Source organism: Gopherus evgoodei, chromosome 22 (assembly GCF_007399415.2).
Source record: "Gopherus evgoodei ecotype Sinaloan lineage chromosome 22, rGopEvg1_v1.p, whole genome shotgun sequence".
Lineage (NCBI taxonomy): Eukaryota > Metazoa > Chordata > Testudines > Testudinidae > Gopherus > Gopherus evgoodei.
In genome coordinates, this window is record NC_044343.1 from 4,637,359 (window position 1) to 4,707,175 (window position 69,817).

A 69,817-nucleotide genomic window follows, 5' to 3' on the forward strand; every position below is an offset into this window, starting at 1 on the left:
CCCAGGGTTAGCCAGCAGCAGAGGCCAGGTCTGCTGTGACCCAGTCCAGTGCTCGCTCCACTAGGCCATACTGTCTCCCCTGTAGATAGCTAACAGTGCAGGGGAGGGGGCCTGGCCAGCTAGCCCGCGTGGAGCAGGGCAGAGGATGGAGCCCCCTCCCCCAGCACAGCTGGCAGCCGCAAGTGGGAGTGCGGTCAGCCTATGCCAAGCAGCAGCTCGGGGCCGTGCGTCTCGGCTCCACTCCTTGGCCAAGCAGGTTGGAGCTGCGCTCAGCCTGGCTCCAGTTAGGCAGCTCCTCTGGCCCACACGCTGCCAGAGGGTCACAGCAGTTCAACAGCAGCAGCCGCCGGCAGCTCAGTCTGTGCCTCCCCCCCTGCAGCTCCGGGTTCAATTCCCCTCCGCTTCCCAGACGGGGGCATTAGCTGCGGCCCAGACACGGGCCTGGCCTCCAGATGGGAGAGCGGATGTGCTGGCAGGGGCCGGGGGTGGGGGCCAGGAGCTGCCCTGGAGACATGGGCTGAGGGGGGAGTCACCAGTGCCGTGGGGGGCAGGGTGTCTCAGTGTTTTCACATTTACACGGGCAGAGCGGAGGGGGAGGCAGAGCCCAGGGCTGGGATAGCAGGGGGGCTGTGGGTCGGGACTGAGAGGCATTGGCAGAGTTGTGTGTAGGGGGAGCCCAGGGCTGGGATAGCAGGGGGGCTGTGGGTCGGGACTGAGAGGCATTGGCAGAGTTGTGTGTAGGGGGAGCCCAGGGCTGGGATAGCAGGGGGGCTGTGGGTCGGGACTGAAGGGCACTGGCAGAGTTGTGTGTAGGGGGAGCCCAGGGCTGGGATAGCAGGGGGGCTGTGGGTCGGGACTGAGAAGCATTGGCAGAGTTTGTGTAGGGGGAGCCCAGGGCTGGGATAGCAGGGGGGCTGTGGGTCGGGACTGAGAAGCATTGGCAGAGTTTGTGTAGGGGGAGCCCAGGGCTGGGATAGCAGGGGGTCTATAGGTCTGAGGGGAGGGTGCATCATCAGCGCTAGGACACGGAGTGGCAGGCCTTCCGTAACACATGGTTCGTGGGCCCAGGAGCTGGATCGCCAGACGTTTCCAGATGCCCAGGTCTGGCCCTGGCCCTGGTGGGGCCTTGTGTGAAGTGAGACATCTGCTCCTTCCCTGGCTGGGTCTGGGCACTGGGGCTCTGCATAGCACACACACACACACACCCCGCAGCCCCTGGCCTGCCATGGGTCTCCTTGGCCCTGTGGAAAGGCCGTGAGAGGACAAAGGCAGTCGTAGGGGGATAGGCTGCCAGAGCTGGGAGCCCCAGGGTGTGTGGTGGGGTGGGAGGGGGAAGCGGGGGCTGGGGTTTCCTAGACCTGCAGCAGCTGGGGGGTCAGGGGTGTGGATGCACAGGGCCCAGGCCAGCCCCGGGGGGCGACTCTGCCCAGACTGGGTGAAATCTCACCTCCCCAGCACTGAGGAGCAGGGCCCTGTAATCCCCTGGCAGGAGCTGGTTTGCCAGCCCCCAACGCCCTCCGGTCCTAAACAAATAACAGCCCCTGTTCCTTGTGGGGCCTCCAGCCCGCCCAGCTCTCCCGCATTGCCACCAGCCACCTCAATTCTCCCTTCGGGGACCCTGCTTGAAATCCAAGGAGGCGGTGGGAACCACAGCTCTCCATCTGCCTGGACGCTCTGGTGATGGGCGTGTTAGCGGCAGCTAGACCTCTGTTAGCGAGTGCGAGAGTCCCCTGGAGACAGGCTCCTTTGCTGCTCTTTCCCCAGGCTGGAGCCAAGCACCTTTGGGTGTATGGGGGGGGAGGTACGTAGGCCCCCATCTGCTCCTCCTCTGGCCGGGTCTGGGCACTGGGGCTCTGCATAGCACCCCCCAGCCCCCGGCCTGCTATGGGTCTCCATGTTGCGTGAGGCTTTGCTTCCTGTTTGCTTCACTTAGCTGGCACCTCACCATCCTCCCTCACGAGGCGACTCTGCCCTGAGCCCGTGGCCAAGTCCTTGCCCAAACCCCGTCCCGTGTTTGGCCAGAGAAGGATGCTCTGTTTGGCGGCTGTGCCAAACCCCCATGGGCCTCGCTGGTTCCTGGAAAGGAGGGACCCGGGGAATCCGGGCCAAGGCTCTGGTTCTTCCGGTGCCAGAGCCCAGCCCAGCCTCCCCCAGCCAAACTAGCTAATGAACGGGTGTGTACTGGTGGGGGCTCAAAGACCAGCCCCACCCTGCCCAACTCTGCCTCCTGCTGGTTCGGCTGGCTCAGCCTCCAAGCCTCCGTTTGGCTCTCCTGTTGCCACCTTGGGTCCCCTCGCGCTGGCTGCCCCCTGGCCTGGCTGGCACGGGACATCGGGGGGGAGGGGCTATCGGGGGTGGTGGTTGTATTCAGCCCCCTTGCTGCAGCATCAGCCCCCGTCCCCTGCTGCTCGATCCTGGAATGGTGGGGGTGGGATGAGGGGGGTCACAGGAGAGGGAGATGAGAGCTGTCTCCAGCAGCTGGCCCGGGGCCACGCCGCAGACTTTCCACACAGCTGTGCAGAGTTAGCAGCAATTGCTCAGGAGGGGCCCAGGGGCTGGGAGAGGGCGGGGGCTGTGGGGCAAGATCAAGGGGCACTGCGGGTGGAAGGGCTGGAACATGGGGCTGCGGGGTGGGATCGAGGGGCACCGGCTGGGCTGCAGGTGGGAGGGCTGGAATCACTGTGGGGCTGAGGGGTGGAATCGAGGGGGACCGGCTGGGCTGCGGGTGGGAAGGTTGGAACATGGGGCTGCAGGGTGGAATCGAGGGGCACTGGCTGGGCTGCAGGTGGGAGGGCTGGAATCACTGTGGGGCTGCAGGGTGGAATCAAGGGGGACCGGCTGGGCTGCGGGTGGGAGGGCTGGAATTGCCATGGGGCTGCGGGGCAGGATGGAGGGGCACCAGCAGCACGTGATTGGCACTTTGCTGGCCACACTAAAATGCGCCGACCACTTCATAAGAAGGAAAAGTCCCGGCAGGGAAGTGATGTGGCCGGGGCAGTGGAGACAGAAGGAGCAGGAGCTGGCTGGGGCAGGGCAGGGGGGACACGGGGCTGGAGCAGAGATGCCATGAGGCCAGGGCTGCTCGGGGTTTATGGTTTCCCTCTTGGAAACCACAAACATTCCCCAGCAAGTGGCATCCAGGAGGCGGGTTTGGAACACGTGGCTGGGCATGGAGGTGCATGGAGCAGAGTCCAAAGGGGGGGGGGCTCTGACAGTTGGGGGGGGAGAAGACTCCGCTCCCCCACACTGTGTGTGGGGAGACCTATAAAACTCGTGCCCCATCTAGAGTGTGTACTAGGGTCAGGACTCCTGGGTTCAGTCCCTGGTTCTGAGAGGGGGATGGGGTCTAGAGAATTAGAGCATGGGGGCTGGAACCCCGGACACCTGGCTTCCAGAGTGCAGAACATTTGCTTCTGTCCCAGCCTATCTCCCCCCGACTTCCTTGGACCCAGCAGGCCCACTCCCCAGTGCTGCCCATCGCTAGGAGGCTGGGAATCATTTTTGGGAGCCAGAAGCCCGCCTGCACACTGCCAGTGCTCCTGCCCTGCACCCTACAGTGCCCCCTGCTGGGAGAGGCTTTTGATCCCTGTGTGTAGAGGAGGATGCAGCTCCAGGGGGCAGTAATCCATGGTCCCAGAGCTGCTGGGATGCTCTCCCCCCTTATTCCCCTCCCCGCACCTGCCCGACTTGATCCTTTAATGAGCATCCCCGTGACGAGCCCCGAGGCCGCAGTTTGGGTTCTGGTGCTGGAGTGGCCGGGAGCTGCGGCGCGGTGGGGACTGTAGCCCATTTGATGTTTTGCCAATCTCCAGCCTGTTGCTCCTGGCCCCCTGCCACATGGAGCAGCTTTAAGTCAGATGACTTGGTGCCCATTGTTCACACCCATCCTTGGGTCCATCCTGGGCCAGCAGTTCCCAGCCCCCTTCCCCACCTTCTATCCCAGTTCATCCGTCATGGGCCCGGACCCCTGTCCCTCTCCCCAGCCCCTTTCCTAGCTCTCTCCCAAGCCCCTGCTCCTTTCCCCCCCCCCCCCAACCGTTGTCTGAGCACGGCTGGGACCGTCCCAGCAAGCCTGGGCACCATTCCATGCCCCCTGCCCCGGTTGGGAAGCCATGGGGAGGTCAGGCGCACGGCTGGGCTCCAGGGGTGGTGAGGGAATAGGGCCATTGCAGCATTAGAGGGAGAGTTCTCAGAAGCCCCCTCCCGGGCCCTGGGGCACGTGGCCGGGCGTCCCCAGCACACGTGGCTGGGCAAGGCAGGAGGGTGGCATGCTGCTGAGCCACGGAGACGGGGGCACTCCGGTGCCACAACACATGGAGTTCAGGGCACCGGCTCGCCATGCCTCGACGGGCACCATGGCACAGATGCCTCCCAGTGCAGGAAGCTGCAGCAGACACGGGGCCTGAGCCCCAGCAATCCCAGAGCCGGCCCCAGCTGGGGCACTGACCCCGCTCCCAGGGAGGGCAGGGTGATGGGCTGGGGGCCATTGGGCTCCAGGCACAAAGAGCATCCTGTTCCCAGCACTGGCGGTGAGCTCATCGCTCCCCGGGGCAGCCCAGGCAGTCCAGGGCCAGCCTCCCAGGCCGAGGTTTCGTGGCAGTTCCTGGGGAGCAGGGCTGGCCTGGCTGCCCCTGGCTCCGCATTCCCCCATGATATCACTGCCCAAGCATTCCAGGCTGGCTTCTCCTCCCCGCTGACCGGCAGCTGGCTGGAGGCCACCGCAGGGAGCCAGGCTGCAGGGCGAGGAGTGGGGGAGGAGAGGGGGAGCAAATGGGAGAAGCAGCTGGACCTGGGGGCAGGGGGCATTCAGGACCCGGGGGATTGTGCCAGTACCTAGCGCCCCTAGGGGCTTTGTGCTCTCCTGTCACCCTGCTCCTCAATTCACCTGCCACCCCCCTTGGCCCTGATGGACAAAGCCCTGAAGCTGGGGACACTGGGGGGGTAGGAGACTCAGCTGGGGTGGAGCTGGAAGGGGCTGGGCACATCTTGATTTATAGAGGAGCCCATGAAACCCAGGCTGGCTCCAATCCCGCCCATCAGGCATCTATACGTGCCACATGCACCCGCTGTGTGCCTCCCCGTGTGTGTCCGTTCCCTGCACACACCTGCATGTGCCTGTGCATCATGCCTCACCCACGCATTTATCTCCACACACACACGCACACCCCCCCACTGTGCAGGCACCCTACATGTTCTGTCCCACGCGTGCCTGAGCCCGTCACCCCAGTCCCACACGCATGTACACCGTCACCATGGGGGTAGGTGGCCCACACTCTCTGGGACACAGACTCAGTACATCCAGGCCATGCACCTGCCCCTTGCACACATGTGCACCACGGGAACGTGAAACAATGCCCCCCCACCACACACATGTGACATGCATGCAGACTCCCCCTCCTCTGCACCCAAACACGCGTGCAAATGGGATGGCTTGAGAGGATGGCAGAGCTGAGATGCCCTTTGACATGGGCCGAGGCAGCTGACCCAAACTGACCCCATCTGCCTTTGAACTCATGCCCGGTGCTGGGAGCAGATTGGCCTGCGCCAACCTGCGTGGGTCAGGGAGGGGCATCGTGAATAGGTCGGGCTGGAGCCTGTCCCAGCTACAAAGGGAATGCAGAGGCAGAGGGAGAGAGAGCAGAGAGGGGAGGAAGGAAAGGGGAGGATTGAAAGCAGGGGGAAAGGAGGATGAGGAGTTCGGTGGGGAGGGTAAGGGTGCAGATCAAGTGGGGGAGTTTGCTGGGGAGGGCTGGGGAAGGGAGGGATGCAGGCTGGGGGTGCTGCGGGGGTGGTGAGGGGAGAGGCAGGCATCCGCGGGGGAGGGAGAGGGTCTGAGCAGGCGTGTTTGTTATTTTATCAATCAGTCCCTGGAATGTTTTTAATTCCATGATCCTGTCCCTGCCCCGTGCCAGCCCTATCGCTCCCGGCCATCTCCTCACGCCCGGCGAGGGCTGCCGGCTCCCAGCCAGAGTGCTCTGCAGCTCCCTTGGCACAAGCAGCCTGGTCCTGGCACAACTCTGTCACCTTTGCTGCTGCTCCTGGGGCAGTCTGGGGGGCCGCGGGTGCTGGGGGGATGGGGAGGCCAAGCTGGGCCCAGATGGAGGGGACGCGGGGGCATCACAGGCAGCTGCCCTGACGAAGGCCCAGGGAGGCCAGATGGGGCTAAGGACCGGAGCTCCAGGCAGGGCTGGTTCGCAGAGGCCACGGAAGCAGGGCTTATGGCAAGAGAGGGTGTGGGGGGCGCTGGATCTAGGGGTAACCAGAGACCTCAGTCCCCCAGGGGCAGACAACCTGGCCCCTTTCCCCAGCTCCTCCCTCTGGGTCTGGCCTCTGGGATGGGGAGCACGAGAGAGGGGTGACCCCGCCGCCCAGGCCGTGCATCCCCATCACCGCCCCACCCAGCTGGGGAGATGGGCTCTTCCCCTCCCAGCGGATGGGAACGGCCCCCATCTCCTGGGGCCGACCCCCACTCCCTGCTGAGGGATCTTCGCACTGCCCTGATGAGCAAGGCAGGGCTGGGCACCCCCCAACCCCACACACATCAGCCAACCTCCTTCCCTTCCCCCTCTTCTGTCTTGCTCTCCCTGCCCCCCCCCCCCGCTGGATCCGCCTCCCGCCTCTTCCCTGCTGTCTACCACTCCCCCCCCACTACCCCCTCACTCTTCATCTGTCTCTGCCACCCCCCTCCAGTCTGGGCCAGCCCCCCCCCCAGCACACCCAGCTCCTCAATGACTTGAAGGGAGAGAAGAAAGAAACCAGCTCCTCCCCCCCCATCTCCTTTGTGCAGCAGGAGCATCTCTGACTCCGCCTCCTGCGCCCCCATTTCTCCCCCCGCACCTGCCTGGGGCTCTGGGGAACGGGGGCTGCAGAATATAGGACAGAGCCATGATCCCAGCGGAGTCAACCCCTGGGCCCCGCCTGGCCTCATTCAGCTTGTGCGGAGGGGGGTGGAGTGGATGGGAAGGGGCAGGAACTGAGCTCCCACTTCCCCCTCCCAGATCTAAAGGCGTCTCAGAACTAGGATGCCCACCCTTGACCCTCAGCTGGGCTTCCCCCCCACACACACAGGGGGCAGTGAGCGGGGTTCCCAATCCCTCTGCCCTGCCCCCCGGAGGAATTGCTGCCTCCCAGCTGGGCTTTGCCCCATCTCCTCCAAAGCTGCTTCCCAGGGGCCCGGGCACCAGCCCCCTCCCAGCTTGGTGGGGAGGGAGCAAGCTGGGGCCGCTGCTTTAACCCAGGCAATCACTGACCTTCCCCCCGCCCCCCAGAGAACCAGGTCTTCCTATGCCAGGTCTGGGTCTGGGTCCTGCCACCCGCTCCCCCATCCGGCTCTGCTCCTGGACTGTTTTCCACCCCTGAGAATGGGGATGTTGGGGGCTGGGGGAGGATCCTGCTCAGCGCTGGATCCTTCTTCATGGCGCTTGGCCTGGGGATCCATGCAGCGAAAGCCACGACTCCCATCAGTGCTTAGCCCTGGGCGCATGCAGCTCTCTGCTTTGGGACACGCCAGCAGGGGGTGCTGTTTCAGGAGGCATGTGCTCAGTCCACAAAGTCCTGCCAAACTACACGGGCCTTGATCCCCTCTTAAGTATGAACCGGGCACCCGATTCTCCACCACCTGCCCCCCGAGGCCTGTATCTCCCTCACCCTGCACCTTCTGCAGCCGTTTACACTGTGTAAAGCCAAGGACGGGGCAGCATTTCACCCATGCTTTGGGTGCAAGGGGGTGGACAAGCACGGGGCTGCCCAGTGCATCCCATTGCGTATCTGGGTTATCAAGATAGCTCATTGTACCAGGGTCTCTTCCCCACTATATCCTCACTGTAACCCCCTGCACTCCCCCAGCGGGCGCTTCATCTCCCAGCTGCTGTCCGAGCACAGCACAAACATCGGAAGCTCTCTGAGAGACACTGTAGTTTATTCCCCCCCGTGGGGAAACTGAGGCACAAATCAGGGCAGTGACTTGCCTCATGCCATACAGGGGAAGAGCTGGGATTAAAATCTAGGAGTCCTGGCTTTTAGCTCCCTGCTCTTGCCACTTGGCAACACCTCCCTTCTAGAGCCCAGAGTAGAACCCAGGAATCCTGACCTTCCGCCCCCTCCTGCTCTAAACATTGGGCCAGGTTCCCTTTAAAGAAGTCGTGGTTCATGCAGTCTCTGATTAGCTGGGCTCTCTAGGGTATTCCCTGAGCCAGTCATGCCACAAAGGAGTCGATACCCGCAGGGAGCAGCTGCCCTCTGGATCAACCCATCCACCTTGTCCCAGCCACTCACTGGTGGCATGGAAAAAAAAAGTCACCGCCGGAGGACGCTGTCTCCCACTCGGCCCGATAAGCATCTCAGCTCTTATCTAAGAGACGGGGGATGCCCACCCTGGCAAGCACCAGCTGGATCAGTCAGGCGTGCTGCTCCCAGCGCCGTCTCTATGGCTCGGGCTTGTGGAACTTGCCCGGGGAGTTTAAATGCTCCCCACCCCCCAACAAAAACAGCTGATGCAAAGCAGCAGCAGAAGCTGAGGGGCCTGGCTCCTGTCCCTGACTAGGTGAGGAAGGTCAGGATCTCACAGCAGCGTCACTGGTTGACCTGGAGCCAGGTGCGTGGCAGAGCGTATTCACAGCTGGCCACTGATGGGTGCCCAGCATGACCCACCGGGAGCTCCAGTGTCATCAATGCTCAGCGCCTACAGGGCCCATGGACCTCACCTGGAGTCAGGACACTCGGCCCCCAAGTCCAAGGGGCCATGTCAGCACTGTGCTGCAGCCGACGCAGAAGGCAGGTAGCTTGGGATAGTGATGGGGTCCCATGTGCCCCGCAAGCTGCCTGCCACTCGTCGCCTCACGCCAATGCCGAATAGTGGTTCTAGATCCACTGTATAATCACAAAGCGGCACTCCAAAGTGTCCTGACTCCCAGCCCCCTGCTTTAACCACTAGGCCTTATACATGCACCCAGCTATCAGACATGGGAACAGAACCCAGGGATTGTGGCACCCAGCTCCCTAACCACTAGACTCCCCTCCCCTCCAAGAGCTGTGAATAGAACCCAGGAGGCCTGACTCTCGGCCCCCACCCCAGTCACCACTCCCAGCAGGCAGGGCGTGTAGGGTGGAGTTGTTCAGACAAGCTCCAACCTCTGATAGCACATACCAGCTCCCCCGCCCAGGGACACCAAGGCAGGGAGGGCCATGGGTGGCTCTGCTCATGCCATGCAGAGGCCCCTCTTAACCTACACTTGTCTCTGCTCCCTCCATTGCTTTCCCATTCCCCCTTTGCCCTGCCAACCAAGTCCTTCAGTTCCCCTCCTGGTTCTGCAAGGAAAATGCAGCCTGGGGAAGCCCATTCACACACCCAGCTGCCGGTGCCCAGCTCCCATCAGGCGGAGCTGGAGGCACGCAGCTTGGGGACAGATTTGCCATTGTGTTCATAACCTAGTAGAACCCACAAGACTACGGGAGAGTGACTAGTAGCCACCTTTAGCTCCAGGGAGCCACAAGCTGGTAAACGGAGTTTCTGCTATTACTAGTTTTGTTTATAGGCTGAGTCACAAGGCTTTGAGGTACCACCAGGCTCTCATATCCCTAGGACAAGCAGAGATCCTAGGCAGCCACAGGTCAAGGCTCCTAGGGGGGCATGGGGAGGCATTAACCCCAGCCCAGCTCCGAGCTTGGCCAGGGGAGCGGGGGGCTGTCGATCCAGGACTCAGTTCACCTCAACAAGGACAGTGAGTTTCTGAGCTCCCAAGCAGACGCCGTGTTCTCTGCTCCTGCCAGGAGCGTGCTGGCAGCTCATCCGCCCACCCGGCGTCTGGCAGAGCCGCGCCAGCCCGGTCTCTCACCATCGCCCGGCTCAGACGCCAGGTGCCCAGGCACAGCACCCAGGCAGCTGCCGAGCTGTGTACGGGCACCAGCCTGCTGGGGGTGGGGGCGGAGCCCGTGTGTGGGAGGTGGATTCTTTCTGACGGGGGGGGTTGGATTTTTCCTTAACAAATCATTAACCCTGAAAGAGAAAAACCCTGAAAGCAAAAGGAAATGGGAGCTGGGGGCAGCACAGGGGAGGCTGGCGGCTTGGGGAGGGTACGGGGGGGACTGGGAGCATTGCGGGGGGCTGGGAGCATCCTGGTGGAGCTCGAGTATTGTGGTGGGGGAGGGGACTGACCAAGTTACAGGCACTATTACCCCTCCCAGTCCAAGGGGCCCCCTCTCTGGCTGACCCCATCAGCCCTTGCCCCCAGGGGCTCCCTCACTGCCCAGCCCTGGTGCAGAAGTCTCTGCTTCCCGGGCCTGGGGGTTCTGAGACATGGATCCCCTGATGCCTCTCACCGGGGAGCCCCTTCCATACCTGCATGGCCTGGTGGAGATGCGGGGGGAAGGGGGTCATTCCAATGGGGAAAGGCTTGTTCTAAGAGTGTTTTCTAAAGCCGGTCAGATTCTGGGTTCATCTGATCCTCTCTAGCAGGTCGTCCCACCCCCCAGCCCCCTCCCCTGAGAATCCTTCACACACACACACCCCCACAGGCTAGAAACAGTGAGGGGAGCAGATTTCAGACCAGGAGCCCAGGGCCCAGCTCCCACACCTAGTCACAGCCCTGGCCTCCAGCTCCAGCTCTGGGCCTGGCACTGGGGCTCTCAGGGCTGCAGGGGAGCTCCGAGGTCAGGCAGAGGGGTCAGGGCGAAGCAGGCAGGGCTGCAAGTCTTGGAATCCCCCCCCCCAGCAGCCAGTGTGGGGCAGAGGTCGTGAGCTGCACTGACCCGAGGGGGCAGGGGGAGGTGATTGCCACACAGCCCACAGGGGAGTGGAGCCCTGTGCAAATTGGAAAGGTGGAAGATGGGAAGGGTGGGAGGCGGGAGCCTGGAGGGAGCAATCGGCCTCTTGACCCTGCAAGAATCCAGGGTGGACAGAGGTGGGATAGTCCAGACTGGATCAATGAGCTAGGAGGGCCTCGCTCACGCTGCCTTGCCCTGTCCTGTCCCAAACAGCCCCTCCCCCCTCACTGCCTCCTCTGGATCCATGGGCCACCCCCAGCTGAGCTGCGCCAGCATGGAACTATCCCTCCCCCAGCCCCCACCTGCCCTGGATCTGTGCTCCCCCCACCTCCAAGGACCCATGCCCCCTTCCCCTGGCCCCATCTGCCCTGGATCTGTGCTCCCCCCACCTCCAAGGACCCAAACCCCCTCCCCTGGCTCTATCTGTCCTGGATTCATGCCCCCACCCCCCCAGCTTCCACAGGACCTGGATGCGTGCTCCCCAGCCCCCTCACCTTTCCATAACTTCTATAGTCAGGTACCAGGCAGCAGCTCTGCCATGCCAGGGCCATGCGAACCCAGGTCTGCAGCCTGGCAGCTCCCAGCACCTGTTTCCCCAACAGCCTGCCCGTGAAGCTGCCTCGGGGGGGGCTGTGTGCTCTGCTGAGCTCAAAGGGCTGTGATGGAGCTTCTTGACCCCTAAAAGCCCCATAGATGTCATGTGACCGGGGGGGAGCAACCCTGGGTATGCCCCCCTGCTTCCCCCAAATGCAGCCACAACATGCCCTGGGACTCCAGGTCTCCTTTGCAGCCTGCTGTGACCTCTCTCCCTGCCTCCCACAATCCTCCAGCTCCCCTCGCTGATCCACCCCATCCCTGCTGCCAGCTCCCACCTCTGCCATAGCCAAGCACCCCAACCCCGGCTGGAAAACCCGCCAGGTACCAGCATCCAGCCCACCCCCTTGCCAGACCTTCCTGTCTCCTGCTCCCCTCCCCGGACAGCAAAGACGGTCCCCAGCTGAGAGCTGGAGCCAGGTCGGGAACTGGGTCTGGGCAGTAACAAGGAGGGAGTGGCCTGGGTTTTTGCACAAACCTCCTTGGTGGGATTTGCACAATTTAGGGCTGGTTTGGGTCTGGGCTCTGCATGATTGGAACCACCCCGAGCTCAGGGCATAAATGGACCTGACTTGGCCCATTTCTGCCAAGAGGCAGCTGCTGTGTGAGTGCTGAGACGCTGTGTCCCCGCTTTCCCCAAGGCCGGCCGGTATTTTACACAGGCCGACAGAGTCTAATCTACGGCCGGCCAGGCTGCTGTAGTTACCCAGGGGTCTGCCTCTGAGACGCAAGAGAAAAATCAAACACAAGCCCCCACACACACTCCCCCAGCTTAGACTGGGTGTGCGGAGCCACCACTCTGGAGACCAGCTGCCCAGAAAGGCTCAGCTCAAGCAGGGGCTGGGAGGAGCGGGAAGCCCCAGAGATTTATAAGGGTCTGCACCCAGGCGAACACGAGATGGGGGAGTGTGTGTGTGTCTGTGTCTGTGTGTCTGTGTGGTGTGCTTTGGCTGCATGTGTGCGTTCTGGGTGTGTGCAAGGTATGTTGTGAGCTATATGTGACAGTTCGGGGAGTAATCTGTGTGTGTGAGTGCTATGTGTGTGTGCACACTTCTTGGGTGTCAGCTGTGTATGTGAGAGATCTCTGTGAGTGTGAGAAATGTGTGTGATCTGTATGATCTGGGAGTGTGTGTGTCTTTGTGTGATCTGGACCTGTGTGTGCGTGTGAGAGAGAAATGTGTTCAAGCTGTGTGCTTGTGTGGGTGATTCGTGAGTGTGAGAAATGTGTATGATCTGGGAATGTGTGTATGTTTGTGTGATCTAGGAGTGTGCGTGTGTGTTTGTATGATCTAGGAGTATGTGTAATCCTTCTCTCTGTGATCCGTGGGTGTGCGCGTGTGTGAGCTGTGTGCATGGGTGTGTGATTGCGGGGTGTGTGAGTTTTTGTGTGATCTGCCTGTAACCTGGAGGGGTTCATTCTTCTATTCTCATAGTCACTAGAGGCCCCCACGGAGATTGAGCCCCCATCTTGCTGAGTTCTGCACATATGGTCACAGTCAGTCGCTGCCCCAGGGAGTTTACTATCTAAATGGACAAGACAGACAAAGGGGAAACTGAGGCACAAAGCAGGGATGTGACTGGTTGAAGGTCACTCAGCCAGGCAGTGGCAGAGCCGAGAGTAGCACACAGGTCTCTGGATGCACTCTGCCTGCGTTGTGCAGTAGCAGCTAGGTGCAGCCGGTGGTCCTATTCAGACAAGTGATTTGGTCCTGCTGGGGTCAGAGCAGAGGTTGGGTATCTGGAAACCTGGGTTCTGCTCCTGTCTCTGACACTGATGGGCTCTAGGACCTGGGGCAAGTCCCTCCCTCTAGTCTAGACCTCAGGCAAGCCATGCCCTGGCTGCTCTCGGGTCATCTGCACTGGTGCATCAGTACCCTTAGTTCACACAGGGGGGCATGCCTCAGTTTCCCCTTCTGCCCACTGTGGGTGAAGATACTGGCCCCCGAGGGGGCAGATGAAGGTGCTGAGCATGTCATTAGCTGTCATGAGGCCGTTCAGCCTCCCACTGCACCCCGCCCATGCACCCCAAGGTTTTATTGCATCTGGCTGCCTGGCAGGCCCCCTTGGGCCTGGGTTTCCAGCTCAGCCTAATGCCCTAATGCCCATGTCTCTCTCTATCTAGGTTTCCATGCTGCTGCCCACCCCCCACCCCATCCAGGACACTCCCCAGCTGGGAGCAGGTGTTGATTATTTAAGGCAAATATTTGCCCTGGCCCTGTCTGCCCAGGCCCCTCTCCAGGGTTGGGTGGGGGCCTGAAGTGTTTGCACTGCTCAGTGGGCTGCTCCCTCAGCCGCGACCCCCCCCCCCCCGCAGAGGTTCAGGTAAATTAACCTCTGTGCAGAAGGGAGGGGGGCTGGGGGATCCGGGAAGGAAGCCGGGCAGGGTGAGGCTGCTGCAGGCTGAGCTCCCCTCTGCCCAGCAGGGGGCAGCCACGTGCACCAGCTTCACACCCCTGCCACACCGGAGCAGGGGGCAATGCCTGCCCCTAGCAGGGGCAGGGAGATCACCCACTCCCCCCCACACCCCGCTGCCGTACAATGGGTCTTGGGGTTGGTCCACATGCTCCCCATGCTCAGACAGGAGGCCTCAGACACAGAGCTGGGGGGTAACTTCTGAGTAGCTGGCACCTCCGTGGCCCCTGTGGCTGCAGTGTCTGAGCACCTCACAGGCTTCAGGGCGTTTATCCTCACAACAAACTTGTGAGGCAGAGCAGGGCTGTGATCCCCACTGGGGAAACTGAGGCACAGAGTGGCTAAGGGACTTGCCCAAGGTTAGACAGGGAGTCTGGGGCAGAGCAGGGAATCAAACCTGGCATTTTTCAAGTCCTAGGCTAGTGCCCGACCCAACGGCAGGGCCCTGTGAAGGAAGCAAGGCTTGGGGAGGGTGCAGCCAGCACCCGCCTCCCCCCACCCCCAGGTTGGATGCTTGTGGGTGGCCTATAGGATTCCTGGCTGCCCCCATTAGAGTCCTACCCCGCTGCCCCTGCATGCCCCCAGTCCCACATTCCAGTTGAGGTGTGTGCAGGGCGATGTCGGTCGGAGCACTCCCACCACGCTCCCTGTGGGCTCCACACCCCTGATCCCGGCTCTCCCTCCTCAATGCCCCCCCCGCCCCCGCCAGCTGCAGGACTCCCAGAAGCTACCTGGAACTGGACAGAGCAAGAGGTTTCTCCCCCCCCCCGCGCCCCCGCCCAGCGCCTCCCCTGGCCCAGGTGCCATTGTCCATCTCATTCCCACACAGATGGCCCAGGAGAACAACATGTCATGGCCTGTTCCCCTGGCATCCCAACAGCTGCTGTCACACCCGCCCCCCTCCCCCCACCACATGCCTTCCCTAAAGCAACCACTGGGCCCCCAGGGTCGGCTCCTCCTTCCCCAAAGCACCCCCCATACACACAACACCCCCAGGTGCCCTCTGGGGAGCAGATTCCCCCAGACACCTGCTCCCCAAAGCACCCCCCATACACACAACACCCCCAGGTGCCCTCTGGGGGGCTGATTCCCCCAGACATCCGCTCCCCAAAGCACCTCCCATACACACCCGCAAAGCATTCTCTGATCCCCAGAGAAAATCCGAATCCAGACCCCACCACCTAAGCTTAGTCCAATGCCCACCCGCCAACAGCCATTGTGCCCCTCCTCCTCCCACCCCCACATGGACAGCATGGATAGGCCATCCCTGTGCCAGGCCAGCCCATGAACCTCGAGGCTTCCTCCAAGGATGTGGCTCGCGCCTGCCCTCCCAGCGCCCAGACTGACAGCAAGCAGGATCCAGCGCCCCCACCCCCATCAGGCCAGGCAAAAAGGTCATTAGCCCAACATAATGACCATAATCATACGCTGCCCTCCAAGCTGATGAGTCCGAAGATGGTGGCACAGCCCTGCCTAGCTTAGCAGCCCCGCTATGAGATGGAGGCAGTGTCATTATCTCCACTGCAGAGGGGGAAACTGAGGCATGTGACAGGGACGTGTCTGATTCAAGATCACAAAGTGACTCAGTGGCAGAGCCGGGAAAGGAACCCAGGAGTTCTGGCTCCCAGCTCTTCCCCTCCCAACTCACAAGATCTCACTCCCCACCCAGAGTGAGAACTAGAACCCAGAAGCCCTGACACCCAGCCCCCACCCTACTCTAACCATTAGACCATCCTTCCCCATCAAAGATGGGAAAAAACAGATTGTGAAGGTGGCTTTTGCCAGAACTAAACCAGGGCTGGTTTGGGTCCAGATTCCCATTTATGTGGACACACAAAAATTAAGGCTTGGGGGGGATTCAGATGCTGCCCCCCCCACCCCACAACATGTGCCTATCATAACAGGAGCCAGGCCAAGGGAGAGCCTCTATTACCACATGATTACTCAATGCTGGAGCAGGGCAGACAATGCTGACCCTGCTGGAGAACTTCTGGGTTTGATTCCCAACGGTGGGAGGCGATGTCTAGTGGGTAGAGCAGGAAGGACTGGGAGTCAGGACGCCTGGCTTCTATTCCTGGCATTTGGAAGGGAGTGGAGTCTAGTGGTTAGAGGGAGGGGGAACTGGGAGTCGGGATTCCTGGGGTCTTATCCTAGTTCTGTTGCTGACCCTCCTTTACCTGCAGCTAAGGGAGTCCCCCTCTTCCCCACCCCCGTCACCTCCCCTCCCAGGCCTGGTTGCAGCCATGTCACCCCGATGCGGCAGTGCAGCCTCCCATGGCCTGGCTGGGCAGCTTCCCTGCCACAGACACCTCCTCCCCAGAGCACAGGGCAGGCGCTCCCGGCGAGCACGCAGCCCTGTGTCATTGCCATGAGTGAGCAGCTAGTAATTCTGGGGAGCCGCACGCCCTGGGCCTGTGAGACAGTGCTGGGCCACCCCCACGATGCTTCATGGCCTGGGGTTTATGCATCTGGGTCACACCTTGTGTTAGGGGGCTGCTTCTCCAAAGCCCGCAATGTTTCTAGGAACCCTGCCCCCCTCCCGGGGCCTGTTCCTGGGCTCACTCCCACCTGGGGGAAATCGAGTCACAGCGGCATGGCCCTGGCTGTGAGAGAATCAGGCCCGCTGGGCGTCTTTAAGGGCTGGGAGTGGTCAGGGAGGTGTCTGCAGAGACTGGGTTTGGGGGGGGGGCTGCACTGGGGACAGAGCTTCCCCCCTAAATATCCATCATTAACCAACTTTGCTTCCATCCCCCACCCCTTCTCCAGGCCAACTCTTGCTGGGCTTTCAGTCCTACAGACCAGCTGAGTGGGGGGTGTTTGTGTGAATGCTGGGGCCCTGCATCAGTGGTGGGGGCGTGCTTGTTTCTGGAGGGCTCGCTGCCGTATTGGGGCTGGGGGACCCCCTCCAGCCACATGGTCTGGCTCCCAAGGATCCTGCCTGACTGAGAGCTGAGTGCTCCTTGATCAAGGAGAAAGGGCTCTGTGGGGCCCCTTCCCCCCCACCAGCTGCATGGGAGAAGCAGGGAGGGGAGGCTCATCCCAGAAGGAGCTGCCTGGCAGCCCGTCTGTGTACACCATCCTGCAGGGATTGCCTTAAAAGGCCTCTGCTATTTGCTCCCGAAGCAGGCAATGCTCTCCTCTTCCAGTTGCCAAATTTGGCGTGACTCAGTCGGCGAGCCGCCGGGGACGGGGGTGTCCGGGCGGGGGACACAGGGAGGAGGCCCCAAGGCTCACTCTACTCGAAATGACGTCAAAGGCCGAGAGCTGGCAGAGCAGGGAGGGACCGTGTTTCTGCGTGTGTCACTGCGGTAACCTGAAGCCACTTCCTCTCCGGAGGGCTCCAAACTCCGGCACTCACTCCCCTTCTGCAGAAATAAAGCCGAGCTCGAGGAGCAGCCAGGGCCCAGAGGGGAGCTGCCAGATCTGTTTGACGGGGGATCGCTGGTGCCCCCCCTCCCACTGGTCCCATCAGGGGAAGGACCCCAGTTTAACCCCAAGGCCTAGTCTGTGCACAGCTTTAACTAGACCAGTTCCCCCTAGTGTGGACGCAATTATACTGGTATAACAACACTGCTAGTGGTCCCATTCCCATATGGGACGAGGAATAAGCTATGCTGGTGTAAAGTGCCTTAATACCAATGTATCTGCGGCCACGCTACAGGTTGGATCGGCGTAACTATGGACACAGGAATTGGGGACAATGGCTGTATCGGCCAGGCCTGAGTGACGGGAAGCAACCCTGCAATGTGATCCATGTAGCAGGCAGAACCCTGCTGTCCCCAGGCAGGGAGCCCATGGGTGTCACATTGCAGGCTCAGGGCCAAGGAGCAGTGTGGGGCTGTTGTGTGTGGGGTGAGGAGCGGGGGGAATGTTATGGGGCTGTGACCCAATAAAGCATAAAGGAAATCTGCAGACACTGCCCTCAGCCACGTGGTAACCCTGGGTAACAGGGTCATCCCCAGGTCTGCTATCGACATGCTGTATGACACTGGGGGAGTCATTGCCCCTCACTGCCTCAGTTTCCTCTCCCACCCTTTGTCTCTTTAGCCTGTGAGTTCTTTGGGGCAGGAGCTGTTGCTCACCCTGTGTCTGCGCAGAGTCTGGGGCAGCAGGGCCCTGATCGTGGCTGGAGCTGCTAGGTGCACCCGTACACCAGATAATCAATAGTAACAGAGCTCAGGGCTTTTATGCGTGGAGGTATTCACCCAATAGCTTGCAGTTGGTATTTCACATGCTCCCTCATCCGCCCAGCAGGGTCCCCCCAACCCAGCTCCACTTTCCCAAGCGTCTCGGTGCCAAGGGAAGCCTGTGCCAACCACCCACTCCTCACGCTCCTCTGGAGAGAAGGCTCCGATCTCCAGGAACATGCTCCCCCCTCCCTGTGGGTAAACCCCTTCCATAAAGCCTGGGATGGTGGGTCCAAGATGGGAGAAAACAATGAATGCCTGTGAGTCAGGAGGGTGTGAGATTGCACAGTGGTCCAGGGTTGGGGGGGAGGCATCTACCACCCCCTTGCAGCAAAGCCACTGGGACCCACACACACACACACAGGGCAGTGGGAGCAGCGTTCCTCTTCTTTCTCTGCCAGGCCGCCCGGCCCCACAGCATCGGGTGCCAAAGCACAGGTGCAGGTGGGAGGGAAGCGAAGTATTTTCAGTTGTGGCAGGAAGAAGGGGCCCTGGCTGCATGGGCGGTGGAGGAAGGGAAGCTGCTGCCTCCCACGCCGTCACACAAAGGCGCCCCTCCACCCGCCCCCACGCTGGCCAGCTGAGCACCGGGGCTGTTCAGAGCTGCCTAAGGACGTTGTGATGTGAGCTCAGGCAGGCCACCAAGGTTCAATGGCTGCATCGCCTTGACAATCCCCCAGCCCCTCTTGGCCGGAGTGGGTGAGAGTCCGCCTTGATCCTGGAAGCCGGCCTGCTGTGCCCCAAACTCCCCCCATGGTCACCACCCAGTGCCACGCTCGTGGGCATCTGAGCTGCCAGGAGGAGCACAGAGGGCAGAAGGGAGAGAGGCAAGGGCCAGCTGGGAGCAAAGCCAGACCCATGGGGTAAGGAAAGTAGCAAGAGCTGAGTGTGGCAAAAGCTGCAGAGCGTGCAAACAGCTGCAACGGGCAAGTAGCTGCAGGGGGGGGAATTGTGCAAGGAAAGAGGTAAGAAAGCATTAGCAATCCCGTGTGAAGGAGCAGGAATCCCAGTCTTGTGGGTCCCCAGCACCCCCCTCAGCCTCAGCTTGAATAAAGGGGCAAGGGTCAGCTGCTCTGTTGCACCCCTGTTGGGCTTTGTGGGCTGGGCTCAGTCAGTGGGCCATGAGTGTATCGGAGAGCGCTGGCTCCCGCAGGCGCTCTAGGGCCGCAATTAGCAGTCTCCATGCCGTGCTGTGCATGGCTGGGCCTCGATTCGCCCCACCCGCGACCCCCTGGTGGCAGACCCGATGCTGCAATCCCACAGCCTGTCACCGTGCCCTCTTCCTCACCACACCAGGGAGGGTGAGTCAGCCCTTAGCACAAGTTATTTTGGTAATCCCCATGCGCCCGTGTTCAACAGACAAAGAAAAGGTTATTACCCCTATTTTACAGATGGGGAAAATGAGGCACGGGGGTAACTGAAGTGACTTGCCCAAGGTCACACAGGGAGGCAGAGGAAAAGCTGGGAGGTGTTCCCAGCTCTCCTGAGTCCCAGCCCAGGGCTGTACCCATAAAGCCCGCATTGCCCTCTGTGTGCCACCTGTTCTCATCGGTTCCCTATCACTGGCATTCCAGCAGCGCCCACACCGCACCAGGCACGGTGCCTGCATGCACAACATGGCGCCGTCCCTGCTCTCAGGTGTTGGAGCAAAGGGCAAACCTGAGCAACGAATTCAGATCCTGCAATCCATCGAATCAGAGCCCCCTTTGGCTCATGTCTGAGCCGCAGCAGGGAGCCAAGGGCTCTACCTCCCTCATCCTTCGCCAGCATCATCCACCCTCCCTCTGGCCTAGGCATCCTGAGGCCCTTCGCAGAGAAGCAGGGTGGCAGTAAGACAAGAAGGAGACATGGTAGACATGAGGAAGGGAAGGGAGAATTAATGATGGTGACGCATAAGGTTGGACAGTCCTACCACTCACCCGAAAACGCTCGCGTGTACACCCGGGAGCACCCAGCTCTGAAATGCAGCCACCTCTGGGGGATGCCACGGCAGCTGGTCAGCAGCTGCACAGTGTTGCCAGGCAGGAAGCAATGGCGTCCCTGTGGTCCAGCTATGGCAGGAGGGCCGATAGGTGGTCCTTCAGCAAAGTGCCCAGTCCGTCCCTGGCCCCCTGCTCTCCTTCCCCATTTGGACCCAGCAGTGCCCCCTGTCCCGCCTGCCCCATTATTCCTCACCTAAAGGGCCTTTTCACAGCAATGCAGTGTGATTTCATAGGGAACGCCTCCAGGGCTCCCCTTCCCACTCAAGGCAGACGCCTCTGTTCCCCCCGCACCTCCCGCAATCCAGGCTCCTACCTGTTCCCTCCCAGCTTCCCCTTTCCCTGCCCCTTCCCAGCCCCCAAGCTGGGCTCCCACCCACCTCCCAACCCACCTCCCCCTCCTCCCTGGAGCTGGGCTGCCTTGCACAGGTCAGCAACACTAATTGCAAAGGCAGGAGCTCCTCCGGTCATGTGTGGCTCCCTGCTCTGGCATGGGGGGAGTTTTCATCCCTGGCGTTATTCTAGGTGGGTGGGTGGATGATGCCAGTGGGGGGGGGGGGTGGATAACCAGCAGGCGGGGGAGCTTGAGGAGAGGGAGGTGGGTTCTGTGTCCTGCTTTGATGCTGCCAAAACTCAGAGTTTGAAACCAGAGACGCCCCTCCACAGTATCACTCCGGCTTGGAGGGGGAGAGTGGTGTCTGGCTCAGCCTTGGGCAGCATTTCTCCTGGCCATGGGGTCCTGTTGCCGTCCCCACATCCGCCTAGGGAGACTTTGCACTGGGGCTCCAGCTGCAGGATCCTTTGCTGGCGGGTGTGTGTGTGGCATTGGGCTGGCAGCCTCTGGGGGTGGCACCTTCCCAGACAGAACCCCTCCTTCCCCCACACCCCCAGCAGGAGTGAGTTGGCTGGCTGGAAGGACTCCACATTCTGGGCCACTTGGAAGTGGGCTGTGCCAGACAGCCAGCTGGCTGGGGGAACAAGGGGTGGGGGAGGGAGATGGGGGCTGGTTATGGATGGGAAGCAAATTAGGTTATGGGGGGGGGCCCAAGATCTTGGGCATGTGTGCACCCTAACAGGGAGGGCAGCATGTTTGGGAACCTGCCTCTTCAGAGAGCATTTGTGCATGTATGTGTGAGCATGTGGGGGGGGCTGCGTGTGCGGGTGAGTGAGTGGCTGTGCATGCATGTGTATGTGTGTGTGTGTCGTGCATTTGTGTGTATGTGCGGGGGGGCTGTGTATGTGTGTGGGCTGTGTGTGCATGTGTAGGTGGCTGTACATGTGTGCATGTGTCTGTGGCTATGCATGTATGTGAGGGCTATGCATGCATGTGAGTGCATGTGGCTGTGCATGCATGCAGCTGTGTGCACGTGTGGATGTGCATGCATGTGCGTGTGGATGTGCATGCATGGTGATGCCCCAGAACTGGTTCTGCCCAGAGCCCTGATAGAGCCTTTCCGGCCACAGCTGGAGGGTGGAGGGGAGGGTGGTTAACAAGCGAATGCCTCCTCCTGACAGGCTCTTACCCCAGGGCTGCGTCACAGCAAGCAGCTGGTTGCACCTGCCCGGCTGGGCTTTAACCACATCCCATTGGGTGGGTGCTGAGGGGGAGCCATTCCAGCTGGCTTGGCTGCGAGCTAGGGGCGGGTGCCACTGAAAGGGGCTCAAACCCCCGCCTCCCAGTCTGAGCTGGGGCAGATGCTGGGCACAGCGAGTGGCGTGCCTGGAAACAGGACTGCTGGGCCCCTCACCAGAGCGGCCCTAGAAGGACCCCGGCAGCCAAGCCTCCTGCTCGGGGCAGGGGGAGGGTTCAGCCCCCTTCACCATGCCTTGGCCAGGGCACTGGACTGCGGCTCAGGAGACCTGGGCACTAGGCCCAGCTGTGTCACTGATTTACAGGGCTACCCTGGGCCAGGCGCAGCGGGCTCTCCGTGTGCACGAAGCCTATGGAGGCGAGCGGCAGTGACTAGGTGGCTGTCAGCTCTCACCCTCCCCCAGCTTCCTGCCCTCTACCAGGAACACAGACCCTGGGCCAAGCGTGCAAGACTTGTGCAAAGGATGCATGACGCCCAACTGCTCCTCGATTGCAGTTTCCTCCTTCCGGCCTGTTGGCTTTCCACTAACCTTGCCAGTTCGGGGCTGTGACTCAGGGGAGCCAAGGTCAGCCCTGGGGGTGTGGGTCGGGGGAGGGAACAACTAGAAAATAAACCCCGGAGTTATAAAGCCACAGCCCAGGCTTTGTTTGGGCTGCACAAGGGCTGACCTTCGCCAGCGAGTGTGCTCGAAGACTGAACCTGCACAGCTAAGTATTCCAGCAACACCAATGCACCAAGCCTACCAGCCCCCCCGCTTCACCCTCATGTCACAGCTGGGGAAACTGAGGCACAGAGTGGGGAAAGTGACCATACCCAGGTCACACAGCAAACCAACAGGAATCAAACCCAGGAGTAGGGCCACCTTGTCCCTTGCGCTGTTAAGAGACCAGCTGAGACCGGTGCTCAGAATCACAAGCCTTCCGCTCCTCGCACCCAAATGCCGCTTTTGGCAGAAGGTCGAAGCTCCTGTTCCCTGAGCACTGACAGCTGGGAGCTCAGAGCCACCCTCTCCCCCAGCCCAGGGTGGGCAGGCCCAAGCCAAAGCCAGCTGGACAATGGGGTGTTTGTGTGTGAGCCTCCATCAGGCCCAACTGGTGGAACCAGAACATCTCCACCTCACACCCAACCCCTGCTAGAAATGTGTGTGTGACAGAGGCGGGCAGGCCAGCGCCCAGCCCTGGGGGGGAAGGTCATCGGGAGAGCAGGCCAGGAACTGGTTTCCCCAGTTTGTTAGTCACCCAGAGGAAGGATGGCTCCTCTGGAGCAGGGAACTGGGCTAGGAGGCAGGAGACCTTGGGGGCTGGTCCCAGGTCCCCTGGTGGGATTTACAAGCCCTCGGTGCCTCCAGCTGTGTAACCAGGCTAATGAGCCTTCCCCCCCCACCCCCGGATGCTTAGGCAAGTTGCTTCCCCTTTGGCTACTCAGCCTGTGAGCTATTCAGGGCAGGGCCGGAGTGCTTCTCACACCTGGCACTACAGGGCCTTGATCTCCGCTGGGGCCGCGAAGAGTCACGACAAGGATCAGAGCAGACAGAGATGGCAAACTGGCAGCTGATCCTAGGGCAGCCAATGGAGCCTGGCTCCAGTGCTAAGCGTGAGCCTGCCCGAGGAAGCCTGTCTCTCAGCTCACCCCGAGGGGAAAGGGAACTGCTTCAAGTTTCTCTTCCTCATGCATGACCCAGGCCAGCAGCTCAGGCACCGCCTGGGTGGGGAGGTTGCAAGCGCAGTGATTTTAAGAAACGGCGTGGGGGGCGGGGAGAGTTGTCGTTACAGTTTCTCAGCAAGCTGGTTCCAGGGTTTCCAGATCTCACACACTGAAACTTGCGCTTAGTCGCTCCGCCAGCCCACGGGCCGCTTCCCCAGCAGCAGAACAGGCTGGGCCGTGGCTTCGAAGGGCAGCCCAGGCACCTGCTCTCCCAGACACCCCCCAGGTCTGCTGCAAAGGACCTTGCTGGGGGCACAGCCTGGCGGCCTTGGGCTGGCCAGTTTGTACAGGTCTCGCTGGGGGAAATCATTGCCCTGTTTCAGACACTCTGATCCTCTGGGTCGCCAGGCGATGACACACCGAGTGTATTTGCATGCAGCCACCCAGCATGCTTTAACCAGCAGCCAGGCTGGAGGTGCTGGGAGGGGACGGGGGAAAACCCTGACCCAGGAGCACTGACGTACATAGAGGCCTCTTACACAAGGGTTACTCACAAGCGTCTCACATCTCCAGGATGGTACCGAGCATCAGCCAGGCAGGGGCTGCAACAAGCCAGCAAAACGTGTGTGTGGCAGGCAGGGGCTAGGCCAGATCCTCAGCTAGAGCCGGCTCTTCCCCCCCCAGCAAACAGGCCTTATGCACACCAGCCAGACCAGTTAGGTTATTTACCTTTCATCCCTCTCTCCCCAGCACACAGCTCTGCTAGTCAGGTCTTTGCAAGCTGCTGCTGGAGCCAGGTACCCCCGGTCCACTCCCAAGGCTGTGCTGGGGTTAGTTCAGTAGACTGAGCATCTGCCGGGATGCATCCCAGCACCATGAACCAACACCCTGCGCACGGCTGCCCCTCAATGCCCCAAGCCTGTTTGCTCGTTGGCCTGGGCTCAACTGCAAAGGGAGGGGAGGGATAGCTCAGTGGTTTGAGCATTGGCCTGCTAACCCTGGGATTGTGAGTTCAGTCCTTGAGGGGAACATTTAGGGATTTGGGGCAAAAATCTGCCTGGGGATTGGCCCTGCTTTGGGCAGAGGGTTGGACTAGATACCTCCTGAGGTCCCTTCCAACCCTGGATTCTATTAAATTCTATGGTCTCCACTGGCAGGGCAGGGCAGGACAGGACAGGACAGGCCTGTCCAGTCAGCAGAGGGGTTAAAGCTCCAGCAGCCGCCCCGAGTCCTGTCCCACCACCCAGAGCTGGGGATTGACCTTGGAGCACGGGCAGCTGAGTGAGGCAGAAGCCATGTGCCATCATGGGCTCTATCCATGTCTATAACACTTCCCGCAGCAGGATGCCTTACTGCCTGCCAGAGGGTGACATCCCCCCTGCTTCGCAGGAAACAGGCACCTGGTACGCTGTGGGGGAGGCACACATGATGGGGATGTCCTCCCTCATTTGAGTCTTATAAGATCAAAGAGGACAAAGGCCTGCTGAGCGTCCTAGAAGGAATAACCACACACTGAGAGATGGCCCAGGGGCCAGCTGCACCCCTCATGTATTACCGGCCGGTTCTGGAGCCCAGTGGGGAAGGCCATCACTTTGGGCATGAACCAGGAGCCTGCAGAATTAAACACTTGAGCTGAAGGTCCAACACAGAAGCTGGGGGCCTGTAAGAAACTCTCACACAGTCTCCCCGGCTCAGGTACAGAGGCCCATGAATAGCGCACAGACCAGTGGGCAACCTGGGCACCAGAACTGCATTAACACCCCCGTGAGCAGTGACATTGGCCTAAAGCAGCTGAGTCACCACAGCTACGCATCACGCAGAGCAACCAGTTTCCCACAGGAGCAGCTGGCCAATGCCTTAGCATGCCCTGCATTCCATGTCCCCAGATCGCCCCCAGAAGGGGAAGGGGTGGGACCCAGGGACAGTTGGTCCCAGCAACCCTCTGGCTGGGCTAGGATGGGATCCGCTCTTCTGCTAACATTGAGAAAGTCCAAGGTCATTCAGAAGCAGAGCTGTCCTGGCACCTGTGGAGGGGCAGGGCCCCTTCCCCTTGTGAGTTTATTTGCTTAGCTCAGTGGAATCTCATGCAAAATAAAGAAAGACTCGAACTCAATTTACTCTCCCAGGCTAGGAAGCGCTCCAGAAAGCTGCGTGGGGACAGCAGGCATGCAGGGGGGGTGGGGAGGGGAGACACAGGTGGTCCGACTCAGATGACAGCTTCATTCCACTCCACCGGGGCAGGGGCCTCAGCAGCAGGGAGAGAAGTGACCTCAAACCCTCCCCCTTTCATTCCTCCAGGTGTCAAGTCAAAAAAGAGGAAACAGGCCAGGCCTGAGTTCAGTTCTCCCTCTCCCCAATTTCCCAAACAGACGGTGACTAATGGGAGGGGGAGGATGAGGGATCACACCCCTCTTGCACCTGTGTGCGGACACACAGCCTGACAAGCATGTCCATGTACTCACACAAATAACACGAAGGCAGCCTATTAAAGAGGACCGATCTCCTGGGCCCCCTCACCCCACCCCCAAAATATCTCCACAGCCCAGAGAGCAGAAAGGTCTTAACCAGCTTGAGCTCCAATTCACTAGGCCCGGCCCCTTGTGCAGTCATTGAAACGCACTAACTGGGTACCAGGCCCCAGGCACAGCAGTATCAGTGCACAGGCCTCGGGAAGAGATTTTCACCTCCCGGGAGATAGGGAAGGGCACCAGCTCACCCATGTCCTATTCCATCCTCTAGACACGCTCCCCTCCTTGTGCATTAGTCCGGGTGCCTTTGCATGGCCATTGCCACTCGCACCCAGCCAGGGTGAAGCACATTCATTCCAGTTTGCAGGGGACATGCTTGTTTGCTCCTGTGCAAAGACGCAGCAGAGAAGCAAGGCCCCTTGTCCGGGTGTACACCGTGACCCAATCCAGGCCACCCCCGCCAGCTCCCTGGGAAATAGAAAGTAGACTCTCAGCCGGCCACACACCCATCAGCTTCATCGTGGGAGCTTTGCTCTGGGCAGGATCACAAGTGGCAGCTCTGCTGACAGCCGAAGGCCCAGGCTACTGTTGCGTTTCCAATCCAGTAATAAGAGGCATCTCAGCCTGACCGAAGCACATTTGGTTCATTCTGTGTTTATTATTTTTTAAACCATTTTTTAAAATTTTATTTAATACAGGTAACTTAAATGAGGTGATATAACATGAATACCCTCCCCACACACACACCCGCACACACAACCGCACACACTCCGGAGGTTAATGCTTTTCCCCCCCCCACCCCTTTTTTTTTTTAACGTTATATATAGATTTAAAAAAAAAAAACCAGGACAAGAAGGGGATGATGGGAGGAGTGCACACACGCCCACACCGTACAAAATAGTACATTTAAATATTGACTTCAAAATTTAAAAAAAAAAAGTTTGTTTGAAAATAAAATTAAAAAAAAAAACCTACAGCAATACATACAAAGGAAGTTCACAGCTGGGGAAAACAGGACGTGCAATGGTGTCACGTGAGCAGAGGAGGCGGGGTACCCATCATGACTCGGAAAGCGGCCGAGCCAATCAGCTAGCACCGAGGCGCTAAATTTATGGTCCCGAGATGCTGAAGGAATGGACATTACTGGGGACTTGGTTAGTACACAATAGAGAGACTGACAACAGCTCACAGGTGAGATTCTTGCTACAATTGTGGGGGATAAAGAAAAGGGGGGGCTGGTGGGGCAGTTTCAGGGGGGCACAGCAGTATCAATACATTTGGGGAGAATTCATTTAAAAAGAACCCAAACCCACAAGTGAGTTTAAAAACCAGAAGGACCCAGAATCCTGGCCCAACTGTGCTCCTGCCTGGATTTCCGGGGCACTGTCGCTCCAAGGTAATGATACCACAGTCCCCACCTCCCTCAAATGGACATGTGACTCCAAGACACTCCCCCCCCCAGCTAAGAGGGCCGTGAGTGGTACCCAGCTAACAGGATACACTAGTGGCAAAGTTGCTTCAAGTTTTTCCTTTCATGGGACAGGCAGCTGCAGCGGGGAGGGTGCTGGGGGAATACAGCAGTAGAAACCCAGACGCCTCAGCACTAGGAATTTCTAACCCCAAATGCACACTTGGCCCAGAGCAAGACCGAAGGCAAGTGGGGAACCCCTCCCTGCCGCCTTTCGACTTGGAGAGAGAAATAAAAGCACCAACTCCATTCAGCCCCGCTCTGGCCTGAATTAACTCATTCACCAGCAGTGCCCTTTGTTCTACGGGTAACATTCCAATTCGAGTCCCCTTGGAGAGGGGGACAAAATCCCACCCCACCCTCCTCCCCATGCTCTCTTCAGCTAACCATGCTTCAAGGGCTCCTGTCTCTCCCCAAGTTTGAGTTAATGCTACCAAAAAAGGGAAAAACCCAGAAAAATGCACAGGGGCTGCTACTTTCTTTCCTGATCCCCCCCCCTCCCAATTGTTCACGTTATTTTAAAGTTTATTTGCATCCATACCGCCCAAATTAAAAAAAAAAAAAAAAAAGTAAAGATGGAAAACTTTGATCTTTCCCCCAACCCTCCCCTCCCCCACCCCCTCCTTTCCCACCCCTCCCCCAAAACACACACAAAAGACTTTTACAGACAAAAAACACATCACGTGGGGTTTTTCTATTTGCACAGATCTCCTGACAGGGGAAGGAGAGTGAAGAAAAAAGAAAAAACCAGGACAGAAAAAAGGATTTCTACGGTCTAGGCAACACTAGGTCAGTACTGGCTCAGTCAAGTTATTAATGTCTATAAATATTAGCCCCAAGGCCTGCAAACAGCCATTACCAAGTACTGGATTTATTTTATTTTATTTTTTTTTCTTAAAATTTTCCTTTTTTAAGTTAAAAAACACAACCAACAGCTGGGTGGAAAAAAACTTCTGAACGTAAAAAGTTGGTCTCTGCAGCAGAGGGGAAATCTATTTATTTTCCCTCCCTCTTCCATAGAATATAATGCAAGCCACCTTTGCTGCCACAAGGAGTCAGAATTAAGTACACCCCCCCCACACACACACACACGCAAAAAAAAAACCCAAACAACCAAAATAAAAATATTATCGAGCCACTGCATTGTAATTTACAATGCAAAGCAGGGGGTGGGGGTGGGGAATAAACACACCGTGAGGATGCCCATAGCATCTCCTCTGAGGGTCCGTAACAGATCTCCAAAAGCCAGCACAAAGCTGTTACTGGTGTGTGTGTGGGGGTGTATGGGGACTGCCCCTGGCACTACTTCACAACTGAGACCTGTAAAGTGCATGTGGGTTCTTCTGCAACCTAACTGTGTGGAGATGGGACGGGATTGGAATTGTTTAAAAAAATAAAATTAAAATCAGCTGAGCAATGCTACATATAAAGAGGGAAGGAAAAATAAACAGCCCCCAAATTTCTGGGATCCCACGTGGCCCAAGCATGCACAGCAGCCCTCCCCACCCCAAAAAATATATATATAGCGAGCGCCAGGCTCCGAGCCTCCAGGGAGCGCCTGCCCGTACTGTGCATGCTTGGGTCTTTCACAGCAAAATGAGCAGCTTTGATAAACCACAGTTCCCCTCTCCCTCCGACGAGCGAGCTCCGCTCTGCAAAAAAAAGTAGGAAGTCCAGCGCCTGTCCCACTCGCCAGACGGGCTCCGTTCAGTTTCTCGTGTGTTGGCTTTATTGGTTCGGCGGCGGTGTAAGGCAGGCATGTTAGAGTCCACTTATTATTCAAATAGGAACAAAACAAAATCCAGTTCGCCAGCTTGAAACTCCAGCTCTTCGTCTCCCCGCATCACGTGTCCTGGAGAGCTCCTTTCCCCACCCCCATCCCATCCCCTCCCCTCTGAAAAATAAACCAGGAACAAAACTAAAAAAAATGGGGCAACTCCTCCATGCTTTTCCGACAGACGTCGCCCAGGACCACCCCAGGCATCCTGCGAATACAGAGGAGATCTGAGCGATGGGACCGAAGAGATCAGAGTCCTGGTTCTCCCCTGCAGCGTCCGTCCCACCACAGGCCCTGTTCGTTCACATCAGCCTGGGGGTCTATGCTACGACAAATTCTGATTTCAGGTCCGCCTTGACTTCAGGCTTCCACACTGAATCCTCGAAGTCTAGGTCCAGGCTGCCTTCGCTAGACACACTGCTGTTGCTGTTGGTCCGGCTGGACTTGCGATTTGGCAGCCAGTGGTATGGGGCCCGGGCATCCCGTCGTGCCTTCCGACGCAGCCTCTTCTGCTGCATCAGCAGCTGCAGGCGTTCCACCTTGCAGCGGGTGGCGCGGTTCTCAGTCTGCCGCAGACGGTCACCTGAAACCAAAGAGCAATCGGGGGGCATGTGTTAGTTTTATGGGTTCAACATTTGGGTTCTTGCTTACGTTACCAACTGTGATCAGTGCTGTACAGCACATTACAAAGCCATCGGGGCAGGGGCTCTCCCCTGCTACTCAATAGATTATTATCCCCATTTTACAGATGCAGAAGTACCCACCCCGGTTTCAATGGGATTTATGTATGCACCAGCTGCATAAAGGAGATGGATTCAATGAATACGGGTATGGAACAATTTCTGTATGAGGAGAGATTAAATTAGACTGGAACTTTTCGGCTTGGAAAAGAGACGACTGAGGGGAGTATGATGGAGGTCTATAAAATCATGACTAGTAAATAAGGACGTGTTATTTACTACTTCTCATAACACAAGAACTAGGAGCCACCCAATGAAATGACTAGGCAGCAGGTTCAAAAAGCAAACAAAAGGAAGTATCTCTTCACCCAACGCACAGTCAACCTGTGGAACTCCTTGCCAGAGGATGCTGTGAAGGCCAAGACACTAACAGGGTTCAAAAAGGAACTAGATAAGTTCATGGAGGATAGGTCCATCAATGGCTATTAGCCAGAAGCTTGGAATAGATCACTTGATCACCTGTTCTGTTCATTCCCTCTGGGGCACCTGACATTGGCCACTGTCAGAAGATAGGATACTAGGCTAGATGGATCTTTGGTCTGTCCCAGTATGGCCGTTCTTATGTAACTACCGCCCTTCCACCCCTTTGAAAATACTTGCCCAGGAGACTTGCCCAAGTGGTAGAGTTGGGAGTGAAAAAAAATAAACCTCGCGACAATGAAGCATCCCAGTTCGACAGCACCGTTCAGCAAAGGCTCTACAAGCACCACATGAACCAGTAGGCGAGAATTATCCCCTTATCCACAGATGGGGAAAGTGAGGCACAAAGTGGGAACAATTTAAATACTAGACCTGGCAGAGCACTAAAAGATGCGCTAGAGGGAACACTGTTGCCTTTTTTGATTCAACAGGCCTTTCTAAGCATTACGAGGTCACCCGGTAGGTCAGCGGCAGAACTGGGACTCCCTGGTTCTAGTCCCGAGTCCCAGCTCCTTGCTCCAACCACTAGGCACCACTCCTCTCCCAGAGCTGGGAACAGAACCCAGGAATCTTGGCTCCCAGTCCCTGTTCTACTCCCTGGATCCCACCACCTCTGGCAGTCTAAAGAAAGCTCAAATCCTAGCACCCTTCCTACCAGCAGGATCCCAAAGGAGAGGGAGAAGTTGGACTAGGGGGCAGGAACCGAGACTGCTTAGGGCAGCAACAGTGGTCAGAGACTGCTGCTGAACTGCCAGGCAGCCGGAGGCCGTACACCGAGGACTCCCCTGTCTGGCCATCAGGAGCGATCCCGCCCCAGCACCGAATGCTCACCGGCTGCCCCACTCCTGAGTCCCTCTGAGCTCCCCACGCCGTTCAGTCCCTAACCTCCAAATAATTATTTACCCCTCCCCCTCCTGGACTACAGACATGCCCCAAAAATCCCAGACATGCCCCAAAAATCGACACAAATCTCCCCAATTCTCAAGCAGTATCGTGTGTGTTTTATCGCCATGGAAACAGCAGGGGGTTGGGAGAGGAAACGTAACCCCTCCCATACACACACCCTTCTTCCTTCCTATATTCAAGGATAAATAGAGCACGGTGTGTTTGTGGGGGAGTTGGGGGTGGTAGCTGGGAAAGAACCATTTTGTACAGGCCCTTCCAGCTCCCAGCACTCCCCCTCTTCCTGGTGACCTACACAAAGTGCACCCAGTCTGATCCCCAGTCCTGGCTGTACCAGCCCCCCTGGAATTTCCACTTAAGCCCCCCAAAATGCCACCATCCCCTGCCTCCAAGAGGCAGGCAGACAGGAGACCGCACAGCAATGGGGAAGCCTGGACCCACAGCTTGGCCTCAGGAGAGCGGGGAGCAGGCTATTAAGACCCCCTCCTCCTCCAGGCTGGATTCCACCTCAAAACAGCCTCCCAGAGGGTGCTACAGCCAGTGCACACCCACACAGGAGAAGGCCCCACAGTGGATGAGCCCAAAAAGCCAGGAGAGAGGTCCCACAGAGCACAGGGCAGCTCTGTTTCCAGGGAGGAAGGGGTAGGCAGGGACGCTGCCTGGGTACTCTCCCTGCAAAGGGAGAGATTGTGCCATTGGCAGAGGTAGCTTTGGGCATTTTAATGGGGGGGGCTCCCCCTTACTGAGCGGAACAGAAGCCACTGGCTGCTTCCCACCCACTCTTCTCCATCAGGAGCGCAAGCTCTGAGCGCCGGGGCGAGTGCGCGCCAGAGAGCAAGCGCCCCACTTGCTTTAGCAGCAAGTGGGAGGATGAACAATTGCACATTTATAGATATGGGCTTCAGTGCTGGAGAAAGAGGAAAAAAGGATCCCACTCAATAATAAACTTGGCCGTGAAAGCGGCTCTCTCTGCCCACAGCGCTGGGAGAGGGGAGGGAGCTTGCGGCACCAGGTGGGCCGGCGAGGGACCGAGAGGGGATTACGGTTCTGCAGCCTGGCAGAGAGGGAAGTAGAACCAACGAGGCCCCAAGCTGGGATCAGAACCACAAGGGCCATGAGTGGACAAGGACGGTCACTGGGCATCCTTGAGGTTGCGGGGGGGGCGGAGGGGGGCATACAGAACTGAGACACCGAAAATATGGGTTCCCAGTTTCCTTCATTACAAGGAAGGGAATCAGGTTTTCCCTGGTCTCTGTGCCTCACTCCCCCACCCCCCATCTGTGAAGCAGGGGTAGTATTCTTGCAGCTCTTGGGGGGGTGGTGGCTGGGAGAAGAAGGCTGGACATACTGGTGAGGGGTTCTGATACTGGAGCACCGGGGCCTTGCAAGAGCCTAGAGGCTCCAGAGAGTTAATATTACTTATTTGTGTTGGGGTCTGGCCCAGAGGCCCCAATCCCATGGCTCTCCCGGACTAGTTGAAAAATCACCTATCCCAAAACCTAGAATCAAAGCGCACACATGCCCAGACTTCTGGGGGAGGTGGATCCCCAGGTGTGGTCCCTCCAACTTGGCCCCCCAGCTGTTCTCTGTTGCAGGGTCCTGATCCCAACTCAGCCAAGAACCAGGGAGCACAGGGCAGGGAGATAGCTATGCATGACAGCCCCATGGCAGATGGGGAAGGGCCCCTGAAATCAGCTTCCCTCAGCTAAAGCCAAGCCAAAGCCTCTCCCCTGCAGCTACAGCTGAACCACCCCCTCCCCACTGGTGGCAGCTCTTGCCAGAGCCCTCCCACTAGAGCTCCCCTCAGTGCTCCCCCAACACCTCTGCTGCAGAGACCCTCTCCAAATGCAATTGATGCCTCAGGCCCCCTTGCCATCCATGACTGCATCAGTGGGCGGAAAGGCATGCACGGCATGCACAGCCCAGAGAGCAAAGCCCTGTTAGTGAGCCTTAAATATTTAGGATCCCCTCCAGGGGGAAAGGGGACTGGGGACATGAAAAAAATCCCTGCAGAAATACTAGCACTGTTTGTCTGGAGTGCGAGCCAGCGGGGCGCTGCGGATAGCCGGCTAAACACAAGCAACAGTGTTGGTTTGTGTGCCTGCCCTCCCCCTTCACCCCTTCCCTCCGTGAGAGCTCTCTCAGCTACTTCCCCTGCAGCCGAGAGCCAGTCTGGGCCAGATCAGTCCTCACACAGCAGCGCTACTGTTCCCAGGAGCTTGGGACAGCTGGGTATGTGGCCAGAGGTCACTGGGGCTTGGATGATTGCTCAGAGAAAAAATGGAGAACTGTCCCCCCTACCTGTGGATATGCCAGCTGCAAACATGTCTGAGCCAGTTTCTAGCACGGGGCAGAAGGGATCTGCAGGGTGAAGGTGTCTATGAACCTTGTTATTAAACCCCCCAGCTGGAGGAGGTGGAGCATCAATCTCCCCTCTCTCACACCCATGCCAGATCCTGCTGGGGCTGAGCAGGCTCTGGAGAAGCCCAGTTCGTAGAATCTCATAGAATCTCAGGGTTGGAAGGGACCTCAGGAGGTATCTACTCCAAACCCTTGCTCAAAGCAGGGCCAATTCCCAGGCAGATTTTTGCCCCAATCCCTAAATAGCCCCCTTAAGGATTGAACTCACAATGCTGGGTTTTAGCAGGCCAATGCTCAAACCACTGAGCTATTCCTCCCCAATAAAGGGAGGGTCCTGGACCATGATGCAGCTACCACGCTTTAAAGCCCATTTCAGACCACCTTAAGGACCTCGTCCACTGGGAGAAGTCACCACGGCGGGAGCGGGACAAATGGGTGACTACATGTTCAATCTGCCCTATTCCCCCCCTCCCATGTCGGTCAAACACTGTTTCACCTTGTGGGGTAGATGGGATCACTGTCCCTCAGTTGCATGCAGACCCACCCGGATGCCAGCGTGAACAGGTCCTTGGAAGCCAGCTCAGCCTCAGAGTAGGGCTGCCACTTCCGAGACAGAAAACCCAACCACCCCCCAAATGTCTTCCACCCGACATCTTAGCCCTCCCTGCTGGCGAGCCCTGGGTCTGTCCCGCTTCCTGAGCACGGTGGTGCCGAGAGGAGCCACCAGGGTTGGGAAGGCTGAGGGCCGGACCTGCAGAATGGGACCCAGCCATGCCCCCAGTCACGTGACGGGCAAAGCCGCAGCAAGATGGCTGGGTGGCCATGCAGCATGCAGGCACCGTGAGCCCCAAACGAGAGAGAATCCAGCCCATTCTATCTTTCCACCAGCAACGGCAGTGCAAAAGCAGTTTGGGGGGAGGGAGGGAGAAGAGACTAGGCAGCCCTGAGTCCTTCAACAGCAGCCATGTTTCAAGATGGCTGCTCTGGCCTAGTTCCCATCCCACCAGGCCTTGCTCAGGCTCTCTGGGAGCACTTGCACGCGACTTTCGGGCCCCAACCAGCTTTTGTTTGCATTGGCTGAGAGGCGAAGACCTAGTGGGCGGGAGGGAAGGGGGGGGCGCGCAAAGAATCACATTTGAACAGCACAACACCACGCAGCCCCCGCCCAAGCTTTCAGAAACGCGAGTGACTCCAGTTTCAGTTCTTTTCTCTAAGCAAATCGTTGCAGAGAAGGAACCTCGGGGCGGCCAGGAGTCCCGGCTCCCTTCCTGCTTCGAGCGGTGCAGGTGTACGAAGACGAGCGACTGCTTGGGGGGCGGGGGAAAGAGATGCTACCTTCCACGCCTGAGGGAGTGCGTCTCAGACACACCCTATCTGCCGAGCCCCTCCTTCTCCACCCAGCACCCCGTCCTGCCCCAGTTTCAAATCCCTACTGGGTGCTGGGAAGAGGAGAGAGGGCTGTTCCAACAGCCCCCCACTGCCCCCCAAAACAGATCATCTCCAGCTGAGAGCCAGCCATTTCCTGCTCTAACTATGCATGAGGCTTTGCAATTGGGGGGTCCCAGGGTCAATAGCTTACAAAAGCATCCTCAACCCCTAGATAATGATGGAGCATGAATTAAATGGGGAGTTAGGTCCCCTCCCCCCACAATCACACGCAGAGTTTAATCAACACAGATGGGGGGGAGAAGAGGCTGGAAGCAAAGTGGGTAAAGCTATTTCAAAATAAAAATCAGTGAAAGGTGCATGACCCCCGCCCCCTCCCCAATCCTAGAAAAGGGGTGGGGGGGAAGCCAGAGTCAGCTTCCTGCAGGGCGCAGGCACATTTCCAGCCCCTGGAGCAGGCCTCTGTTGTTGCCTCTATTCCACCCCACCATTACCACTTTCTTCTCCTCCTCTCTCTCCCTCCTCCTCAGTTATTTTTCTGTAGCGCCCACCTCCCTAGGCGGGAGCCAACTGAACAAACAGAGCGGGAAGCTTGGGTGGATGGAATGCAGCTGGGGGGGGGGGTCGAGCCCAGCGAGGGGGGCTTGAAAGGACTTACAGGCTGGGGGGTGGCGGAGAGGAAGCAGCATTGCTCTGAGCAGAGGAGGGGAGCTTACCCAGAGAGGGGGAAAATGAGAATGTAGGAAGGGCTGGAGCCGGAGGCTGGGGTTTGCTAGGCAGCCGGCAGCAATGACCTTGGGAAGGCAGGATGGAGGGGAAAGGAAAGGAGAATGGAGAGAGGTGGAGGGAGATCACTTGAAGACAACACCCTCTCCCCTGGTCCCCACAAGCAGAGAGACACCTCGAATCCCTCCCTGGCCCCAGGGCAAGCAGCAGCCAGCATCTGGGCGGCTCGGAAGCTGGTTGGTTGCCACGTCTCGTTTCTCTCTCCCCTACCAAGAGACACTTCCCTACGAGGGAGGGCAGCTGCCCATCTCACATGCCAGTGACGTCCCCGGGCGCAAGAATCCTGCTAAGCCCTGTTCGGCAGCTCCGGCATCATGAAAGGAAGAATAAGGAGGGGGCGGGAAGGAAAGAAATTAACTTTCTGGGGATGGGAGGGGGCAGCGCAGGGCCAAAAGCTCAAGGTGAATAGAGCTGCTCCCTGCAGATAAGTGGGGGCCTCCCACACGCATACCCCAGCCGAGCCCTGCCATGGGAACAGGCAGGCGGGGTGGAGACAGGGCCCTGCCTTACCAACAGCATACACCGCCTCTAACTGACGCTCTGCCCTTGGAGAGACCTCAAAGCCCTTGGCTGGCAGCGCCAGGGTTTAGCTGCAGAAGTTGCCCCACCCCCACCTGTGTGAGATGTCAGGAAAAAGTCCCACACCAGGGGAAACCGAGGCACAGAGAGGGCGAGCCTCTTGGCCATCAGCGAAGCTGAGAATGGCACCCAGGAGTCCTGACTCTCAGTCCCCTGCTCTAACCACTGGATCCCATTCCACTCCCAGAGCTGGGGATAGAACCCAGGAGTCCTGACTCCTGACCCTGTGCTCTGACCACTACACCCTACTGCCTCCCCCAGGCCTGCACACAGGTGCCTGAACAGACTGTACCAATAGCTGGTCTGTGTCACCTCTGCAGAAGCTCATGAGCCTTGCAGCTGCCAAACTGGATCAGGGCTAGGAGCACACATCTGACTTCTAGAATCCTGCATAACCTAGGGCAGGTCTCAGCTCGGGAAGTGGCAATGGCAAATTGAAAGTCCTTTCCAGGCCGATGTCTGGCTGGAGTCCACCTAGGAGCACCCCAAAGCTTGGCACCCAGACAGAGGGCTCTGCCCCCAGCTGGGAAAGGGCTCAGGGCAAGGGGTGGGAAGTATATTTTCATGTCTGCCAGGAAGAGAAAGCAGGATTGTTTTGTGTTGACCCCACACACAAACCCTCCCTCCAGCTTCTATTTCTGCAGCATGTCCCCAGCCTACAGCTTCCTCAGGGCCAGGCCAAAAATGCCAAACCAGAGGCCAAGTGCTTTCTTCCTCACCCCTCCCCAACCAGCCTCCCTGGCTCTGAATAGGACCCTTTGTCTCGCCCTGGATTTAGACGGCAAGTGGAGAAGGGGGCGTGCGTGTGTGGCTGCATTGTAGCCGGAAGAAGAGGCAGAGCAGCAAGGGCAGACAGGAGGGAAAGAAGGAAGGGGGAGGAGATGCTGGCCCACTGAATGAAATCAGAAGGGATAAAATCTTCCAGGAGACCTCCAAAATCCATACACGCACACCCCAGACCAAGTTACCCATTGGTATAAAGCCACCAGGTGGAGTGACTCCATTCGAACAACTCAGAACACGGTTCAACGACCATATAAAAGATAAACAGCCCGACAACTCGGAGAAGTGTTCAGCCAGCAGCCACAATGGGGGGGGAGAGAGCACTCGGGTCCCCCATTTTAAACACCTGAGTAAGTGGGGCAAAAAAAAGTTTCCCAAAGGAATTAAGTGCCCCCAGTATATGGAACAGTCCTGAATGTCACCAACTGTGCCAAAGAGAGTCACAGACCTACAGTAGGACATGTGCACACACACGTGTGCGTTTCTCCAGAACCATGCGACCAAGCCTCAAGGTCACACCTATGAACACCAACTTATATTGTTCACAGCTGACCTGATCAGCCTTAGGATCCCTCCCCCCTTAACAGTTGCTGTAAACACACATACGTGTGCGCAGCCCCTGCCCCTAAAAGCTGACACAATCCTTAGCCAAGATTCTCACAACTAACTAGTGATTTTTGGGGTGTCCTTCCGACTGGAGACACCTACTGGCTAGGACACAACAGGGGGCCTCAGGAGACCTGGGTTCTGTTCCTCTGTCCCGGCCCTGCTGGGTAACCTTGGGCACAACTCTGTGCCTCAGTTCCCTTCCCCACCCCCATCTGTGAAGGGTCAGTGGGGAGTTCATAAAACTGACATCCTTTGTAAGGCGCTCTGAGATCTATGGATGAAAAGTGCTGGGCAGGATAGTAGAGGGGCCTGATTTTCAAAGCGTACTTTCTGATGTTCAGATCATGTTGGGCTCCCAAAATTCACCAGTGTAAATCTTCACTCTTGATTTTAAGTCTTAGGTTTTAATTTTAAAATTATTTTTAATGCCAGGACAAGTTTCCCCCTCCCCCTCAAGTCCAATTCACCAAACAGGAAGTGAAATTGACAGTCTTCTTCCAGTGATATAATTTGGCAGCTTTTAGAACCCAGGTTGAGTAATCAGCCAACTACAGCCCGTGCCCATTGAATGGGTTAACACCAGCCATGTGGTTTTCCACATTAACTCAGTGTGTGCACACACACACCCCCTACTAGGGATGGAGAGAGAAGATAAACACACAGATAAGAAACAGGTAATAGGTTTGCAAATTCCCCAGGGAACCACTGAGCACCTTAATTGCACTGATGAGATGCAAACTGGGGGCGAAGAGGAAATTAAAAAAAAGGGAGAGAAACATGCACATTAAATGCATAGCCCCCAGCTTGCCCATTGAAGGGTGAGAGTATTGATACCGGGTCCCTCCAACGGGAGCGATTATGCAGCACTCCAATTGGTGTCCAGCCAGGAAAGCATAGGCACACCAGCACATTTTAATATGCAAATCCCAAGCAGAGGACCTAAAGAGAATAGCACTACAGAAGCAAAGCACTGATGCGCATTGTAAGATTGTCAGGGCAGGGACCTTCCATTTCTATAGGACCAGATCCTCACTGGTATTTTGGCCCCTAGCTCCCACTGAAATCAAGGAATTAGGAATCAAAACACCTTTGAGCATGTGGCCTATTGTGCCCAGCACACTGTGTAAACAGAGCACCCCTATCACACCTGTCAATCAACACCCTCGGTTGGTTTAATTACTCTGCTGTTAGCCTTCTGCCGTCTGGGGTCTTAGGCCAAGAGGCTTTGGGGACAAAATGGAAAAAGGGCCATTCATTAAAATAAAGAAATAGACAAACAGGCTCACTTTACTCTGCAGCGTAAGGTGTGGTCTGAGCACAGGCAGCTCTACAAGGGGAATTAAGCCCAGCACTTCTAGCGGAGGGCTTCACCCATAACCAGGCTCAATCTCTGCCTTCTTTCGGCAGAAGGTAAATCATGGTACTTGGGAACCCAGAATTAACACAGGGCTTTTCACCTTCCCCCTTCGCCCCTTCCCTGCCAGTTGGCTGGAAGCCCCATCAGGACAGTTACAGAACAAAGAGGCAGACGGAACCGGATATGCAGAGGAAGTGAATTGGAGCAAGCAAATCCCAGCTACAGACCCAGCCTCCTTCCTTCCCACCGCATCACCCACACTTCCTCTGTCATCAGCAGGGGCCCACAGCCCATCAAGGACCTTGGGACGAGGGAAGAGATGCACAAGCTCCCTCCCCTCCCCTCCCTCCCAGCCCTTTTCCTCTGAGCTTGGCACTGGCCTATCCCAGCTAAGATGATCAACAGAACCAGCCTCCTGCCTCTGATGGCCTTTAATTTTTACTCGGCTGTGCCTCCATCTACACACCACCGAAAAAAATAGCACTCTCAGCATCACCCAGGCCCAGTCGGCGTGGGCACATCACAGCATCCCTAATGACGAGGCCTGGGGCAAGCTGCAAAGCCACAGCTCAGCCAACAGGGACAAGCAAACCCAGCCACAGCGCGAGGCCACAGGGCTACGTGGGGGGCGGTCACGGGGCAAGACTCACCACTGGGCTTGCACATCCTGATCTGGCTCTGGCACTGGACCATGGAGTGCAGGGGCTGCGAGGCTGCAGCGGACGCGGACGTCAGTTTCTCTGAGGTAGTTTTGCTGGCGGGGTCTGGAGAGGGCGGGTGTGAGGAGGGGGCGCACTGCGTCTGACACCGCAGCTGCGTCAGGGACTGAGGCATGCCCTGGTAGTGCCGCGTGGCACTCAGGAGGTCATTGAGGATCTGAAGGATGGTGCCGATGTCACGCCGGGGCCGCCCGCTGCTGTCCTGGCAGTTGGGGTGCAAAGTGCCTGCAGGGGAGAAGAGGCGGGGGGACGTGTCATGCCATGCTGCCTGTAGGGGATGCTTGGGGGGGCAGTAGCTGAGCCCAACCCTTGGCACACACTGTGCCACCCCTCAGGAGCTCCTCATAAGCATCTTTGTGACCAACCCATGGCCCCAGAACACAGTGCAGAGCCCTGGGTCGAGGGAGGTGGGGGTTCGAAGCACTGAATCTCCCAGGAAGGCTAGCAGCCAAAGCTGGCATGAGCCCCCATCCCAGGCAGGATGCTGAGATAGGAAGAGACCCATCAAACTCAGCTCTCATTGGCCACCAAAAGTTGCCCTCACCATGCCAACCAACCTGGGCCCTGGTCCAGCCCTGGCTCTCCCCTCCCCATTGTTCTGCACAAGCAGCATGGAAAGAGATAGACTCCAATTCCCCAGCCATGCGCACTGGCGCTCGCCCATGGCATCACACCAGCACTGGTAAGAGGAAAGTTGGGCCCAGTGTCCCCTGGGCTCTCAACGTACCGGAGAAGGTCCCTGAGAAGACCCCAGGAGCGTGGTTAACAAAGCTCTCTATGACGGCGCCAGGTTTGCGCGATCGGTTTGTTGGAGCTGTGCTGCTGCTGGCAGAATTGTTACTCCGGGAGCTACAGTCCACCTGGCAAGTGGCAGGAAAGAGAGACACTTATTAGCCATTAGAAACAGACACCAATGGGCCAGAAAGCTCCTGCTAACCCACAGCCACAGGGGCAGACCCCTAGCTTGATGCATGGCTGGGGGAAAAAGTCCCACCTCCAAACTCCAAAGTTTCCCAGAGTTACAATCTTATTTCCTCAGCCAGCATAAGGCATGAGGTTTCCCTCAACCCTTTGGGACAAGGCAGTACCCACACCCACACAGGGCAATCCCATAATCATCATCATCATGCCTAGCTCTTAAATAGTGCTTTTCATCCACAGATCTCAAAGCACTTGACAAAGGAGGGCAGTGTCATTATCCCCATTTTACTGACGGGGAAACAGACATGGAACAGTGAAGCAACTTGTTCACCCAGCAGGCCAGAGCCAGGAACAGAACCCAGGTCTTCTGCAATGCCAGTCCAGTGCTATATCAACTGGGGCATGCAGTCACAGGGCACTTCCAAAAGTAACACCTGAAATCAGCCAGGTTCCAAACCCGCCATCGGCCGAGGCCCGTTCACAGTGAAGAAAAAGATTTAGAGGGCATCTTCAATGCTACCATCTACCTTACGTTTGGGCCTTGAGCCTCCAAGACCCATGAACCTATTCAGACCAAGAAATCCACTCTCTAGGAAGGGAGCGTGGTCTAGTGGTTAGGGCACGAGAAGACGTGGGCTCTACTCCCAGCTCTGCTGCGAAACCTTGAGTGATTTGCTTTCCCCTGTCTGTGCCTCAGTTTACCCACCTGTGAAATGGGGATAATGTGGCTGCCTGCCTTTGGGAAGTACTTGGCAATGAAAGACGCCAGCCAAGGATTGTGATTAGCCTGATAAGCAATGATCCTATTTTGAGACCTGAGGGTTGCTGGCTATTTCCTCCCATGGCAGGCTGGGGTTTTCCTTGGATTATAAGCATTTTGCAGTCAAAGCACAAGAGGCAGTACACAGACCAGCCTGGACAGCTTCTCTCTCAGAGGGAAACGTTCTCTCCAGCCACCACCTGCCAAAATCTAGAGCAGGAGATCTTTGCCTTACGCTTTGCAATAAAAAACCAACATAACACTATGCCCTTTTCTGGCACCATTTCCCTTAGGATCTCACAGCATTTGGAAAAAATGTAGCAAGGCCTCACAACATTCTCATTTTATAGATGGGGAAACTGAGGCATGAAGTGGCGACATGACCTGTCAGTGGCAGGAGTGGATATAGACAAGGCCTTGTTCTAACCACTAGAAAAACAGTCACCCTTCCAGAGCCAGGAATAGAACCCAGGAGTCCTGAGGCCCAGTTCCCCCCTTTTCTCTCCCCACCTGAGAGACTTATTTTTTAAAGCCAGACTCACCTCTGAGCAGGAGGAGACGACGCTGCTGTTAACCGTTTGTGTGCTGGCCCCATGCGACCGGAACATCCCGGCTGTGACGGGGGCGGGGTGGGCGGCGTTACAGTACATGGGTGTGCCCTGTGCTGAGGGGGCGGGGCTGGGGGCAGGGCTCTGCTGGCAGGTGGGCACCACAGGGATGCGGGCGAAGTTGGAGCTGGTCCCTCCGTGCAGCGTCCTGCACTGGGGGGTGGGGCCGGCCGCTGCCCCGGGCTCCCCCCGGCTGGCGATGACATGCCGATGCTGGAGCTGCCCCCCACTCTGCTGAGCTGCCAGCTGGAGCTGCACGAACATCATGTGGTCGCCGACCCGCAGGGCCAGCGTCAGGGGGGACCTTCCTGACAGGAAGTCATTGACCTAAGAGAAGAGAAGAGTTAGGGTCAAAGTCTCAGTCGCGGTGCAGTAGCACTTGGGTTAGGTGGGGGCACCAGCAAAGTCTGGCCCCCTGCAAAGCGGAAGCAGAACGGTTCCAGGTGCCAAGAACGGGCCTGGACAGCTCAGGGCTGGTTTGACTTTGCCAAGCGGCGCTGCCTTCTCCCCATTGCCTAGCTATGAGCTTCTGGCCCCCCCGACTCGATGAGGGAATAGGAGTCCCCCTGGAGGGGGGCACCCATGGCCTCCCCATGGGCTGACTGCAAGCAGACTGATCACAGGACTTCGGGCAAGGGGTGCGATTTGAAAGGGGTGAGGAGCTGGATGCGTGCTTCTGGGGTAGGTACTTGGCCCAGAAGCCAAATCTCACCTCCCACCCGGGAGCGCTCTCTCTCTCTCTCCTCCCTGCAGCCCATGTACAGAAGGGCCACGCTTCCCGCAGGAGGCCGATGGGTCTGGAAGGATCCCACTGCCATCCCAGAGACACATGGGCATCAGCACCCGGAGAGCTCCCCCGACAGCTGACTGAGTAGAAGCAGGAAAGGGGGAGCGTGCGAAGAACCCAGCAGGGTGGGGCATGCCGGGGCTAAAACAGAGAAGCCTGGCCTTTTAGAAGAGGGACCTCCTCGCTCCTTGGAAGTCCCTAGCAGCAAGCTCCTCCCAGATCCCCGGAATCCCAGCAGGAAACCAGGGGACAGGGATCCTGACGAGTTAAAGCTCAGGGCCCGCAGGACTCGCCTGACACGTCTTGTCCCCACATGACCCGTGGTGTCAGGGGAGCAAACTGACAGAGGCGGCTTTTCCAAAAAAACGGGAGGGTCGCCACCCCACCCTGGTGATAAACTTGCCCGCACAGCCGCTCCCCGCAGTGGGCAGGAGGAGATTAACCAGAGCTGGGCGTGGGGGGGCCCTCCCCACAGCAGGACAAGGTCCAGCAGCAGGGGCTGGAATCCACCCTCTGACACACTCTTTATGGCTGTTACTGCAGACGCCTTCTGCCCACCCCCACCCCAATGACACACGCACCCCTTTTCATTGGCACAGCTGCTCATTTGCATTTCCCTATAGCCTGAAAGAGGCTTCTCTTCCCCAGCTAGTCTAGCATCTGCCAAGCCTGCTGCACCTGACATGGTGGCAGGGGACAGAGACCCAGCAGTCAGTCACACAGGATGCCAAGAAAAGTCACCTGACTCCCTCTTTTCCAAGGTCACAGCTATTACTAGGGAGTCACCCACATTTTCCCTGCTCCTTGCCCCATCTGGATCAATAGCAGCCCTCCTAGGTGCTGTAACATGACTCAGCTGGCATGTTCAGGGCTCCCACTACAAAGCACTGCTGTGTAAGGATCAGAGGGGCTAAGCCCACTTCTTTCTTGGCTAGGGCTTGGGGCTAGTTCCTCAGCAGGCTACTTGCCCTGTTCAAGAACTGGGTATACCCAGTTTCTGGGCATGGAGGCCCATCTCACTCAGCCACGAAACAAAGGCAGATAACATGTCTGATCTTTAAGAGGGGAAAGGAAACATCTGGGTCTCCCATCCCACAGAGACACCCAGGACTGGACTTTCTTCCAGAGACGCTCAGCACCCACAAACTCAACCAACGTCAGCGTGAGCTGCTAGGACCCAAACACCCATGGCGGGGGTATTAACTCCAGGGGCCCAGAAACAGACACCCCGACAATTCAGTGGCCATTTCTGAGTTAGATCTTTGGGTTCCAGGGCTGCACTGGAGCCAAATACCTGCACAGTGACGCAGTCCAGAGGGAAGCAGCCACAGAAGGATTGCAAAGAACCACCCACTGAACTATCTGCAATAGTCCTGGAGAGGTAGTTGGGATTTCAGAGCATCCCTGGGGGATGCTGGGAAGAGGGGAATTCCCCCAACACCTGGAGATCTCCAGAAGGACCTTTAACCAGGAAGGCTGAGCCCAGGGGGAAAACCCACTGTGGATTTCATGCTCAGGAATTTTGCTCCATCCAGTGCTCAGCACAAAGATATGCCACCTTGCCCCAGCTCTGTCTGATCGCCCGCTAGCTGGGCTCTCATTAACTGGCAGGTTGACGAGCAGGAGTGAGGGACTAGGGAAATCCAAGCCGTCCATGTATCAAACCGCGCCCAGCAGCACTTGCGTGTACGGGCACCCTCAATGGGGTCTGGCAGTTCAGGATGGGTGCCCCCCCATCTGCCATGCTGCCTTGTGACGTATTTCCCACCCCAATCAGCGAGGCTGCAGGGAGAGGAGGGGCCTCCGGGGTTTGAGCTGGGGGGGGGTGAGAGGAAGAAGTCAGCACTTGGGGGGAGAGGGAAACACACAGCTGCTGAATCCTCCCACGATGTACCAAGGGGAGGGCACGGCCAGAGAAATTAATCTCATGGATTCGGGTGATCAGGAACGGGAGGAAAGACACGGAGGGAGGCTGGGGGGTGTCACTGAGTACATTACCACAGAGCCCCCATTTACAACCCCGAGTGGACAGCGGGTTTGAGTCGAGCAAGTGCCTTGGGGGGCCATTGTGGTGGCATGAGAAGGGAGGCTGACCATCCAGGCCCAGCTGGGCAGGGAGTCCCTCCTAACCCCCAGGGGTAAAGTCGCTTCACCGACAGGACCTGTGCTGAAGGGGGCTCTCCCGAAGCCCCCACAGCCCAGCCAGCTCACACGCTCTGCCTACCTAGCAGCTGTCACCCACGAGCCGTTAGTCACCTTTTCACAGCTCCCCCTACACGCACCCCTGACCTTTCTGCAGCCAAGACCACCAGCACCGTATGTCACTCACTGAGGGTGACCACAGAGCGCCTTCGACGAGAACCCCCACCCAACTCTGTATCACACGCTATGCGAGGATGGGGGAAGAGACTGACGCCCCCATCCCCGCCCGTGTAGACCCCACAACAGAGGTTACCATGGCCCAACGCAGCTGCCATCGTAGCCGCCAGGAGCGTGGGTGCCCAGGCCACCTGCAGCTCAGACAGGCAGGGAAACTACAGGGGGGCAGGGAGGGGTGCAAGGAAGGGCTGTGCCACTGGCCCCCAGCTCCTGCAATACCCACAGCTCTGCTGCCTGGCTCTAGAAGTGATGGGACAGGGGGAGTCCTGGCCTCAGAGCCTTCCCTGGGCATAGGGGCACTTCTGCCCCCCGCCCCGCAGAGCAGAGTCGCCAAGTCACGCAGAGCAAGGCAGGGTGAAGCAGCCCCCTAGCCAGGTGTGTGTGGGGCCAGGGACAGGAAGGCAACTCGATGACAGCGAGGGGGCAGGCGAGGACATGTGCACCCCCAGCGCAGCGCTCCGGGGGCAGGGCAGCCCCTCTGCAGCATGACTCAGGCAGCGAGTGCTAAGGCAGAGAGCCTCAACGCCCCTCACCCCAACACCGACAATGGGGGAAGGGGGAGAGGAGTCAGTCACACTCCCTCCGCCCCCCCAAAACCCACAGGCTCAGTGATGGAGCAGCTGAGAGGGGAGAAGAGCGGGGAACTCCTAAAGAAGTACAGGAGCCCCAAATCATCCTGGAGGGAGGTGGCAGGACAGGAGGGAACACAGCCTGCTGGAAAAACCCCTCCCCATGCCCCTCCCAACATCTCCCCCCCCCCACCCCATTACTCATTCTAGGTGTCTGGCAGCATAAATCATCCGCCATCTGCTCTGGGGAAAGGCGAGGCGGTGGGAGGGGGAATATTAAAGGCCCAGCTCTAGGGGCCGGCTCTGTGGTACCCCAGGGCCCCCCAGCCCACACTCCTCCTCCTCCCCCGCTGCCACTTAGCATTCCACCCGCAAGGTGGGCCAGCTTTAACCCTCGCCAGGCTGTGTGTGTGTGTGGGGGGGGTGCTATTCCTCCAGCCTCCTCTCCAGCTCGCCCCTTTGTCCCAGCTCTCAGAAGCTGGGGATCCCAGCTACCTCTGACCCTTCCTGCCAGCAAACTGCAGCTGATTTCTCTACCAGACCACCCCACAAGCTCCCCTAGGGTTCTGAGGGTGTACGGCCATGCCTCTGCCCCCTTCCTCCCTGCCCCGAAGAGTCCAGCAGTCAGTGGGGACCAGGTCAGACACACACACAGCAATCCTGGTTGTGGGGAGGAGGCCAGGCTGTGCTGATGTTTAGTCACACACACCCTAGTGAGAAGGACACCCCAGCAGCGGTCACGGGTGCACCCCGCCCACCCCTAGCGCAGAGGGATGGATGGCTTTTCAATCGGCAGCAGCTCAACACTGGGTGAGGGACCGGGCACAATCAGCCCCGCTGCTTCTTGGCTGAGGAGGGTCCTGGGAAGGGAGGGAGGATTCGTGAACAAACACTTTGCTCCCTGCCTTTGCTTGGCAAAGATAAATATTTGTCTAAGCCGGGTGGCACTGGGCTGTAAGCGCCTGAGATGCAGACAGATCCTCCTGCCCTCAGCCTGCCAAACGGGCAGCCTCAGCAATAGCTTCGGTATCATACCAGCATCCCACCCTCCCCCCCCACATCCAAGAGAGACGCTGAGTTCTGAGAAGCCGTGGGAAAAGCAGCTTAAAAATAACAGCGAACCCCCGAGCACGTCAGATGGAGGCCGCAGAGGAAGAGGTGGGCGTGAAAGAGATGCTGCAACTTCGGCCATCAAGGTTACAGCTGGGGGGAGGGAACACTCCTCCGTCACAGGGAGATGTTTGCGTCCACCTACCCTGCACAGAGCCCTGGATTTGGGGAGGGTGGAAAGAGGGGAAGGATCCTCAATCTAATCCCAGCCTCTGTGGCTCCCATGTCCTCTGTGTGCCTCAGTTTCTCCATCTGTACAGGAGTGGAGGGAAAACTCAGTGTGCCCCGACATGGGGGGAGGGGGAGTTGGGCTCCCCACTCCACATACACCCAACAAACCCACCGCCCCGTTGAGCGCCTCATGCCCACTTCCAGAGAGACGGGCCAGCTAAGTCTTTTTCTAACAGCAGAGTCCCCTCCCTCCAGCCACAAAAGATTCCCCTGAATCAAAGGCCCAGCAGTCACGACTCCCAGCCCACCCCCCCCCTTCCCATCGAGCATCCAGCCATTCAAACACACGGCGCTCGCCCCTGCCAGCCAAACAAAGGCTCTCCAGCGTGGGGAGCATCGCTGCCCAGGAGAGAGGCACCTCGAGAGGGCTCTGAACTAACCAGGCTTTGGGGCACCTCAGAGTCCCCTCCACCCGCCTTCTCATCTCGGTGGAGACCGCTCTCTTGTTCTCCAGGAGCGGGGAGGGGAAAGCCTCACAGATGGGAGATTAACATACAGAGAAAAGCCTGGCTCCCCAGATGGGAGGGGGCTCAGAGAGCCTTCCCCCCCCCCGCTTCCTCATTCATCCCTAAAGGAACTGCTGGCTATCAGCCCCACAGCACACTGGCCTTCCCCCTCCCGCACGACCTACAGCCGCTCTGCTGAACATCCTTTACCCCCTCAGGTGCAAAGAAAGCAGGTGGAGGGGGGCAGCCAATTCCTACCCACCCCCCAGGGGGCTTCCACCAGACAAAATATTGACCATTTCCAGCATGTACAGGGTGGGCCAGACTTTGGGGCTAAATCAGAGGGACTCAGAAGGTGGGGTCCCTTTCCCCCTCCCCCAAGCTGAGAGCAGTTTTGGCCTTGCTCTCTCATCAGAGATCTGAAAGCCATTTACGACCATGATCTTGTGATACCTCATGAACATCCCATTCCAGGTACTGTCCCTGTCACACGGGGGAGGAAGCCAAGGTGCAGAGAGAGGGCAGGACTCCTCTGTGAGTCAGTGGCAGATAATCCAGATGTGCCAACTCCCCTCCACACACACAATTACGTCACTCCCTCCCCAAGCCAAGGCAGGGGGCCGACTGGGCGACAGGACTCCTGTCACCCAGTCGGCCCCCTGCCATGCTCTAATCACTAGATCCCACTCCCTCCCCAAGATGAGGAGGCAACCCAGGAGTCCTGGCTCCCCAATGTCCTTCCCCCAGCCATTATACAATCCTGCCTCCCTCTTAAACCAGTCACACACACACACACACACACACACACACACACACACAGCGACAGTCCCCAAGTCGCTCTAGACTCCTCCAGGTCCTCTTGACGTCAGCAGCCACCCAAGGCTCCCTCTCCTTCCTGGCAGAGAGCCTGACTCACACCTTCCTCCTTGCGCACCCCTTCCTGACCCTTGGCTGTTATTAGCCAAGGAAACTGGAGAGCCTGGAGTGAGCATGAGCTCACCGCCTGTCGGGTCCCAGCAGCACTAAAAATAATCCCTTCCTCTCCGAGCGCAGGGCCGGGAGTCAGGGGGCTGTTATCCAGCCCTCAGCATCACACACGCGCCAGCCAGTTTTAAGAGAGGTAGCACCAAGATTAGCAGGGAACAGCTCCAGATTCCAACACCCCTTTTCCCCCACGGGAGACACCTCATCCCCTCGCCCCCAGCCCTGCGAGGAAGGGAGTGGAGACAGCCAGCCATTTCACTAGCCCTGCACCAAAACCGATTGCCTGCCAGGCTAGGGGAGAGGGGGTGCTATGGGAGGCTGTCACCCCCCCACAGTCCAGACCTATAGCCTGCCCCCCCTTTCCATTCAATAACACCGGTCCAAATCCTGAACACCGATGGGGGCCATTGAGCTAAACCAGCCGCTCCCCACCACATCCGAGTGCTCCCCCTTGCGAACGCCAGCACACCGGTCCCTCCCGGGAACCAACCAATCCCCGCCGCCAAATGAATGCCCCCTCCGGGTACCCCCATCTTCCGAACAGGGGCAGGGTGGGATGGCTCTGCTGCCCACCACATTCCTTCAGCCCTTCCCCCGCCCCCCACCAGAAAGCAGGATGCTCCAACATAAACACATCCCACCCAGCCAGCCCGCTCCAACGCCCACAGCAGGGATGGAAAAAGCTCCCACTGAATTCATCGGCCATTGGAGCAAGGCCACTCTCCCCTCCCTGTGCAGCCGGCGCCCTTGTTATCACCTCATGGATGGGGCAACATCCCGCCCTCCCCTCCCAACTCCTGCCCGCAGGTAGGAGAGGAATGTCCGCACCCAGGACGAGAACGGTTGTGCTAGGTCCCAGGGGATCCTGCCAGTTTCCCCCAGGGATTCTGCTGTCCTAGATCCTTTGAGAGGCGAGGGAGGGGCACGGGAGAAGAACCAGCAGCAGGGACCCTGCAGGCTGTTGCCAAGTCCGGGGAAGGAAAATCTAATTTACTGTCTCCGAATCCAGCCCCGGAGATACAGGGAGCGCGTCCCTGCTGATTCCCAGAAATGCGGATGACTCACAGAATGCTGCATTCCCTCCTCTCCAAGCGCCTGCCCTGATGTAACCTTTGCTTCCTCCCCCCCCACACCCCAGCAGGGGATGAGAACAGGGTGGGTGCCAGTGGATGGATGGATGGCTCAGCAGGGAGGTGCCCTAACACCAGCGCAACAGGAGACTGGTACTGGCGTGGGCTGGGAGGGGGCAGGAAATCAGAGCCCTCCCCCCATGTTATTGACAAGATTGTCCTCTGCCCTGGTTACTCAAGAGAATACAGCACCCTCCGCAGGGCAGAGCCTCCGTCCCACAGAGCAGGGACAAGCGCCCCACAAAACCCAGGTTTTGTGATGCTATGGGTCAGCCCAGGTCAGACCCAGAGGAGAGGCTGATCCAAACCAAGGGGAAGGAAACAGCCTCTGCCCTCCCACAGAACAGGCTTAACAACCTTCTCTCCAGCTGCACACAGCTGCAGCCGGCAGCTGGAGCCCTGACACCGGCTCCCGCACTCCACCACGGCTGCTGCTGAGGGATTTTCCATCCAGAGCAAAAAAAAAAAAAGGGGGGGGGGAAGAGGGAGGGGGGGGAAGAGGGAGGGTGAAGTACCAAAACACAAAAAACTTCCACCATTGAGAAACAACATTCCTCCCGACTCAGCCACCTAGTGACCTCAGAACCGGAGCCAGGACTTGGATCTGCGCCGCTGGGAGGGCCTGCTGGGCCTTCCAATGGGAGCACGGATCCTTGCCCTCTCTGGCAGGCTCTGGGATGGTGCCTAGCACCCCAGAGACACCAGTACCCTCTTCCCCAGTAGCCACAGCCACGCTCAGCTATGCTGGGGAAGGTTCATGCATGGCTGAGGCTGCTGGCCAAGGAGCAATACCCCTCTCCACCCACCACACCACCCCCGGCAGCTCTGCTGAGCAGGTGGGCATCATCCGACCCCTTGAATGTGGCAAGGAGCTTTGGCAGGAAGTTAACCGACAGCTACCAGGACATCAGCCACGCCACGGGAATCCAGCCCCCAGCTTGGGGTAAGCGCCACGCCTCCTGCCCCGTAGTCATTTCCTTAAGGTATGAGGGGAAGGCTTAGATGGCGTTTTCTCCCACCCCCAGAGGAAGTCAGAGCACAGCAGATCTCCCTGCTATTATCAGAGAGCCCTACGCAGGCAGAACCAAGGCGAGATGCATGAATGAGAGGCGTGGTTTCCTGTCCCCCGCCCCCAGGTGCTGGCTGTTCCTCTGTGCTCAGAGAAGGCTTCCTGAGGCAGAGATCCTGTCAACAAACCCATGGAGATGGGGGTGGGGGGTCACCACTTCCCAGCCTTGGCTTCCCACTCATTTTACTGCAGTAGGGAACAGAAACTAGTGGCATGGGAGGCCTTTTCCAGCTCTAGCTTCAGTGACAGAGGAAGGGGTGGGGGTTGCAACTTCAGCTGGGGACCTACACTCTGCATGCAAGGCGCATGAGACACAGACTGACCCAGGAGAGCCTCCACCGCTGCAATTCAGCGCCTCTAAGGAGCCACCTTCTAACCCCTCGCCCCGCTCTTCTGGCAGCCTGCTACCAACACGCCACAAAGGAGGAATAAACCCTTTCGCTGCAAGACCTGGAACGCACTGATTCCATCCTGTAGACACAAGCATGGTAATCAAACCCAGCCCTGCTCAGGGCAGGTCGGCCAGCTCCCCCCGCCCACTTTCCTTATAGCAGCCACCACTCCCCCATTACCATGTTGGCTGGGTGATCATACAAGTTTTCAAGATGAGACAACGCACGCACACACCACGCAGGAGGACCTCACCCCAGCCTCTGTGCTGGCTTTGCCCCTACCCACCCTCCTGGGGCATGAGACAGCAAGCCCCAGCCAGGAATCTTAGCCCGACCCAGGAGGATTCCTGCCCTCTGCCCCTCCCAGGCCTAGAAAGAGGCATTGTGCAGGGAGATTCCTGTGCTCCTCATGGCTCCTATCCAGGCTGCAACCAGAACAGCAGCTCGTCACATCTCATGCCCTGTGTGCACGGCCCCCACCCTGAAAGGAGGGATGTGGGACAATTCCAAGACCATCCCCGAGGTGGGGGGGGGGGAAGGTCTCAACTGATCAGACACCAAACCAAGGTGAGGAACTGGGACCCGAAGCCAGCTCGCCTTCTGCCAGAACACGCCACTGAGCCACCAGCGTTTCACTAACGCCCCATGCCAACCCAGAAAAGCATTCATGCCCAAAAGCCACAAAGGAGACAGGCCTCTGGCCCTTTGCCAGAACCCAGATCCCTGCAGCAGTTTGCCGTTGTAAGCCCGGCTAGAGTCACAGGGAAGCCACGTCCAAGCGCAGGGGGGTGGGGTGCCGTGTTGCCCCCAGGAGATTGGGGGAATGCTCCAACCCCAGAAGTACGCTTTGCAGCCGCTCAGCAAGCAGCGTGTTAAACGGGCCAGGCGTACAGAGTCAAGGTCGTCCGCAGGAAGGCCAAGAGCATCCAGGTTGCAAAGGCCATTCCTCGCTCCAAGGTGACTTCAGGGAGAGTCATGCTGCACAGTGCGCGGAGGGACCTGGGGGCTCTGCCACCCTTCCAGGGGCCCTGTCCTAGAAAAGCACCAGCCCCCCAGCAGCAGAGTCCTGGCAGGCAGGTCTGCAAGGAAGCACTGCAGCCAGCCTCATATGTTTTTCCCACCCACGCAACTCCAGAGGAGAGCAGTTAAAAGGTACCAAGCAGGGCAGGGCATTAGCATGTATTTGCACGGTGCTTGGGGGAGGGGAAGTAGCCCCCAGCACTACACTGATGGCTCAGAATTAAATCAGGAACTTAAAAAAAAAGTCTTTTAAAAATAAACTCAAGTGCTAGCTGGTGAGGAAGGAGAGAGGTTTGGTTTTTTTTTTTAAATACCAAAAAACAAAGAAGCAGGAGCCTGCTCAACTTTAAAGCCAGAGGGAGGTGAAGAGGTGAATTCCACACCCAGCTGCAGTCTGCCGTTTCCTTCCCTCCCCACCTCTCCTCAGACACACATCAGAGGGTCACCCAGCAATGGGAGGGTTTCCTTGAAGCACAAGCCAGGGGTAGGGGGGAAAAAACAAAACAAAACAAAACTCTCCCCCGCTTTGTCTGACTAGCAACCTTTGGGAGCACAAGCAGCCAGACACCAAGTAACTTCACAGTTATCCTAACCTAGCACCACCCCCTGCCCCCTCCCCAGCCATGAACTCAAGACCATGGTGCAGACATTCAAAAGCTGCTGCATCTGGTTTGCGAGAACGGCGGCTCAGGCCCCGGGAGAAAAGCCACCACCCCCTTGTGATCTGAAGGTGCAAATCTCCAACACAAAGCTGTGTCCTGGTAAGATCCGCATATACAGCCCCCCACCCCCCACCTGATTCTCCAAACACAATAGCAAGAGGCATTCTTCCCTCAAGCAGTAAAAGCAACTGTTAGGGTAGGAATCCTGCTTTTGTCTTTAAATTGGGGGGAAATGGGGGAAGTCAGTCCCAAAATACACCCGCTGTGTCGAGAATGGGGACCCCACATCGCACCTTGAGGTCAGGACCTTGACAGAGCCAGCACTGACCTGCTGGGTGACCTTGGCCTAGACCCTTCACCTTCCTTTGCCTCAGTTTTCCCTTCCTACTCTATTTAGACCAGTGGCTCTCAACTGATTTACCATTGTGGGCCACACATGCAGCTCTCTGTGTGGTATGTGGGCCTCATCCTCACAATATATACATGACCCGTACGGCCCTGAGGATGTCACATGGGCCACAGTGGTGCACTGATGGGACTGCAGGTTGAGAACCACTGATTTAGACTGAACTCTTCAGGGCAGGGACTGTCTCTGCCTAGGTGTGTGTGCAGTGCCTGGCACAGCAGGGCCCTGATTTGGGTCAAGGCCTTTAGGCAGTACAGTAACAAATGATCATCAAATCCCTTCACCACAGACACAGGCCTCTAGGTTTCTCTTTTGCGGAGATCTCTAGCCTTCAGCACATAGAGGAAGCTGTAGGGGTGGGGAAGGAGGAGGTCAGAAACAAGCCCCCTGCAGAGAAATCTTTGTCCATGTCAATGCACCAATATTTCTGCTTCTCACCTGAGTTTCAGTTAAGCTTTCCAGAGCCTGCATCACTGACTGTTCTGGTCTGGATGCCTGAGACTGAAAGAAAAAATAAAAAAGGGGGTGTGTGTGCGTGTGGCTTGGGGGTGGGTGGGTGGATTGCATGTCACTTTCACTATTTATACACCGAACTACAGAGCAACCAATGAAATATTCAACTTGCTGCCATTCCCAGCGCCAATCCCACCCCCCCACAGTTGTGTCAGAGGAAGTGGCATCGGTTCTGCTGAGCCAGATCACATTCTAGTCCTTTAATAATAGATGGGGTGGGGAGGGGAGAATAATAAAAGCCATTTACCATCAAGCCAGCTTCCACTGTCGGGACAAGCGTCAGTTTGCTTCCTTCCACGACCCCCAGATCCTGCAGCTTTCCAGAACTGAGCCGACTGCAGAAGGGAAAAGACATGGAGAGAGAAGGACATCAGATCTCCCTGGTATTAAATCAGTAAGGTGCACATTCAGCAAAGAGGGATGGCTCCCCTGACTCTGAACTGCCTCTTAGGCCAGGGGGATGCAGAATCAGCGGTGGGGGGTTAATTTACGTTTAGCACGATGACCCCCTCCCCAGTTATCTTTACCCTCCGAATCTCATTCCAGCCCCTTCCCCCTCAATGCACAATTGTGTTGTCTCTCTCCCCCTCCAGTTTATTATGTAAACATCCTATCAGAGGGGCAGGAGGCAGGGAATGATACTGCAGTAATCAGTCACGCAGCCATTGCCACTAACCCGTGCAGTGTGTGTGCAGTGGACTGGGAGACAAGAGGAGGCACTAGCTTTTGTGTCTAACAAAACCTTCCCCATAGGACAGGCAGGATTCAGATGACTGGGGGTGTGGAGGCAGGGAGAGGAAGACATTTTGACCAGTTTTGGGGGGAGGGTAGCGTTGGGGGGGGCGAAATGGACACCTGCCCCCTTTTTTACAAACACTGTAATCATATATGCAAAGATTTCTCCCCACCCCCACCCCCAATTAGACACCTAATTCACTCAACCAGGCTGCTCAAGGAGGGAGAGCAAAAGCTCCCTCGTCTTAGTCTCCGAGGTTCCTTTCTCTATTTTGGCTACTGTTGGGGGAGGGGGCTTGAAGGGAAGGGAGGTGTCAAAAGTATCCCCCAGAAAGCCCCCCCCCTTCTGCACCTTACGCCTTGAACAGTCTGGGATCTGCAGCAAACCTGGCTCCTAAACAAAGGACTGTCCCACCTCCCAGCCCTGCCGCGCCAGAATACAACTCTCATAGAGCCCCCCGCCCCATTTGGGTTTTGGAAAAGGGGCGGGGGGGGGGCGTCGTGCCGAGAAAAGGCCGCCTCTAGATCCCACCTCGGTTCAACCTTTAGAACAAAGGGCACCCCGCGCCGCACACTTCCCAGTGACTCATGCAACACGGCGCCGGAGTGGGGTGAAGCCAGGATGGGGCCCCGCGCACACGCAGCCAGGGGAAAGTTTTGTGGGATCAAAGCCTACGGAGAGGCTCCATTTTAGGTCCAGGGTCCATATCCCAGCGGCTTCCCCGGGACCGCGGCTCAGCCCAGGCCAGCTAGGGGAGCCGACTGGTGGGAGCGACTGGAACCCATCCCGCCTGGTGCAGGAGGTTGAGAAACGGGGCCCCACACACAGGGGGACCCCCGGGAGCCGGGGCTTTGTAAGGGAGGCGAAGAATGAAACCCGCTACCTGCCACTTGGGTTCCTTTAAAGCGCCAAGGGACTGGGGGAGGATCCTTGCTCGCCGCCGCTCCCCCTCCCCGCATTGGTGAGCCCCTGAGTTGGGTCCCTTCTGGGGTAGTTTATCCGCGGGGGGGGGGAGGGCTGCTAGACCTACCTTTCTTTATGTAAGAGAGCCAGCCTCTCCTTAGGCACTTTGAGCCTCTGTGACAGTCTCCGCTTCAGTCCTTCCACCGTCTCTTCCACGGGGACGGAGAGCTCATAACGGGTCCCGGTGGTGGTGTTGATGTACAGATTCATGGAGGGCTCGTTCGGGACGGCCTCGCAGGCTGGGGCACCCCGGCTGCAGCTCCTGGCGCTGGGCTGCTGGTCCATTCGGTGACCTGGGGAGGCGGGCAGGGAGCAGCGGTTGGTGGGGCAGGGGAACCAAGGTGGAAGGGAACAAAGGAGCGACCAGAGCGCCCGGTTCGGCTGCGCTCACAGATACACGCACACACCAGCCGGGGTGGGATCGCCTTCCTCGCTCCGATTTAATATCCAAGGGTCACTCCGGATCCGTGGGGTCCTTCCAGGTCTTCCTCGCGCGGGGATCTAAAGGGGACTTGGTGGGGGGAGGGGACCAGCTCTCCCTGAAGAACAAGGGAGTTTGCCCCGATTTAACCTCCCTAAAAAAATAGTAATAATAATAATAAACCCCCACAAGTCACTCTCCTATCGGGGATTTCCCTTCTCCTTCCTCGGGTGCCTCCTGAGGACGCGGATCTCGCCGGGAGATGCTGCTCGCAGGGAGGGCTCGTGTGTGAGAGAAGGGGGGGTGCAGAGGGAGAAGGGGGGGTAAAGCTTTTTCGTTCCCGATTCCCCCCCTTGGCGCTGAACCCGGCAGCCGCCGCTCCGAGCTCCGCCGGTGTCGCGGTGTGAAAGTAACACACACACGGTACCCACATCCACACACACACACACACAAAAGTTATAATGTATCAACGTTCCATGGGGGGGCGGAGCTAATTTCCCCCCTCATTCACTTCTTACTCCTTGCGCGCAGCCGCCAGCCAACCCGGCCTCTCCGAACGTTGAGACAGGCAACCCGGGGCCAATCGCAGCCGGCCCGGTGCTCCCCCACGTGGAAGGCTGACTCCGCCCTCCCGTTCAGAGCTCTCCACCTCCACTGCCCCCCCTACGCCTTTGCCCAGCAGATCCTGAGCCACTGGACACAGGAGGGTTGCCTGGTGCCTGGCTAGATTCCTCCCCACCCACACACTTCCAAAGCCAGCCCCCCCTCCTTTTTTTAAGCCATTCATAATATATTAGGCTCACAACAAAGGGCTCCGCAGAAAAACCTCAGCTCAGCTGCTCCCTGGGCTTGGGGAAAGGAGGGTGAGGGGAGATTTACGCGCGTGCTCAGAGGCCAGGTCTGGGGGCTGGGCTCCGTCCCGGCGTGGGACGAGACCAAAAAAAAACCCAAAAAACACAACACAGCGGTTGCACATTGCAGCTTCTTCCTAGTTTCTGCTGCTGCATACAAGTCGGGAGCCGCGCAGGGGAAAGGCAATGAATGTCCCGAGCCTGCGCAGCAAAGCCATTGTTCTAAGGAGCGGGGAGGGTATTTACATTTCTTAAGATGGGAGGAAACCCTTTGCCTAGTGTCCCCCCCCCCCGGGTATAAATTAGAGGAAGCTGGTCGCTTCAAACCACGCCAAGGATGTAGCTTATTCCAAACAATGGCCGGCCGGGAGGTAAAAATCCCCACTTCTGGGAGAGGATTCCCTTCGTCCTCCAGCCGGACGGTTCTGTCCCCTCGAGGCGAACCCAGCAAAGTGGAAGCACTTTGCAATGGCTTTCACATAATCCGGAGTGAGCCGAGGTCACGGAGCGAACAGCAAGTTAAAAGAGACAGACAGGCAGGCAGACATTCCCCCCCCCCCATACACACATTGACTCGCAGAAGCGGGGGCGGGGGGCTCTATGGGGAAATATCCAACTATTACAAAATGCGGATGGGGGCTGAGCAAACCCCAGACTCGGATGCAATCCTCCTTGGGCAAATTCCGGTTCCAGGCAAGGTTTCAGGGTTTGCTGGGGACAAGGGCCGGGTTAGACACCCACTCCCCTAAAAAAAAAAACCGGAGGTCAAAGCGTTTACTGGCAGCGCAGAATTGCTCCGGATTATATCGGGGGGGGGGGGGTATGAACACAGCAGCCGGAGACGGTGCAGAATGAATCAGCAAAGCAAGGGCGCCCTCTGCTGGGTATGGAAGGCCCGGCAGGCAGGTTAGAAACGAAGCCGGAGCCCAGGGAGTCAGCCTGGAGTGTGGGAACCCCACAGGGAGAGTCAGCCCTATAGGAACAGCGCGTCCTCTGTGCAGGTGGGAACGGAAGAGCCACTTAAAATAAAAATAAACCACCACCACCCTCACCCTACTTGAATACGATACCTGCCAGCTGCTCCCGTGACGGTTAAGACGGGCGTTGGCACAAAAATCGCCTAAGCCCTATTAGATCTGGTGTGTAAACAACCCGGCTACCAAGGGGGAAGGTTAGTTAACCAGCCAGATCTGGGTGTAGGGCCGAGGAGCACATCCAGGCATAGGCGAGGGCTCGGCCCTTTCTGGCACCTGAGGGCAGCAGACTGGGTTCTTTTGAACAACGAGGTCATAAAGGATCCTACACAAGGGAGCTGAACTGCTTGGAAACCCGTCTCCCTCCCCCGGGTGGGTGCTGAGCGCTGGAAACATCCGGCCTGAAAGAAGTAGCCTTAACTCCTGTCCTAGCCTGGGAAGGGGACATGATTGATTCCCTGTTAAAAATACAAAGCCACACCAGAACTCGGTCACTCCCTCGTGACGAGTCTCTGATCTCCTTCTTCCATCCAGCTATGCCTGGGTGTCTCCCATTCTCCCCCAGGCATTAGATTTGAAACTGCAGATTAAAATCACCTACAAACTTTCTCGGGTCTTTGTCAGGAAAGTTAAAAAAAAAAACAAAAAAACCCAACCACCCCAATCCTGCTAAGTCTCTCAAGGACATACGCCTTGTTCAGTTAAAGCAGAACTGCCCATGAAAACTAACTCCAATCGACTCAGGCTGTCTCCAGTTTCATTGAAGTCAGAAAGAAACTTTTTCAAGGGGGGGGGGAGGAGAAAGCCCTGAGAGACGTTTAAAAATGGGATCTGGCCGTTGTAGGATTCCTGTAAGGTTTCCCCGGAATGGGGTGACTGCAAGGGAGCCTTTAGCCTCAGTTTAGTTTGCCAAGGAGTAGATCGATGCCGATCAGACCGTGGTGTGAACCAGGAGCCGCTCCACGTCCGTAGAGAGGTCAGAATCGGACCCAGGGACTCTCTCCCGCACAATCCACCTCTCTTCCTTAAAAGAGGCTGAAACCCTCGTTTAAAACACTGGATTTATGAGTTGCCTTTAAGGCCCCAAAGCAAACAAGCAGGAATCTCGTGTGGCGCCCAGCCGGGTTCCTCGGGGAGCTCTCTGGCTTGGTAGAAGTTAACCCCCCTTAAAATCCTGCCCCCCCTGGAACTGCACAAACTGACTTACCAGGTCCCGCGAATCCTTCCCCTTCGCCTCCTTTTCCCCGTGCGCAGCCGGAACGGCTCAGCCCCCTCCAAAAAAGAAACTATATCCCGGTAAGCACGTGATCCAATCCGGCTCCGAATCGCCCCACAAGGCAGGTAAATCCTGGGGCTAGCGCAGAGCTCTCACAAGGCGGGGGAAATCCAGCTCCTTCCCAGCCTGGCTCCCGGGCTTGGGAAGCGGCGCCGAGCGAAGCAGCCTGCTGAGTCTTCAGTGCTTGGGAGGCGCTAGAGAAGTTTTACCACCGCCACCCCCCGCACATTAGCCTGGGTGGAGCCTGAGAGAGGAGGCTCAGCCAGCCTCGAAAAGCCTCCCAGCCATGCCGAGTCAGCAGGGAGATTGGAGGTGACGCAACTCTCACACCTGCCCCGCGCCGGCCCATTTTCAGTAACTCTTTCACAACCCGCCCGGCTTCTGCAGCCTCTGCCTTGTGGTTCCCCGTTCCGCCTTCCAGTAAAGAGCTGCCTGGGCCAGCTCAGAACTCTCCTTATTGCTACACACGCCGCAGGGGGGCCTGCAGGCCCCGGGGTGGGGCCGGGGTGCTCGGCGCTGTACATAAACCTAGCAGAGAGGGTTAGCCCTGAAAAGTGTATCAGCTGAACAGAGATGGAGGAGGATCACATCCTCATTGTACTCCTGGGAAACTGAGGCAGAGAGAGTGGAAGTGCCTTGCCCGGGGTCTCACAGGGACAGAGCGGCAGAGGTAGGAGCTGACCACAGATCTCCTGGGCCAGGGCCTTAAAACAGGCCCCTCCGATAGCCAGTGGTTCTCAACTTATTTGCCATTATGAGCCACAAAGGCAGCTCTCTTTGTGTGCTATATGGGCTGCGTCCACACACTGTATCAGCGGTTCTCAAACTTTTGTGCTGGTGACCCCTTTCACATAGCAAGTGCACCCCAAATAAATAAAAAACACTTTTTTATATGTTTAACACCATTATAAATGCTGGAGGCAAAGCCAGGTTTGGGTGGAGGCTGACAGCTCACGACCCCCCCCCCCCCATGTAATAACCTTCCAACCTCCAGTTTGAGAACCCCTGCACTACACTATATATATAAACTACCTGCATGGCCCAGAGGATGTCACAGAGGCTGCAGCTGGGTGCTGCCTGAGCTGCAAGCAGCCCACGGTCCAGGCCTGGGAAGAGAACCACTGGGGCAGCACTTTCAGTCTCTCATCATAATTTAGCTTTAAAGGGACAGTCAGCTCAGCTAGGGCAGAAAAAAAAAGACTGCCAAAAAAAGAGAGAGAACACTTTTGCAGCTCTAAGGCCAATAGAAATGTTGCTACATTTGGTTTGGCTAATAAAGCAAAGTTGTGTTAGATCATAGGGTGACCAGACAGTGTATGTGAAAAATCAGGACAGGGAATGGGGGGTAATAGGAACCTATATAAGAGAAAGACCCAAAATTTTGGACTGTCCATATAAAATCAGGACATCTGGTCACTAGTTAGATCAAAGCCCACAGGCTCAGGGACATACACATCTATGCCCTGCAGCGAGACCCACTGCAGCTTTGGGGAGCAGACAGGGGATGGGGCTTTCACAGGCTCCACCCACTCATCTCCCAAAGGAGGCATCCTCTCTGAAAGGCGGGTAGCTCTTCATAGTGTGCTCTGCCCTCTTTTGGGCATTGATCAGCGGGGAAATAGTTCACAGCCTTGCCCTGGAAATGGTCATTGTCAGATTTCAGGGCTAATGCCCCTTGGGATGGCATGGGATAGTACATCCTTCTCTTAGGATTCGGGGGACATCACCACCTGGGTTACACTCAGTTCTCATGTTGAAGAGTTTTCTCTGTAGCCATAAGGCCTAGGGAGGTGTTATTTGTATATGAATAAAGGCCCATATTCTAGAGCACTGGCTGGCAGAAGCTAGGAGAAAAGTGGCATTGCCTGGGTCAATCACCTAGCACTAGTGCAGGTGAACCAGGAAGTGAAAATGACTAGAAACAAACATGAAACTGACTAGCCTGGCTTTAGGATGCCCTAAGTGAAATGCAGAAGGTAAACAAACCGCAGCAACGGGGGAAAGCAAATCAGATTGTGAAATATATTTAAGGCTGAAGAATCTAACGTCCTGTCCTAACGTAAGTCATATTGAATTACACCCAGCAGCCCTAGTCATTGCACGAGGTGCTGGAAAAACACGAAACAAAGAGACAGTCCCTGCCCCCCAGAGCTTCCAATCCAAGTATAAAAAAGAAACACCAGTGGATACAGACAGGGGAGCACAAGGACATTTTTTTTTAATCTGATTTTGAACATTATCCTGTCCCTTTAAGACAGGGCTCCCTACCGAGCATGGCTAATGCAGGGACCCTTGATGTAACACAAGGGAGAGGAATCGGAAGCCAGGTAACCTCACACTGGAGATAGGAGGCTGAAAGCAGCGTTTCTACATGGAGCAGGGGAGAGTGACCTGCATGGGTCTTCAGAGTCCCTCTGCGCAGCCCTTAAACCCAGTGTCCTGGCAAACGGACTTTAGGGGACGGTTGTTTGCTGTATTGTTGTTGTAGCTGCCTTGGTCCTGGGATATTAGAAAGACAAGGCTGGGGAGGGAATATCTTTGATTGGATCCGCTTCTGAGATGAGCTTTCCAGCTCCACAGAGCTCTTCTTGAAAGGCACCCAGAGTCAATGTCACAGCTCCAGGCCACAGCTGGCCTCTGCTCCTTCCCCCCCCCCCCCCGCCCATTCTAAATAAATCCTGGTGTGTGTCTGCCTAAAGGATGCCAAGCAGCTGGGGCAGGGGATTTGTGAGGGCAGGGTGGGAGCCTGTACGATTTGCATTCTCCCAGCTCCACAGCCTGGCTGCGAGGCAGGGGCAAGGAACCCCTGCATTTTCCCTACAGCGCCGTCCACAACCCACAGGATCCATGGAAACTCTCTGGATTTCCCCTGTAAAAGTGGAAAACTGGGGCAGCGCAGGATTGGGGGGAGGGGAAGCTGTCTATTCTACATGTAAACGGTCAGTGCTCCTAGGTTGCTGGGGATGGAGAATCAGGTCCTCTGTCCACAGAAGAGCGGTTCTCAAGCTCTCCCATGTCCACGGACTTCTCCCAGCCTCCCAATATGCCCATCTCTGCATTCTACTGGCCAGATTTCCCAGGTCCTCCCTTGCCTCCATTGTTCTCAGTGGGAGAGGCAGGGCCAGGGGGAGATTTTCTATTGTTCTCAATGGGGGAGAGGATTCTCCATTCTTTTCGGTGGGCACTTCCGAGTGCTCCGCGCTGATGGAAACCTGGCATCTGCCCCCATCTCCCTTGAGGGCCTCTTCTAGACTCCCCTGGGGCGATATAGGCTGAGGTTACCCACCTTCCTCCCACTAATATCTTCAACAGCTGGAATAAATTGTAGCTTAGCAGGAGCCTGTGGCATGGGAGCCCTAAGATAAAGCCTCAGACAAAGCCTAGAAGTTCAGTGTGAGAGAGAATTAGGGAGGGGGAGAGGCATTTGCTTTGGGAATCTTCCTCTGGTCTTATGCCCCCTCTAGGTGTCACATTTTCCAGCTTTTCTCTGTGAGGGTGAGGGATTTCACTCTTTTCTTTTTTTAACTAAGAATTGAGTTTCTCCCATCACCCCATGACTCCGGGAGCTGGGGCTTTAGGAAAAACCCAGAGACTGCAGCCTGATGCAAGAGGTGACAGCAGGGAGAAGCCAGGATTCCCATCAGCCCAGGGTTTTGTGTGTTTAGTTGATTGTGTTGCCCTGGGAATCCTCATTAACGAATAAAGTCAGACTGGGGCGTATTTGCCTGTACTGCATCAGAGGCGTTCGAGGGGGAAGTGTTCTTCAAACTGCCCGTGGCTGAGGAGCTTTGGGAGAGAGAGACTCTCAGAGGAGAAAATGCCTACAGAGAGCCCGTTGGCAGCTGCACGAAAGCCGCCTGCAATCTGATTATCTGACCTGGGCTGGGGATTACTCCCATCCGCAGCACGCTGGCCACACAAAGCGAGCGGATTATGCAACCCCCTTCACCAGAATCTATGGGGCTGTGCTCATCATGGGGAATGGGTGCCCTCCACAGCCCCCCTCAAGCATGTTGAGCACTTCCCAGAGCACCCCAGTACGTCTCCGGGGCATGGTCTCTTAAGGAGTTCTCCGGGCACAAAGGTCCCCGATTGTATGAGCTTTAAAGAGTCTGGGCTGGGCGTTCCTCTGACACCCCCAAATCTTTAGGGAGTGCCTGAGAACCTGGCCCCCTGAAAGGAGGGTGGAATCCCAGTACTCACTGGTTTTGGGAGGGTCCCATAAACAGTTGGGCATCCAAGCTCTTTTGTCTTGAAAGAGTGAATCCCCAGCTGATCTCAGCCATGCCAACCCTGGTGATTTGATCAGGCATCTCGGTGTATGTCTCTGAAGCCCCAGCTCCAGGAGTCAAGGGGCGATGGGGGAATCATGTTTTTCATTAAAAACAAACAAACAAACAAACAAAACCCCACAAAGTCCATTTCTAGCCCTCGTGGCTGCAGAGGAACGCTGGGTAATGTGACCTGAGGGCAACCCACTAGCTGATGAACCCAGAAGGCAAGGGCGGAGGGGAACCCAATGTTAATTACATAAAACCTCCTGATTTTTAAGTCAAATCACATGATTTGGTCAGGCCTGGATCTGGGTGTTGGCGATGCAGCTGATGTGCAAAGGGCCTGGTCTCACGCTGGCAAGCTCAGACTAGCCCCAGGGTGAGTACAGAGAGGGCACCCGCCGGGCAAGCGCTGTGTCTCACACATAGCTGGTGGGGCATCCCCTGCTCTGCAGCCAGACACAGGGCCTGTTCCCAAGATCATGAAGTCGCTGGGAGTCTTTCCCTGAGCTCCGCATCAGGCCCACGGCCAGCCAGGTTCAGTTCCCAGAAGAGGCCCCTGGAGAGACTGGAATGAGGGATTGCGGAGGAGGGTCTCACCTTTGGGTCCCCGGGCTGGGGGTGCCTGGTGGGGCGACATCAGGGACATGTGGGAGCAGCCAGTCCAACACGGGCCAGAATTGCTGCCCCATGGTCACCATTGCAACCCCTTCCCCTTGAAGCCCCTTTAAGGCGCTTGCTGTTGGGTCTCATTGCCAAGCCCTTAGTCACCGTGGGGAGAAATCACTCCGGTGAGTAGCCCCATTGCAATGCCCTGTGCAACTCAGGTGAGCAATAGCTCATCGCCGTGAGTAACAGGCTGGCAATCTAGCCTCCCCCACAGGCCTCTGCTGCCCCGAATCAAATCCTGCCCCAGGCCCCCTGCCTGCCCCCATGTGCAGCGCCCCCTGGCAGGCCCTGTCGGTGGGGTGGGGGGATTATAGCCCCCGGGGGTCAGACCAACCATCCCCACATTTCCAGGGCTGTCGATACCCATCTGTGTCCATAGAAATGGCCAGTCAGCGCCGTGTGTTTCCTTGAAGTTGGTACCAGGTTTGGGTGGCTCCTAGCAGCGGGACTGGCCTCTCAAGGCTGGCAGTCCCTGCGTTTGAGGCCTCCCATGGGCCCAGGATGGCCAGGGCAATGCTGGGATAGGAAGGCATTAAGGGGCTTGACAGGACTGGTTACCCCACAGTGACACCCCTGGCACCTGGCTGTGCAGAGGGCACAAAGCCCCCCATGCCCAGGCAGGGCATTTTCCAGGGCTCTGCGCCCTGCCCATCCACAGGTGAATTGAGGTCAGGGAGGACGTGGAAGTGAAGTCACTGAGTCAGGATGAATCAGCGAGCTAGGGGCTGAAAACAACCCACAGGCTGGGCAGGCAAGGTGGACGGGGGGAGCAGAGGAGGGCACTGAGCACAGACTGACCATAGTGGGGCGGGGGGGCACATGGCGGCAGAGAAGGGAGAGCAGAGCCTTAACTAAACTCCACCCCCAACATGGGGGCTCTGTCCTGAGACCCCCCACCTCCCCTTGCTCCTTCCCACAGGCAGTTCCCAGATGGCAAGGGATCGGGATCATACCTCCATCCAGGTGACCCATGGCTGAGGGCCAGGAGCCCCCTCCTGAGCTGCCCCAGCACAGCAGCAAGCTAACGACTAGCTCCCCTGGACCGGCCTGGCAGAGGGGGCATCCCAGGCACTGAGCCAGGGCAGTGTACTGGAAAAGGAGAGATCGGGGCCAGATGCCACCAGTAGCACCTGTGCCCCCCAAATGTTGCCCAAGCAGAGCTTTCCCTCTCTCAGTCTTTCTACTGGGGGTGGTGGGGGGGCTGTGAATGGTATGGGGGGGTCTCAGAATGAAAAACATCTGGCCTCAGACCCCAGCAGCTGCACCCTCCCCCACCCCCGCCTCCAGTGCTCACAGCCAGCGGGCACTTGGGACGCAGGTAGGCACTTGGGAAAGCCGTGGGTGGCGAGTGAGCAGGAGCTGCCAGTTCCCAGCAGAGCGAGAGTGGCTGGGTCCGGGGCACCGGGGGGAGATGATCATTCCCCTTCAGAACTGGAGTCTTTGCAGGCAGAGGGGCTGGAAAGGCAGCAAGGGGCCCCCCCTATTTGAGTCCGCTGCCCTCAATGGACAGACCCCTGTCCCCTCCATCAGGCTCTGGATCCAGCCCGCAGTCCCAGGGGGAGGCGGTGGGCATCTTGCACCTCTCTCTGGAGTGGAGATCACTCCCTTTGGCAAGTGGGGGGGCAGCCATGTGTATAATTGGGGGGGTCTTCTGTCCCCTCCATGGTTGGGGCACCCAGCTCTGTTTGACCCATGGAGGGAGGGCAACATGGCTGCCCCAATGAGGGAGCACCATCCCGCCCTGCCCAGAATAGGGTGTGATGTCACCCCTGCCCCCAGAGATGGCTGAGCCGCCCCCGGGCGCTGCAGGGAACCCAGGGGCAGGAGCTGGGAGGTATTTTTAGCTCTTCCCCGGTGTGTGTGTCAATTCCCTGCATCGCCGGGATGATGCAGCTCACGGGAGGGACCCTGGACCATGACGTCCCTGCACCAGTATCTGTGGAGCCGGGTTGGGCTCCCCCGGCTGAGTCACCATAGTGACTCCCAGCCACTGCAGGCCTGCTTGTCACCACTCCCTTGCCGGGGAAGGGAGACGCCAGAGCCATGCTGGCCGGAGAGCTCGGGGCTGAGCCGGTGCTGCTGACACCAGCTGCCAGTCCTGTGCCCCATACAAAGCATCTCAGTCCTGATTTACAGCCCTTCCCCACCCCTGCTCCCGACCTGGACTCTCCCACACAGTCCTGCGAATGCACCTCACTCCTGACTCGCAGCCCCTGCTAACCCAGCCTTGGAGCCTCACCTGAGCAGTCATGGAGCAAAGCTAGGTGCAACAACAGACAAACCCCCCCCGTGAGCAAGGAAGCGGGGGTTGGAGTGGTTGGGTTTGCTCCTCCTGTGCCCAAAGTCACCTTCAGAGGCAGGTCTCCAGGGTGACGCACTGTCCCTTCAAAGCATTTCCGCTTGGACCTGGCGAGCAGGAAACTGATCTCCCCCAGGCAGGGGCCATGCTGCCGTCACGGCTCCAGGGGCAGACCCGTACTTGGCTGCATCAGGTCCCCCCCAGCAGCACTGGGGGGTGAGGCCAGGGGCTATTCTCAGAGCCATGACATCACTGCTCCCATCTGGGAGGCCAAGTTTTCCATCTCCACTGGCACAGGCCAGGCACCATTCATTCCTTAGTGCGTCTGCTCCCCTTTCAGCTCATTGACGCACAGGCTGAGGTTCTCTGGGGCCAGGGCTTCCCTGTGCTGGAACAGAGACCTGGGTTCGATTCCCCACCCCGGCTCCTGGCCGGAAACAGGAGCTCTGGGGAAGCAGCACCCGACTCAGCAGTGTCGCTTTCTAGCTGAAGCCAGGGCATTGAGGGGAAGGGACACTGGCTGGGCCCCTTGGATGCTGGGTCAAAGGCTGGGGAGCCCTTGGGGAAAGGAAATCAGGTGCCCAAGTGGATGTTGTAGGGTTGGCCCTGCAGGGGAGTTCACCTTTTTGTTCCCAGGTCCTCCCCACTGGGGATCGCTTGCCAGTGCCCCTCAGTCCTCCTGACCCACAGTCCTGCTGCGTTCCCAGCCCTGGGCTTCCCACACCCCACAGCTCTGCTGATGCTCTTCAGGACTGACCCAACCCCCACCTCCTGGGACAATCTGCTGCAGGGCAGGCGGTGGTGCCCCTTTAAACAATTAACCCTTACAACTGCCTCATGTTAACTGTTTCTATCCTTCTCCCTCTCCTGGGACACATGGCAAGACCACTGGAGAGCATCCTGCTGGCCCCTTTGCTGGGGAGCCCCCGAGTGGGTAGCAGGACCCCTAGCAGTACTATTTTATGGGACCGGGGGACTGCCCCTGGCATAGCACAGTAATCCCACCGACCCCGGAGAGTGAGCTGGCCTGCCTGGGTGCTGCAATCCCACAACCCTCAGTCAGAGGAGGTCTTGGCTCTGCCACAGTTTCTGAGGCCCTGGCGCCAGCGCTGATGGGGAAGTTTGTCCTTCCTTGTCAGCCCAGGAGTGTCATCTGCCACGGCCAGCCTCCTGCACCCAGGAGCTGAACATGCGTCATTGACATGTTAAGGTAACTTCATCCTCTCCTCACCCCCTGTGAGATGGGGGTCAATAGTATTAGCTTTATTACAGGTGGGGAAACTGAGGCATGGAGAGTGGGTATGGGGAAGTGACTTGCCCAAGGGCATTCAGTGGGTCACACGGATGGGAATGGGGCCCGGGCTCCCAGTCCTCTTCTACCCACGACACTATCCTCCCTCCCAGAGCTGGGAATAGAACCCAGGAGTCCTGATTCCCCACTTGGCCCTGCTCTAATCACTAGCCCCTACTCCCCTTCCAACCCTGGGAACAGAACCCAGAAGCCCTGACTCCCGCCCTCCCCACTCCAATCACGGGACTGCACCCCCCGCAAGGGGCTGCTTTACCTAGCAGCTCAAGGAGAGGAGCCCAAGCAGCTGCCCAAGGTTAATTTGCTCTAGATCCTACTTGGAACACCCCATCATTTTCAAAGGGAAGCAGGGGGACTGGGCATAAATCCACACGCACACCCCCACCGCCCCCATGAAAGCAAAGGAAGTCTCTGAGCCACGCTCGCCAGACTCCTGGCAGATGGGTCTGTCTGTCTCTCTCGGGCTGTTTGGCGTCAAACAGCACATCGGCTCCGTGGGCAGGCCTGGCAGATGCTCTCTGCCACCACCCCCACCCGCTCCGGCGCACGCTCCGAGTGAGCTGTGCTTCCAGCCAAAGCCCCCGGCCCGGCCTGCTGGCCCTATCCTGAGCACCCAGCAGGAGGCACTGGGAGGGCGTGAGGGGAACACAGATCCGTATGGCAGGGCCAGGCAGAGGTGATGGCTGGGGCTCGTCGCAGGCCAGATGCCCTTGGATCCAACCCAGCACCGGTTACCCTAGCCCGGCTGCCCTGGACTCTAGCCCATGTGGGAGCAGGATTGGGGCTGGTTCCCCCCGAGCTGGGATGGGGCCTGTACTGTGTGCGCAGAGGGACTGCAGGGTGAGCAGAGAGATCCCAGGCACCGGGGGCTCAGCAAAGATCTCCAGAGCTCCAGCTCCAGGTGCCCATCTCTCGCTTCCCGTCGCAGCCAGGCCTGCCCTGGTAACAAAGGACCAAGGAGTCAGGGAGTTCAACCCACCTCTCCCGTGGCCATCGGCTCCGCTCCCCTCCCTGTCCCTCTGCCGCAGCCCCAGCCCAGGGAACCAACTGCCCATTTGCAGCCCTGCCAGGGAGAGACCCAGACAGGGCCCAAGACAGATCGAAGCAGGCCAACCAGCCGCGGGAAGAGTGACGGCCATGGATGGAGGGGGAGAGAGATGAGGGCAGAGCTGTGCCCCTCCACCCCGTGGGGTTCGGGCAGCACTTGGCTCAGTGGGGCCCTAATCCGCTCCAGAGCCCATCATTGCTAGCACCACATAGCGTGAAGGTCACTAAAGCCAAGTATAGCCTAGGGGAGCTCTGTGCACAGCCCTGCCGGTGCCCCTCGGTCCCGACCCGCAGCCCCCTGCTTCTCCAGCCCTGCTCCCTCCATAGCCCTGCTGGTGATCTGCAGCCCCCCTGCTATTCCAGCCCTGGGCTCTCCCCAACCCCCCAGCTTTGCCAATGCCCCTCAATCCCGACCCTCAGCCCCCTGCTCATCCAGTCCTGCTCCCCTGCCCCCTCGTAGCCCTGCTGATGACCTGCAGCCTCTGCTATTCCAGGCCTGGGCTCCCCTTCCCACAGCCCTGCTGGGACCCACAGCTCCCCTGCTAATGCAGCCCAGCCCCTGTTTCCTGGCCAGCCTTCACGGCGGTTTTCTGATGTGGCTGAAGGTTCAGTTGGGGCGAGACCCATCAAGCTCCCTTCCTCTTTGGCCTTGATACAAACAAGCCTGAGGCCCTCAGAGAAGGGGCATCTCTGCACCCCCCTCAGCCCCATTTCACACAAACCCATTCCTGAGCGGGGAGGAGCTGGGACGATCCCCCCCCCCCGCCCTCCCAGGGGTTCCCTGTGCTGGGGCCTCCCCTGGCTGGGAACCTGGGGCTCCTGCTCGCCTGCTTTGTTGGTTTTGGCAGCTGCAGAAGGATTTTCCTCCTCTTGAGTCATTCTCTGTGGTTGGTTCCCGTAACTCCCCCAGCTGCGTTCCTCCCATGGCCCCTGGGACTGGGAATGCCAATCATCCTCCCCAACTTCCCCCCGTCCTCCAGCTCTGCCGGAGGCTGCCCTGCTCCCAGCCGGGGACGCCATCCCGGTTCGGTCCCCTGCTTTGCATCTGGGACGCCCCAGCCCAGCTGACGCTCCCACTCTCCTGCCAAGGTTGGGGAGAGCAACCTGGACCGCATGGCTCAGGGGCCTGGCCGTGGGACAGGGAGCCTAGCGCTGAAGCTGGCAAGGCTCAGCCGCCACAGACAGTCGCTCCCACGTGAGATGGGGGGGGGGCTGGGCCCAGCCAGCAGCCCAATGGCTATAGGCCCAGTTGCAGGCACTGCAGGAGCAATGTAGGGGCCACACGTATGGCAGGGATGGGGGGAGGGTGCCCAGCGCCTCGAACACCAGCCTGCTTCGCTTCACCAATGCCACAGGGTGCTTGGGCCCCTTTGCAGGATCAGGGCCCTACCAGTGGCAGAGGCAGAGACAGGAAGGTGCTGGAGACAGGCACAAGGTCCCCAGAGTGACAAGTTCCCTCGACAGGTGATGCTTAGGGCCCCATGAA

At 58.0% G+C, this 69,817-nt stretch overlaps 1 protein-coding gene across 2 annotated transcripts; it reads right to left on the reverse strand.

Moving 5' to 3' along the window:
* Nucleotides 1–27,743: 27,743 nt before the first annotated feature.
* On the reverse strand, nucleotides 27,744–58,936 carry MIDN (midnolin). Of its 2 annotated transcripts, none has more exons than XM_030540534.1 (8): nucleotides 58,665–58,936; nucleotides 55,279–55,504; nucleotides 53,760–53,847; nucleotides 53,438–53,500; nucleotides 41,749–42,141; nucleotides 40,253–40,385; nucleotides 39,457–39,750; nucleotides 27,744–29,465 (listed from the first exon to the last, which is right to left on the reverse strand). In XM_030540534.1, exons 2-8 carry the CDS (start codon nucleotides 55,494–55,496, stop codon nucleotides 29,203–29,205), a joined length of 1,452 nt encoding a protein of 483 aa, XP_030396394.1. In that variant the 5' UTR covers nucleotides 55,497–55,504; nucleotides 58,665–58,936; the 3' UTR covers nucleotides 27,744–29,202. The 2 variants fall into 2 exon arrangements, with proteins under 2 accessions (XP_030396394.1, XP_030396395.1); XM_030540535.1 differs by lacking the exon at nucleotides 58,665–58,936 and adding an exon at nucleotides 55,619–56,063.
* Between the last annotated feature and the right edge of the window lie 10,881 nt (nucleotides 58,937–69,817).

Excerpts from the sequence above, each read along its gene's own strand:
- MIDN (XM_030540534.1), bottom strand. The coding sequence starts at position 55,496 with ATGGACCAGCAGCCCAGCGCCAGGAGCTGCAGCCGGGGTGCCCCAGCC. Across the intron at positions 53,848-55,278 it reads GCTCTCTTACATAAAGAAAG|TCGGCTCAGTTCTGGAAAGC; the intron begins GTAGGTCTAGCA and ends TCCCTTCTGCAG. Across the intron at positions 42,142-53,437 it reads AAAGCTTAACTGAAACTCAG|GTCAATGACTTCCTGTCAGG; the intron begins GTGAGAAGCAGA and ends CTCTTCTCTTAG.